Below are 72,089 nucleotides of genomic sequence, written 5' to 3' on the forward strand. Positions count from 1 at the left end.
GAGGTCCAGTTCTAAATAGAGGTCAACTCAGATCTATAATCAATCTGTAAGCTGCACTGGTGATTGTGCAACCCCCCCTCCCCCATCAGCCTCCCACTGTTTGTTTTGGCTCTAGGCTCTCCTGCAGGGTGATCTTATAAGTTGGTGGAACTCTGGAATCTCTTCCTTTCCTGCTTGGCACCAGGTCTTCAATTTTTTCCTTCTCTGCGCATGAAATTCCTAGGGAAATTATATTCTCTGGGGCCCACTTCTTCAGTAGTCTGGTCGCCCATGCAAAGGGCAGAAGTTTCTGTTTAAAATATCTTTTCTCCCTTTCTCTTCATCATTGCTGCCAAGGATCAAGGGAAGTTCATCAGCCTAGGAAGGACCAAAATTCTAAATCTTAAGTCTTTTTCTGCTGAATGCTGGTTGCCTCCACTCCCCGGTCTAGTGATGATAAACTGTAGGTCTACCCATAATAAATCAGGAAGTATTCATCTGTGTTCTCAGGGCTATTAATCTCCTTTCTAAGTGTTGCTTTCACCACATTCCAAATTTTCTGATAAGCTCTGTTTTCATTTAGTTAGAATTTTTAAAAATTCCTCTGGCGATCTCTTCTTTGACCTATATGTATGTTATTTTTAAAGCGGTTGTTTGCTCTAACAGAAACTGTACACTCTCAGCTCCGACCCACCCTTCTACTCATACTCAGCTGAGTTCCAAGATTGTTTGAGGAACGTTCTGTGTGATTTTTATTCATTTTAAATGGGCAATTGTTTAATGGCCCCAAATTGCAGTGTCCCTTAGAGACTCTGTTAAATGTGAGTTTAGTTAACACGTGTACTACGCTCTTGTTGGATGAAGCTCTTTGTAAATGATAGTTACAGCCTGTTGATTTGAAGCAGTGTTGAATTCAGCTCTGCTTGCAGATTTTTTTGGCTGCTGGATCTGTTTGTCTATTTCTGATAGCGTGGCACTGAAGTTTCCAACTGTAGTAGAAAATTCATCTCTTTGTCTTTGCTGTTCTTCCAGATTTTTCCTCATGTGTTTTGATGTTTTTATTGTTGAATGGAGGCATATTGAAGGCTCTGATGTCATGGTGACCCTTTAATCATATAAACCTCTTTTGGCCTTGGTGACTTTTCTTACCATGAAGTCTATTTCACTTGAAATCATATAGCTATGATAACCTTACTTTAATCAACATAAGCACGTAACTTATATTTTACTCCACTTTATATTTCAAGTAAACTTTCAGCTAACAATAAAATGGATATTCTGTTTACCTGTTTGTTGTTTGGTCCACCTAACAATCTTTAGTCACATTAAGTTGACTGACATTTGGAGTTATACCTGCATGACATCTACCATACCTATTACTGGTTTTCTTGCCTTTATTTTTTTTTTAACTAAGCTTTTACAATCCCTTATGTATGTATGTGAGTGAGTGAGTGTGTGTGTGTGTGTGTGTGTGTGGGTGTGTGTGTTTGTGTGTATGTTCTCCAACCCTTCCCCTGTCATCCTCCCTCAAATTGATGGTATGTATATATATATATATATATATATATATATATATATATATATACACACATATATATATATATATATTCATATATATACATGTCTGTGTGGTGTCTGTGTGTGCATTATTTATGTTTGTATGTATATATATATGTATGTATATATATGTATATGTATATATTGTGTGTATACATATATATGTATGTGTACAAAACAATATATGTAAAACAATAGTACTTAAAGACAGGATATATATATATATATATATATATATATACACACACACACACACACACACACACACACACACACATATGAAAAAATATATGGATTCAACCTGACAAGTCCATTTTGTGTTGCTTGTATGTATATGATGGTAAAGCTGATCACTCAGTGCCGGGGACCATGGCCTCAGCCATGGCCTTGTGGATATTTTCTAGCTTACATAAATAATCCTGAGAGAACATTCATGATCATAAGAGTAAGAATGTTTGAGGACACTGGGACCGTTGGTTCCAGGAGCTGAAGATTGCCACCTGACCTTCGGGGAGCCTACCCCCTCAAACTCTCCCCCCTCCCTTGAAACCTCCTCTTGCTTACGCTTATATTGCCACTGCTGAATAAAGTTTTTAAGAGCTTGATCAGGAAATTGACTTGCTCTCATTCTTCATGTTTCTTGTCCCTCCCACACACTCTCTCTCTCTCCTGCCCTGGGTCCCCACTGATTATCCCTGAGGTCGGGACAACTCAGTGTTAGGGAAATAATTTTAGGGCTCATTCTTAGAAAAGACTAACTCTCCCTCTCTTAGCACTCATTAATTGCCTGTAGTTGTTCACCTAGGGGTGGAGATACACTTGCGCTGGGGTGCCAGCTGTTGGCACTAGTAGTTTGGGTATTATTTATGCAGCCCTACTCTTAAGATATGAAGGATAGAATTCTGTCATTTCTAGGAAACAAAATCTCACAGCAGAGTTCCGGGTCCTCTGTCCCCTACAGGCTTTCTGACCCCTCTTCCATGATGTTCCCCAAGCCTTAGTTGTAGAGGTTGTGTTGTAGGTATGTAGGTTAGTTTCACTGAGAGCCCCATTTTAACCAACAAAGTTACGGCTTTTTGCCATGGTTTCCATCTGCTTCAAAAACAAGTTTCTCTAATGAGGGGTGATAGCTACATTTAAAGACAAGTATTAAAATGAAGTTAGGGATTACTTCAGGACAGTGGCAGTAGTAGGGTCTCATTACGCTGAGATTTCTTTGAACTCTTAAGAATTTTACCTCTGCATATAATTTACTGCTATCAATGGTATTCTCCAATTCTGTTATTTTTTTTAATCCACAGAGTTTGTACTTATTTTTTGTATTTGAATTTATATATAAATACAAAATCTACATATTTGGACATGGATACAAATAACAACTTTGCATTTATTTTCACTTATAATTTCTTACAGTTGGAAGTAATTTATTCTTACAATTTCATCTCTGTTTAGAACGTCTACATTTTTGTGCACTGTCTACTACATACATAAAGCCATTAACACAGAAATTATAGTTGCCTGAGTTTACTAGTCTGCTTGTTCCAGCATCCCTGCTATTTCTGAGTCTGGTACTAATTAATGCTTAGTTCTCTCTTCAAACTGTACTCATTTCCTTCCTTTGTAATTGTTTCTTGAGAGCTGGATATGATGTCGTAGGTAAAGAGACCTATAAATAGGTCTTTACAATACCATTATAGAGAGTCTGGGAGAACCATTCTACAGTCCTATAATTAGAACCTACAATATCATTATATGGTTTGTTGGGAGAAGCATTCCATAGTCCTATTATTAGATCTTGGTGTGCTAAGGACTCTGACTTTGTACTGTTCTACAGTGTACCTCCCATCTGTTTGTCTATTGTGATTTGGTTTTGTTGTGTGTTTTGTTCCTATTATGGCTGTTGTTTGTTTGGTGGTGGTGGGGGGGTTACTTTATTTGTTGATGTTTGGGTTTCAGTTTTCCATCCTTGTAAGTGGTTCATCAAGAGTGGACTAGAGTTGAGCATTTCCTTTCCCTCGAGTCTTTTATGCTCTGATTAAAGCCTAACAGTTAGATTCTCATTAGTTTCTCCGGATCACTGACCTTGTTAAAAACAACTCTGGTATAACTCAAAGTGGCTTCTTTCCCCATATACATATATGAATGACCTGATGCTTTGAGAACCAGCTAGAAATTATAGAGCTAAAGCTTAAAATTCTGGGAATCTCCAAACTTAGCCTTTAGCAAGCTATCATCTACTGTTTAGGTTTTCCTTTGCTGGCTTGCTTCCCATGTGGACTTAGGCTCAGTGGCTTCTTCCTGTAATGGTTGTAAAACTCTATATCTGCCTGTCACTCTATCTTGGGAACTGTAGTCTTTCTCTGATGCATCCTTTCTGCTTTGCCACGAGAAAAGTTATTGTCTCTTCAGTGTATTTGTGTCTTCATTGTTTCTAGGAAGGGAATTATCTTCCAATTTCTTTGCATGTTGGACTAGAACTCTTATTTTTCACTTTCTACAGCTCTGACCTTAACTGCCATGTGATCAGTCACCTGGTAAATTATGATCTTGACAATTTACACGTCCTAACACTTGTGGAATAGTGGGCTCTGCACATCATGTCCCATTCTAAACACTAGGTCAGTATCTCCCATGAGTTACTCTTTTTTTTTCTGATACTAGAATCAGAAACATGTAAGAATATAATATTGATAATTATTGATGCCCAAGCACTATTTCAAATTTGTGAAGAGAGTTTAATGCAGGCATTTGTAGTTTTCTCATTTTTAATTTATATATATATATATATATTTATATGTATGAGAGTTTTGTCTGCTTATGTGTCCATGTACCATGTTCATGTAGCATCCAAGAAGGCCAGAGGAGGGATCTGGATAGATCCCCTGAGACAGGAGAACTAAGACCCATTGCAAGCTACCACATGGCTGCTGGGAAGTGAAGGCAAGCCCTCTGGAAGAGGGATTATTGCTCTTAACTACTAAGATATCTCTCCATCTCTCCTACTTTCCTCACTTCTAATAATCTGAAATTTACTCTCAATATTTCTCTGTGCCTTGTCATAATATACACTGCCAGTAGCATTGCCACATTATACTTCTAAGTATTGCTAAGTCCTCGTTAACTGTGAACAATCTTCGCAACCCACTTTCTCTTTGTAACCACTTCTGTGATAACTTGATATATATAATTATATATATTTATATAATTATATATATATATAATTTCTGTGCATTTTTAACTTTTAAATTGATGCCTTTTGTTCCATTTGCCATATACATCCATTTTTCATAACAGTCGGAATAATTAATTTGAAACCTAAATCATATCATGTTATTTTATTACTCAGTGACTCCTCCCCACCAGCGTGAAATTTTTACAGTAGTTAAGCAATAACTCATTCTAATAACTAGATATTCTTCCACAACTATTTATGACCTTTTAAATAAACTTCTTTTATGACTTTTATAATTGTATACCACATTCTTTCTATGGACATGGCATCTCAGACTTCAAAAGAAGCTATTTTTGAAAAGACCAAAATTACAGTTGATGACAATGTGGTTGATTATACACTCTACTACTTTCATGAACAAATTAAATATGATCAAACAGAGTTTAAGATAATAAACAAGCTTAAATGTCAAACGGTGCCTATCAAATACACCTAGAAATTTTATATGAATTAGCAATCAGTGTATAGAATTTTTTTCTCTGCAAAAAAATTACTTTAGAATTTTACACATTTTAATTATATGTTTTAAAAGAAAAATAGGTTTTGCTCTCAGAGTGAAAGAACCACTCAAATATCAAGAAAGTCACAGTATTTTTCAGATTTTTTGTTTGTTCACATAACACCATTCAGGATGGTGTCATGGAAATGTGAAATTTGTACTCAGAAGAACTATAATCAAATCCAAAATGCACTTACTGATTCTTAAAATGTGGTTAATATAAACGTTATGAGCCTCCATTTCCATATTAATGTAATACATGTAAAAATAGAAAGACATGTGTATTAGATTTCTTTCTCAAGTGATTCAAAATTATGAACAATTACTCTGTAAATCAAGGAATACAGAGTTACCTTCTAAGTGTGCAGTGCCATTTAGTCATTTTCCTAATCCCCATTGGTGCTTAGAGACACACTACCAAATATGCACAAGTCTAATTAGAATATGTTTCACTTTCACTTGAATATCTTTGACAAGTGTAAAGATCTGGAGTTCCCTCTGGGTCTCCTGTATGCTTCTAACTTGGAAATTGAAAAGAAAATGACTATGAAAACATACAAGCTTGCTGTGTATTACCATCAAATGTGGTATTATGGCATTTAAGACTTGGCTTTCAGATAACATACAGGAATATTACATAATGTAAATAAATAATTATTAAAAATTTGATATCATACAGGCTACATACTCTATATGCAGTCTCCCATTCTTGAATCACATTGGCACAGATGAAAATCTTGTTTTCTCTCTGACAAAAAGAGATGCTCCAAAAGATGATCAACCTTGGTTTTTGTTTACATTAAAATCAATGCAATGCTGACTCCAAACAAAATTACCTCAAATCTATTTATTTAGCTATGAATTCTTTAAATTCAATAGGAGAGAAAAAAAAGCAGCCTTTAACAATGGGATTAATTATCCTCACTCTCCCTGGCTATGAGTCTGCCCCATGGTGGTAAGTGTGGGAAACTTGGTCTGAGAGTCAGCCTAGTCCTCTGGTGACCTTCCTTCTCGATGGCAGTAGACAACAATAGCAGTGAACTGCACTTGAATTCCAGTATGCTCTTCTGGGACACTCAAAGCTCATGTCTTCCTCATCAATAAATGGAGAAATTGCTTGTGTGACATTAAAGAAGATTGTGGACCATCACTAACTCTTGGGAAGAATGGGTTTTTGTTAAAGAAGAGATGGAGCTTACTGTGGGATTCTGGAGTTCTTTCCCTGCGTATCTTATCTGGGTTGTTGACAAGGAGCCAAGGGCAAGTAGACATTTTCTATACTTTGTTGGATAGTATCACAGTCGCATCTGCCCCATCCGGAGAGTTCATCCTTGTAAGTTGGGGTCTTGGTCCTGAATGATCCATGCTTGACCAGAGTATCAAGGGATACTAGCTTAGCCAAGGTTGTACATTTATGAAGCATTCTGGCAATGATTTTGCTTCATTGAACACCTGACCCAGAATCAGAGCAAACACAACAAATGCAGACACTATAGCCTTTGTGAAGATTCCAAGTGGCAAAGGAGCCTTTCGCCATGCCAGGGCTCCCTGCTTAAAATTCACCAGTGTCCACAGAGAAGCAAGGATTCATGAGAGTGGAGGAAATACAGAAAATCTCTTTGACAGAGCCTTGGCTTTATCTAAGTTTGGCCTGTTCACACTGGGAAAAGCCATCCCCTTTCAGTCTAATGACTTGATGAGACAGAGTTCTTGTGGGGGAACTGTCTGCTGACCTGATTTCACCTGTCTGAACATCCACAATTGAGACATTTCTGGGAAGTTTCAGGTTGTATGAGAAGCTTTACGGAACTGTGGGAAACATTAGATGTGGAAGATAAGGTCTTTGCCAAGTTTAAATCCCTGTTACATTGTGACGAATAGGCTCTTATTTTTTATCACAAGTCCTCTCCACTGTGGATCACCCAATGTAATCTCTTTCTGTTTGTTTGTTTGTTTGTTTGTTTGTTTAGGAGAAAATTTGATCCCTCAGAAGGATATTGATCCTTCCCCTCTACTAGTTAAGGCATGGTTAAGACACAATTTTGATCAAGACCCGGACTGAAGCACTATTGGTAAATAATTTTAGCTACTTTCAGTTTTTATCTAATTTGCATTGCTAGTAAAAGCTGCCTAAGAAAATACTACTTTTTTTTTTTTTTTTTTTTTTTTTTGTGGTACCAGTTTGTGCCATGGGGCCTTGAGTTTTGGGAGTTGCTGCTGAGAGATTCATTGAGGACTGAGAGGCCTTTGTGAGAACTTTGGGGAAATCACAAATTGACATCCCCTTTCTCCTAGAGGAAACACCCACAATGACTCAGGAGGGACTGACTGTTCCCAGGGCATCACACTGGAAACAAGTATACTGATGCCCGAAATTCTGTTTGAGGGTGTCACTTATGGTAAGGCTACAATGGCCGGGCTGAAGTCGAACTTTGTATAAAGACTTTGGGTGACTTAATATAAAGACTTTGGGTGAGTAAGATGACCTGGAAGAGGCTGCATCATAGTAAGGAAAAGGTACTGAAAGCACATCCGTAGATGGGCCACGACCTATGGCTAAGGTGGACAAAGAGCCCCCCTTCATACTGGTGTTTTCCCTGGAATATATATCATTGTCAAAGCAAATTAGATATTGTTTACTCCTGTGATGACATCAAAGACATTCTTGGACAGTCAAGAGAATGAGAGCAAGAGAAAAAGCAAGAGAGCAAAGGAGAAGAAGGGAGGGACGGAGGAAGGGAGGGACGGAGGAAGGGAGGGAGGGAGGGAGGGAGGGAGGGAGGGAGGGAGGGAGGGAGGGAGGGAGGGAAAGTTTTCTTATTGTTTTCAAGAATTTCCTGCTAGTGCTTCCTAGTTTCTCCAAGCCAGTCTTGGTGGAGTCAACTCAGAGTTATCAAATAAATATTCTGGTTCCCAAAGAGGCAAATGTGGACTTTAACCTTTCTCTTAAAGCTGAATCAGAGTACAACTGATAAGCTGATAAACGATATTTAATGTATGAAGCTGAATGAGCTTGGATATGCGCTGCATCTAAACCTAACTACAGTGGACAGGCATGTAGTGGAGAGAAAGAGAAGGAAGGGTTTGAGCACTTTGAAGAGGTGGAACTAGAAACGTGAGAGTGGAGAGGAATCACCTGTTGTGAGCAACCAACCCAGCCACCTGAGGTTGTGGTCAAGTCCCAGCCTGCACTGCCGCTGAGAGCCATATCGATGTTTGTGGTTATGCAGCAGCAGGGTTCTGTGTCAATGTCCATGACTCATATTACCACAGAAGCTATTCGGACATCCCTAGACTGGGCTGCTGTCCCAGACCATATTGATGTCCAAAGGGTATCGCAGAACTGGCCCCACCCCTCACTGGCTGCAACACTTGAGAGAATGGGCCCTGTCCCTTACCTAGTAAGCTCAGTAGAGCTGGCCCTAGTGGTGTCATTGTAGGTAAGACAACTGGAGGGCATAACAGTGGAACATCTGTCTCTATTTCTTGACAGCTGCAGCATTGGGTGAGTGAGCAGGGGCAGTGCTAGAGATCTCACCCTGATAATATGTAGTCAGGGTAACATGCTGACTAACTCAGCTACCACCCAGACTCAAATCCAAGGCTTTGAGTTGGATTACACCATTATCTACCCCATCTTTGAATTGCTGGAGCATGTGACTGACAGATCCAAAAACAGCAGCAAATCCATGACACACAGCAATAGCAGGATACCCAAGAGGATTCCTGACGAAGACTCAGTATTGATAGGATGCAGAAGCCCGAAGTCTCAAACCAGACAGATGACTAATTGCAATGAGCCTTTGCAAATAAAGATGTGGAGGCAAAAGGGAATACTGCATGACACACTGTGACAACTCCAGCTTCCAGGAGGAGATTTTATCTGTTCATTTGTTTTGTTTTATTTGGGAGAGATGCAAGGGTGGAGGGCAGATATGAGGGGACAGGGAGATGATTGAAATTGGGTTACATAATGTAAAATTCACAAAGAATGAATAAAATGTTAAAAATTAGTCTAAGAGTCATAAGTGTTGCTCATATGAGTATGTTAATTCTATTACTTAGTGCTTTCTTATGTCATTAGCTTTTAATTGTTAGCTTATAAGTTTAGCTTACAAATAACATTACTTACCATAAACAAAACTGATAGAATTCATAAAATATATTTTATTAATTATCATAGTGTATACTATTATATATAACATATTATATATAATATTATAACATATTATGTTATAATACAATTTTATTAACTATTATATGGACACAATAAAAATTTACTTGCATTTAGATGTGAATACTTTGGCAGCATTTTGACAACTGAATTACAAATAAATCAATATCTTATATTTTATATAGACTTATCATCTAGAAAGAACAAAAATATTAAAAATGGTATGTGTTTACAAAAATACAACCGACAACTTTGTGTGTTCCAGTACATTTATAAGGCTACAATTGCTACTAGTAGTAGTATGAAGATAATAATAATACAGTATCTATACCATGGAGGAGAAAGAAAATGAGTTTTTGCTATTGTGCAACTATTCTGTTAAACTTTTCCCCTTAAACTCCAGTTGTGATGATTATTTTGAATTTGTGTAAAAGAGACTGCATTATCACCATGCTCAAAATATTTTTGGATGATAGAACATTATATTGACAACTACCTTCAAATAGCCAGAAAAAAAATCAGTCCCTTGTAATATTTTAAAACTATTTCTCTAACTTTGAAGGTATTATAAAAACAAAGAAAACAGTTTAAAATTCTGTTTAAACAAGCAGCTCCACTGTAACTTGAGTGGATTTTCCTGAAAAGAAGACATGAAAGTAAGAGAAACGTATGAGATGCAGTCGGACAAAGATGATTGAGAGATGGGAATAGGTGTGGCAATGGCTATGATTTATTATATAGTATATTAAAATGTCAAACAATTTAAAAGAAAATAACTAAAGAATATTTTATCAAGTGAACTTATCAAGTGCTCTGTCTCATGTCTTGCCAGCATGACTCAAACAGCACTTCTAGGCAATTCATGATTTTACTGTAACAGCCTCACGGGATTTTCTGCTTAATCTCTTGCATGTTTTCACTTTTAAAGAATGCACAAATGCAAAGTTCTACCTAATCCCGTATCTTTTATCACATGTGACTATGACTGTACACTTATTACGAATCAATTTGCTCAATTATATATCTTCAAAGGAAAATATGGAAATGTACCAGATACTAAAATGAATATTCTCCTTACTAAAAACCAAAAATTTCATTTTCTTTTCATACTTTATTAGGAATCTGAATTTCTAAAGATAGAGAATGAAAAAAAATGAAATCCTATACCATGTAACTATTGGCAAATACACTTGGTTTTTTTTTCTAATGTGATTGTGTGTGAATGAAATTTGTTGCTATTTGTTGTGATGGTGACCCAATAAGTGTTACTAGAGTTACTGACAGAAGCATGGGTTAGGATTTGTTTTCAGGATCAGAAAATATCTCTCATCAACCATTAATTACATGTTAATGCTCACTTAGGAGTGGGACCTCATGACCCCCTTCCATCTCTATAGCAGGGGGTTGATATACACAAATTTATGTATATCTTGTGTTTACAATCACAACTGTCATGAGTTCAAGATGTCATGTCCCAGAAGTCAGTGTTTTAGCAGCAGCATTCTACACTACACTGCCTCTAACTCCTAAGATTCTCTGCCCCATTCTTCTATTATGTTCTTTGACTCATGAAGGAATGATATCAATGTCAGATTTATGGCTGTCCATGCAATAGACATTTATTCTCAGTACTTTGGCCAGTAGTGAATTTCTATAGTCACAACTGACTAAGTGGGGAAAAAAAAAATCTCTGACCAAAGCTGATGGTACCTACTACTAATATATGCCACGAACACCAATGTTTAAAAGGCAATTTAGTGGACCACATGTCATTTAGTAAAAATAACAATAGAAGCTTTCACCAGTAAGTCCTATGGCCTCCACATCCATGGACTTTTTAATACTAGATGTGATGTAGTCATCAAATAGCATTGGTTGGTTGCCACTGTTGTATGAAGCGTGTCTTGTATAGACAACTAGTATTGCTATTCACAGGGGGGCACAGTTCAATAAGACAGGTGAGGACAATTCTCTTCCAGCAGTCTGACTAGTACCTTCTAACACTATGAGGGCTCTAGCCATCAGAGATGAAGCTTCCATGACTGTGTATCTCATATTCTCTTCCTCCTATGCTATTTCTATTTGTCAAAGAAATACAAGTTTTTATAATGTCAATTTTGAAATATAAGTGCCAGTTCTAGTATCTGTTTAACAAATACGAATATTGAGATACTCAATGTACAAAAGAGTTACTCCTTAGTGTTAGGCATTACCAGAGTCTCTAATTCTCACTTTCATAGTAATTGCTGTTCACCCTCATAGGGAGTTATACCATGCTTTATGTTTTGGATAATAAATCTACATAACACTCTAAAGATAATACCTATTACAAAGTGATCACTTAAAATATGTTAGCTTACCCTAGTCTAATGTGAGATTTCTAGGTAACTGAGTTACTGTACACCCCAATGATTTCTTATACACAAAGCTTTGTGGTACAAAGAGTTCCACTCAGAAAAATTGATCTAACTTCTAGACTCGATTGTAATGAATTGTACAAAAAAAGCTCTGAATTGTTAATTGTTTTAATTTACTCATTGATAGTTACTGGAACAGATCCTAATTAGTGATGCCAACACTGAAACTGAAATTGTTAGATTTCCTTTAGGCTAGTTCTGCCTTATGTCAAATAATTAACATCTATGGTAGAAAGGAATCGATTGCTCTATGGCTTCTACATTGATTTCTACCTATCAGAGATAATTCTTACACAGTCTTCATTCCAAAAATAACAAATAAAAAATAGTTCGGTTGTCTAGTAGAAATTAATAATGTCCTGGAAATATTAGTGTAATGCCAAATAGGCCTATTAATGTGTTCAGTTGAATAACTCTTCTTATCTGTCAGTATCTTTACATCATAAGTCCTGACAAAATCTCTATTAAGCATCTAAGTGGGATATAACAGAGCATTATTGTCTTGCAAGAGGAAAAAAAGCTTGGGAAATACAAGGAACTTTCATAGTTGGAATAAAATTACTTGTAATGTGAATAGAGCCTGTAGAAGACACTGGTTTGGTAAGCTTCCATATCAGATTATTTAAGCATTCATAATTTAATTATAAATTAAGAAATAGCATGGTAAATAGATTAGGAATCAAGTCAAAGATCTCCTTTGGCTTAATCGTATTTTATCTACCTACCAAACCAAAGAGATGAGATCAGTTCTATATAGTTAGAGATGTTATTCCTCCAGTGTGCTTCAGAGCAGATAGGGACTAATTCCCTGGTCAGGCAATGAGGTGCTGTCTTTGAAAATCTTGCTATCTCAACCCTTCTGTCTTTCTTTCTTTCCCTCTTTGCTTCCTTTCTCCCTCATTTCTTCTTCCATTTCACTTTTTGTCTCCTCTGCCTTGTTCTCTTATTCCCCCCCCCCCCCCAGTCTAAGTCTCTTTCTTATTACTTCTAATTCGACAAGACATCTAAGATTACTGACAAAGTTACAGGTACAATCTGTAGGACCGAGCAGTAGGGATTTGTCTATCTTTTTTTTCTATTTTTTTATTAGGAATTTATTTCATTTACGTTTCCAATGCTATCCCAAAAGTCCCCCATACGCTCCCCCACACACCCACTCCTACTCCTTGGCCCTGGCGTTCCCCTGTACTGAGGCATATAAAATTTGCACGACCAATGGGCCTCTCTTTCCACTGATGGCCGACTAGGCCATCTTCTGATACATATGCAGCTAGAGTCAAGAGCTCCAGGGTACTGGTTAGTTCATATTGTTTTTTCACCTATAGGGTTGCAGATCCCCCCGCCCCCATCTCCTTGGGTACTTTCTCTAGCTCCTCTATTGCGGGCCCTGTGATCCATCCAATAGCTGACTGTGAGCATCCACTTCTGTGTTTGCTAAGCCCTGGCATAGTCTCACAAGAGACAGCTATATCTGGGTCCTTTCAGCAAGATCTTGCTAGTATATGCAATGGTGTCAGCGTTTAGAAGCTGATTATGGGATGGATTCCCAGATATGGTAGTCTCTAGATGGTCCATCCTTTTGTCTCAGCTCCAAACTTTGTCTCTGTAACTCCTTCCATGGGTGTTTTGTCTATCATTAACTGTGGATTAAAATGGTGTCCTGCCTAGGGCTTGAGCCACTGGGCGGGCAGGATGTGAGAAATTTGACTTCAAGCATCCCATGCCACTTGGTGGCCATTGGGCTGTGAGAAGCTGCAGGATCCTGCTCTGAGGGTGGGGAAGTGCAGTCTGGGTTCCCTGCAGAACTGCCAGAGTTAGCTGATACTCTCCTGCACCACAGATGCCATTGGGTGCCACAGAATATATGAGAATGGAGTGGGGACCCTCTTTGGGGCCTGAAGGGAAAAAAAGGGGGGGAGAGTTTCGACTGGTTCTCAAGGGGACAAGAGTGTCCTAGGCTTGTTCAGAGGACAGCTTGGCAGAGACCATGGTTGAGAATGCAGGGGGCCCTCCTCCATGAGATGTGATGGCTCTTTAGAGGAAGACCTGCTCCATTGCTCCAGCATGGCAGATCCCAATGAGAAGAGACAGCCCATGATTTTGAAATGTTTATTGTCATGTAGGAGAGTTGTGATGAGTGGAAAATTACCCCAGTTTCTCAGGATGGGCCTGAGCTTAAATACCTTTTGCAGGGAGGAGTATCTGGGAAGGGGAGCTAAGAAGCAGTAGAAAGGAGTAGAGGCAGAGAAAGGCAGAGACAGGGAGAGAGTAGAGAAGTAGAGGGTGGCCATGGCCACATGGAGAAAGAGATGGGAATGAAGAGAGATGGGGCAAGAAAGAGAAGCAAGAGAAAGAGTAAGAAAGTAAGAGAGGGAGGAGGGGGCAAGTAGCCCCTTTTAAAGTGGGTCAGGCCTACATGGCTTTTGCCAGATAACTGTGGGAGTGGAGTCCAGACTGGATATCAGGAGCTTGGGGCGTTGCCCTGTGTGACTGATGGCTACAGAATTGTGGAGAGCTAAGGCCTTGTGTCAGGAGCATAGTGTCTGGGGGAGAGGCAAACACCTTCCTTCCCTTGCAGGAACACCTGCTGGGTCTCTAGGGTTTAAACCTAGCTCAACCAGAAAACAGGCTGCCTTTCATGTTCCCACAGTTAACTTGTATATTTATTTTTATCCTACATGGTAAATTATCATGTGTACTTTCAAAAAGCATTGGGGTTAGGGGTATAATCACAGCAGAGTCCTTGGTTGGAATGTCTGAGGCCCTGAGTCCCATCCTCTGCACCATGAGTCATACATACATAAAATTTAAAATTGTCAATTAGAAAAACAGTTCTAAAGCAGGGTAAATATGCAAGCAAGCCAGAATTCTCCAAAGCTTCACCAAGATTCAGATGAATAGCTTTGAGTTGTTTTGATGTGTATATACGTTTTTTAGTTTCAAACATTTTAGTTTTTTAAAGAGTAATCTTCACAAATATATTCACCCAGGCTCCCTCAATTAAACGTGGCCTATTGTGAGCCATGAAGCAGATGAAAGGATAACAGGAAGTTTTGATTAAAGACAGCTTCAGAAGATCCAGCGTGTTCCGAGCCCAGTGACAGAGTACTCACAACATGAACCAAATAAACTGTAAAGCACGCTCCACTACATTGCTTATCATTAAATCACCTTGGAAACTCCACTTCTTAAATACAAACCAGTTCCAGCTCAAAGAAACTTATGTTTAAGTTCTTTGTTATTTTAAGAGTAAATCTAATCCTTTTCTCTTGGGGGCAGGGGAGGGGGCAGTATGTTGTGACTCTTCATAAGCCACAGACTTAAGGAGGTGTCCTACATAAAGCTCAGCTTCCTCGTATTCTGTTGCATAACATTTGCTATGAGACTGAAATATTCCACATTACAGGGAAGCTCCTTAAACCAGAGGGTAAACAACTCAAAATAGCTTCGGTAAGGCCCTGAAACTGACCAGAGTCTCTAGGCCCTTTCCTCCTGGGAGTAAACAAGCCAACAGGCTGGAGTCACTGTCAGACAAGAAAAGCTGCAAAGGACACTCTGAGACCAGATCAGCAGCCTGGGAACAGCTTCCTGGAAAGGGTTTAGATCAACTGAGTCACTCAGAAAAGGCATTTTTCCAGTCGGTTGAGATGCCCAAAGGCTGTGTGAAGTGTGTTCCACATTCCCAGCTTTTGCGAGCTGTCACTCACATGCTGGGGGGTGGGCTTTGGTGATGCAACTGTCTTTAAGTTACATCTGCTCCTAGGTAATCCTTCACCCACATTCCTGTAAACAATCCTTATAAAACTCATTGCTTTAGCAAGTTGGTTTTTGATGGTGTCTGCACTTTGGTTGGTTGCTGGCTCCCTATCTAATGTGTGTAGATGAGTGTATTGTGTCTCTCCAGGAAAAAAAATCTTGTCACATAATGTCTGCAAATATATTAATTTTTGCATTTAGTGCTGTGTGATGCAATGTAATAGACACACATTGTAAACTGACTCACATTAACAAATGCTACATCCAACTGCCATATACTTTTCTAATGCTTTAACTATGTTGCTATGAGGTTTCATCAGTATTTGAAGATCAGAGAGGAGGTGGTAGACAGAACAGGCAGGTGTAACCTGAGTTCTAAACTCTGCTCCTTTCAATCCCATTGTCTGTGTTCACTCCTTTTACTGGCCACTGGAGCAAGGATTTCAAATCCTCCAACATGCAAATCATGAATCATCAAACATAGCATAGAGTTGAAAGCAGAGACTGAAAATGGGTAGGAGACATCAGAAGAGGACAACCTGATACAGTGCAGCCGATCCCTAATAGATTGAGGGAGAAAACCAAATTTGATTATGTAAATGTCAGGTAACTCATTCATTTCAGGTGAGGTTACAGCAAATTTGCCAGAATACCAAGTTACTGCTCCTGACAGCTTCTGGTTCTAAATGTCTTTTGTGTACTCTGAATTTGACAACCAAAATTGTATTTGAAGTCTTTAATTGTAATTAAAAATATGAATTTCTTGCCTCCAAAATCTAAAGAATTAATGATAGAAACAAACTTCAAGGAATTTCTTCAATGTCTAGGCAATTGGATACTGAAAGTCTCCTTCTCTGTTATTAGGTATTATAGAGCTAGGATGACATTAATATCTGCTGGGAAATTTCTCATATTATTAATGGCCCATCGACAACATAGTCATATTCTGGATTGATTGTTCACTTGAGGAGGCTGAGCTATGGGTCAATTTTTCTATGACCTTCAGAGATCTTCCTGTCTGATAAGGATCCCAATACACTCTCAACGAATGAAGCCATTGTTTCTACCAAGCATAAAAAGGTTTGAAAACACTATATGCAATGCTTTAAGTGTGGAAAACATGCATTTTCTTTTCTCCTCATCGACTGTGAAATTTGAAAAGACTAATGTGATTACGCATCTCTGACCAAGACAGATGAATTGCCAAATAGAAAAAGTGCCAATCCAAAGAGATTTTTCTAGGACACTGCCCAACAGTTCAAAAGGAATAAATTATGACCCAAAGATGGAACAGCTCAGCCAAGCACAAAGAAGTTTCCTTCCTTAGATCTAAAAAGCAAATGTACAAGCTTACTGTATTATGCACAACATACTGATTTCATTATTGTGAAAAATATGACGAACTCAAAAGCAGCAAATGCAGATGTGAGCGGCTGATGTTCCTCCTTGCCTCTGTCCTGTCAAGTCAATGTTTGTGGTCAGCATCATGTTGATGTATTCCATTACTTTGCTTGAATTACTTTGCTTCTTCCCAGTACTGTATGTTTCATAAGCAATGCAGCTGAGTAAGTCAGTAAGCAACCCTGCTGTCTTTGCCTAGACAACCATTCATTCCCTGAGAGCCACCAACATAAAATTGCAAACAACCAAATAAGATAAAGCTCTTGGGTTTTAAAAGCTATTCAGTGACATTCAGCTATGTGTTGGGGAAGGGGGAATCTGAAATCCATTTTCTTGGCTTACACTATTCAGTGTCCTGGTCCTTGTTTAACTCCCCAGCATCCTCTTCTGTCATTCCCCCATCCCCCAACAATATCTCAACGTCTAGCTTTTGCTTCTGTTTTATTTCATTGAAAACAGTCTTCTCACTCTCTCCAGCACTGTAGCTTTAGACCCCTGTTTATACTACCCCCCTTCTGTCTTCACTAACACATTTTCTCCTCTTCCTTCTAGTATGAACACAAATAACCCTTCTGCAGGAGACCCACCTCCCCCACCTCAGGGGGGTGAGCTCCTCTATGCAAACCCTCACACACATGTCTGTTTCCAAATGAACATCCACGTCCCCAGGCAGCTCATATGTCCCCAGAAGCTAGTGAGGGTTAGTGTTCAGGTGCTTGTGAAACACCTGATGAGTAAGTCGTACAAGTGATGTATGCGTGATAGACTCAACCGATGTAGCTGCAGAGTCATTGTTTGCAACAGATGTCATTCAATACAAAAACAGGTAAAGAAGTTATCCTGATTCTTCTCAAGGTTACTTATAAGATGTAGATTGTGTTTTCTCTTGCTTCTCGTGAGCAGATTGCCACTATGCAACCACTGGGTAATAGTAATTTTGACCATTCAGTTTTTCTTCTGTTTCCCCAAACTTCTAGTTCTTACTACTTGCTATTCACAAGATTATGAAATGCCTCATAAGTTTCAAACCACGACACTGGTTTAATCATTAATGAGACAACAAGGTTTCCCAATACATACTTGAATTATTAAACAGACTTCGATTTCCAGATTGGAATGGGAGGAATTTTTTGCCTGCTACCACCAAATTTTAAGACTAAATCTCAGAAACATACAACATGACTATGATATTTAAAGACAGAGCCTTTACTTATTTTCTTAAAATAAAGATTCATTATTTCTTTGAGAATTCTATACAAAGTATTTTGATTTATTTATATTCCATTTATCCCTGCACCTCCTCCCATATCCACCCCTCCCTAATCCTTAATTAAGTGTCCTTTGGTTTTCTTTTCTTTTCTTTTTCTTTCTTTCTTTCTTTCTTTCTTTCTTTCTTTCTTTCTTTCTTTCTTTCTTTCTTTTTTTTTTGAAGCTCATCAAGGTCATTTTGTGCTCCCATATAATTCTGAGTACTGGGCCATAAACTGGAAGGGATTCAACTTACAACAGACCTCACCCTTAAAGAAAATTGAGTCTCTCTCTTCTAGGATCCATTACCTGTCCATATCTCCTCCTTTAGAGATGGGGCTTATGAGTCCCTTTCTTCTTCCTGCTGGACTCTATGCAGAAAGATTGCAGCTGCTCTGAGCAGTTACTGTAAGGAGCATGGTACGCTGCCCGCTCTAGAATACAGTTTCTCTCCAGTACCTCCCAACCTCTGGCTCTTGAACAATTTTTTTGTAAGATAATTAACTTAAAATGATTAAAAAGATGACTAACTTAAAATGAAAACATTAGGTTAGACCCCAATCCAATCTGCTTTGTCTCCATATATAAAGAAGTTTGGCCACAAAAGAAGAAATTGGTCAAACATATGCTCTGTTAGAGGCAGCTACCTCTTATGTAATAGACCTCAGAAAAAAATCAAGCTTCTCAGATTTTGATTTTGAACTTAGACCCTCCAGAACCATGAAATGTAAAATTCTACTGATATTACCCAAATCTATAGCACTTACTTATAGAGTAACGGTTCTCGACCTTCCTAATGCTGCTACTCTTTAATACAGTACCTCATATTGTGGTGACCCCTAGCCATAATATTATTTGGTTGATATTTTATAACTGCAGTTTTGCTACTCTTAGGAATAGTAATGAGTAGAATGAATAGAATATCTGAGAGACAGGAGGTCTGATATTCAACCCCTGTGAACATGTCATTTGTCTACCCCCCAAGGGGGTCTCTATCCATAGCATGAGAATCATTATTCTAGAGAGTCTGGCAAAGCAGTTGCAATCTGCAGTTGAACTCTACTACTGTGATCCACTCAGTCATTCATTTAGTGCCTGTACCTAATTATTACCTTTATAATCCAGAAAGAAATGTGACCATCAAGTGAGAAACCTGTTGTAAACAATTCGTTATCACTAAGTAAGTGCCACGTGCAGTAGTGGGTGAATCAGGGACCGGCAACTCCCTTCAGTGCTCAGGAGTACTGACCTAAGCTCTCTCGTAGCTAACAAAAGCGAAAAGAGGCTCCATTAAAAATTAAAACAATTTAAAAAATAAAATAAAAAATAAAAACCTGGATGTAAAGCAGCTTAGAATCAAAGTAAAACTATAGCTTTGGGACTGTATGGCTTGAATAAGGGCCCAGATTTATTGCCAAAGTTGATAATGATTTTGGGTTAGGTCACTTGTTTTCCCTGAATCTCAACTTCTTCATCTATAAATGAAAATAAAAGTAAAGTTTACTTTATAGAGTTGATAAATGGACCAAGTAATGTATCTTACAAAAGCACAGGAACTTACCAGACACTGAAAAGTAGACAGCTTTGGTTGGTGGTCCCTGGGGAGTTCTGGGTGGGGGGAGGGGAGTCTGGTCCTTCAGCTCTTCAGTCCTTCCCCTAACTCCTCCACTGGGGTCCCTGTGCTCATGCTCAGTCAGATGGTTGATTGGCTGTAAGTATCTGCCTCTGTATTGGTCAGTCTTGGCAGAACCTCTCAGGGGACAGCCATACTAGGCTCCTGTCAGCAAGCACCCTTTGATATCAGCAACATGGAGGGACCCATGGCTCCAGCTGCATACTTAGCAGAGGATTGCCTAATCTGGCATCAATGGGAAGGGAGGCCCTTGGTCCTGTGGAAGCTCGATGCCCCAGTGTATGGGAATGCTAAGGTGGTGAGGCAGGAGTGGGTGGGCGAGTAGGCGAATTCCCTCACAGAAGCAGAGGGGGAGGGAGTGGGGTGGGGAGTTTGCAAAGGGAAAACCAGGAAGGAGGATAACATTTGAAATATAAGTAAATAAAACAACCAATAGAAAAGAAAAGAAAAGAAAAGAAAAGAAAAGGAAGAAAAGTAGCTTAAAATTTTGTCCAATTTCTGTCAAATTTGCTGTAACAAAATAGAAGAATCTGGGTGCATTTATTCCCCTCATCTTTAGGAAGGCTAAGGTTGCAAGGTTGTATTTAAAACAGGCAGAATTTGACGATGATAATGAAGCACTCAGCAGTAAAGAGCAAATGTGATCTCTTTTCCTCTACTAACAGAGCCATTAATGTAGTGGTGAGGGCCCATCCTCATGACCTCTTAGATCTAAATTACCTCCTAAAGATGCTACCTCCAGATACCATTAGCATATAACTTTAAGAATTACGTTTCCAGCACAGGAATTCTAGAAAGACAGATAGTTGTAGGTAGAAGTGCCAAGACCTCAGAGTTACCCCAAATTGCTGTCTTGTTTTTGATGTCCATGTTGCTGCGGCTACTCTATTGCTGCTTGTCTATTTCAGTGAATAAATTGTTTACATTTTACATGGTTTACATTGAACAAATAAAACTAACCAAACATATTTCGATATGATTAAGTGCACTCGTGATCATTTTATCAAAATAAAACGGTTATTCGAAAAAAATAAAGTTCTACTCAAAAGATCAGCCAGACCCAAGTCAAAGCCTTCTCCTTCAGTTTCCTAGATAAGTGATGCAGGTGTTAAACCAAGTTTTCCAGACTCCCCAAACCTGTTTCTCTCATCTGTAAAATAACTCACAATAATAACTACCTCAGAGTTTGGCTGTAAATAATAGATGCAATTATACATGTATGGTACTTAAATATAATAGCATTTATGTGTTGTGCGCCAGTCACTGGCCTGTGCCCTTGAGTTGTATTTATTGAACTTATTATGATCTTCACAACAGCTTTATGAAATAAGTACCCCCATTATTCTCATTTTGCTGGTGAGGAAGCTAGTGGGGAGTCTAAATAACTTGCTGTAGGTCATGGGGCAGTGGGTGTTGGATGTGGCCCCAGGAAGTCTGAGCTATTAGTTATTTTGAGATATCTACCTGACCCTACCCCCAGAAACTGATAAATATTTAATACTTGTGTTTCCCTGGGGAATAATTATCTTTTCTTAAATTTCATAGTATTTTGGTTTCAGAAGATCTTGCTTAAAAGCAAAGGCAATCCTAAGAATGTTCTCAAAAAGTTTTATTAGTGATAAGCCTTGAATTTCTCATCTTTCAAGACATGAATCACATTTTTAGTAGCAACTTGCTGGGGTGGTAGACAAATGTGGCTCATGTAAATGAAAGTTAATTATACAATTCACACAATTCCCAGGGAAGTGGAAATAAGATTTATCAAACTCCACAGAAGAGTCAAAACATCTTTACAGCATAAAGAATGTTTGGGTATTCTTATTTTTATTTTTTAGAAAAGAATACACAATGACCAGTAGTTATTTTAAAACCCAAATGTAACTCACTTATAAAATATATTAAACATTTTAAATCTTTTTCTTAAAAAAAATATATCTTTTTTTTCCTGATCTTAACATGTAAAGAAAATCAACACAGTGGCTAAAATCATAGCATTTAGGAAATATTTTTCATCTTCTCCTGGCATAACTCCTGTTTATCTCTGTTTTTCTTCTTCCAGCATGCACTGAACACACACACGCACACACACACACACACACACACACACACACACACACACACACACACTTAGGCCAGATACTGGAAGGCAGAGAAAAAGAACCAAGCTTCTATGAAGGTCCTCAGATTGTAAACTCATTCCAGTCATTCATGAGCTGGATTTTCTGGGACAGGGATTTGGTAGCTGGAGAATGAAGGGGAGGAAATATGGAGGGGTGGGATATGGAGGTGAGCAAGCCAGGCAGGGCAAGGCCTTGAAGGCAGAGACTGGAGTGTGTTGTAACTGATCCTGCTTCTGGGAAAGTAGGAAGGGGCTACTGGGTAGCTGTACAGAGTGGATTACATCATAATCAGTACCTGGAGTTAAAGAATTTTGATCACTACAGTGGGGGAACATGGGTCAATCTATGCCTTTAGAACTTTTCCTGGTCTGAGCGCAGAAGCAGAAATTGAAGGGCAAATCAGTTCAGCAGCCCAAGTGCTGTTGCTATCACAAAAGCCAAGGTTTGAAGGGAGCCATTGGTGGTGGGAATTGATAGGGAGGGTTAAGGGGAACTGATTTTGAAACCTTAGATCTCCTTTTGTGCTTAAAATAAAAGTCCTTGTTTCCCCTTCTCTCACGGGTGTGATTTATGAACAATCTAGAAACAATTTGTTAAGATTAATACTTATTACGCTATTATTCTGTGCCAGGCCCTGTGGTAATGCTTCACATGCGTTGCTCAAGTCTTACTTAACAAATCAGGAATCTGAGGCACGATAAAGGGAAGAGCAACACCCTCCGCGTCATCTGAAATCTCAACCATAGACCCTCAGACTCCTGTTTGGCTGTTTGGTGTTTGGTTTTGGTTTTGTTTTCTTTTTTTCATGACACCAGTCTCTTTAGTCTGAACCAATCCTGTCCTTTCTTAAAGGAAAACTTAGTCTCCTCCTAATCTCGCCAATGACTACCCGGTCCTAGATCCATAATGATGGGCTTGACAGTAAAACAACCTCTCTCTCTCTTCACCAGCCACTTTCTCCTAAAACTTCGCATCAGGTGCTGTGCCTTTTAAATTTACTCATACTGGCTATTACTGCTCTAGCTGATTGAAAACCTTTTGCCAAATGTGGCGCTCATCTCCATCAAAGCTTTAGGGACCACTTGACTTTTGGAACGGTTCCTCTCTGTTGAGCGCTGCAAAGCCACTGCTCTTCAGACATCTTCACTCATAGTGCAGTAGCTGTTTTTGTTTTTTGTTTTGTTTGTTTTGCTTTGTTTTTCTAGCTTTGGGCAAATCCTTCCTGGTGAAGATGTGTTCTTTTTCTCAAGCCTTCAGCCCTGGCTTTCTGTTATTTGCCTGTCTTCTTCTTATTTGTCTCTGCTGTTCTCATTCAACATCAAGCCCTTACATACACCCACTGGTGAGTTTCAGTGACGAGTCCCACACCCAAATGTATACGGGTAGGACTAACTGAACTTAGCAGTTTACTTGGGAGAAAAAAAACAATAAGAGAGGAGGGGTTGTTCGGGCATCTGAGGAAACTTGGAGGGAGCAAGACATATTTCCTTGTATATGTGCATGAAATTCTCTAGAATAAAGAAAAAATTAAAATACAGTGCCTCTACTTCCCCTTCTCAGTACAATGCTGGATATAAATATGTTCCTATCTTCTCAGCATTTTTTTTCAAGATCTAGTTTCAAGGCAACTTTGAAACCAGTTGGCTTAACACCAACTCTGTATTTTCTGCAGCCTCTCCAAACACTTCCCTGAGGAACCGGGCACATTCACCAAGGCTTCCTTCACTAAGCAGGCAAAGTACACAAAGAACTCATTCTGCTGTTAATCTCGGGCTTCCCGCGTGCTCAGATGTCTTTGTGCCTGAAAATAAATGCCAATGAATTAAACTGACAGAACGCACTTTGAAGCCTGCCGCTGTGAACGTGAGAAAGGGACTTAGTCAGTGGACTCGTGTCCTGGCAAACAGTCACCCTGGCATAAAGTCAGGGCTCCAGTTCCTGCAGGTCTGGGGACCTCAATACCAAATCTGGATTACTGAGCCATAGGAGCCAAGGTGGTCCAGCAAGTAAACTTCCATCAAAATCACAATATGCAAGGCTACCACTGATGCTGGCATGACTAAGGACAGTTCAATATGACACACAATGGACACTGATCTGAGACAGAAACTCCAGGAAGATTCTTAAAACTCTGGCGTTGGAACACGATTCAGGTTTTGGGAGTCAGAGCAAAATTAAACTCTTGTGCTCACTGTTTGTACAAAACGTCAGTAAATAAAAGCGTTATCCTCACTCACCCCAAGCCCATAACTATATTTGTTTATGAAATGAGAAGTTATGAAAAAGCTTAACACACACACACACACGTGCACAGCAACGCCCCTTAAAATATTGTTTTTGATTCCTTCTTTTGCTTGCTTTTAATTTAATATTTATTGAGGCTGTGAGGAGAAATCCAAGTTTCCAAGCCTCTTCTCTTCTCTCCTGTAAGATTAACTTTTGAGTCGTTCAAGAAACTTTTCCAGAAAGTTTGTCTTCCTTCCTTTCAGCTTTTCCTCTCTTAGCTCACTGTGTTCATGCAGCCAGAGGCTTGGGGAAAATTCCTGCTGGGGAATCTGCAACAGCTGAAAGCCTAGAAGGCAAAGATCACCTTGTGCGCCGACCCTACCCTGGTGCTCAGGGGCAGGTGACACAATGTCGGTTTCCTAGGCGCTGGCTTGACAGTTTCATCCCCGCCCACTGGCAAGAGAGCTCCTAGGGCCGCTGCACACGCGCACGGAGTGGGCTATAAAAGCTGCTGCGGCGTCCAGACTCTGAGCTCGCCCACCACCCGCAGAGACGCGACCCGCCATGCACGTGAACGGCAAAGTGGCTCTGGTGACCGGCGCGGCACAGGGCATAGGCAAAGCCTTCGCTGAGGCTCTGCTGCTCCATGGCGCCAAGGTAAGGACTTCTCCGTGTCCACCCACACGCCGCCGGAGCCCCTGGGGTGCCGAGCCCCAGGCTCGCAAGCCGACCTCCAACGCTGCTGGCAGAGAACCCGAACTTGGATGAGCACATTCTGAGGTCTAAGAAGGGAGCGTCTTTTTTATCCATTGCTTGTGTGTCTGTGGCTTGGTGGCGGCTGTTTCCTTCATAGGAGACCCGCTCCCTCTTTTCTTGTTTGTAGGTAGCATTGGTGGATTGGAATCTTGAGGCAGGTGTAAAATGTAAAGCTGCCCTAGATGAGCAGTTCGAACCTCAGAAGACACTGTTCGTCCAGTGTGATGTGGCTGACCAGAAACAACTGAGAGGTAAGACGTTGGGGAATCAATCCATAGACTCGGGAACACACCTTGTGCAAGCAGCAACCTGACTGCCAGGTAGGAGCAGACAAGGCTGAGAGCCAGCAACGCTCTCTCACGGGAAGCTGTGACCTTCTAACTCCAATGGATAGTTTGAATTTCTGTGCTTCTTTCTGATAACCCAATGGACATAAAAAGTAAGACAGGACTGCCTAAGAAATCCTTCTGTTTTAGCCACTTGGCAGCACAGAATGTAATCAAATCTTTTGTGTATTCGAAGACAGTGCTGCTACAGTTAATTACCCAGTGAGGGGGACAGGCTGCGGAACTATGGCAAGCAGTTCTCAGAGAGCTGGAAGACTTCTCCAATAACAATCAAACTCAGCGTGCCTTTCGCTTAGACACTTCAGACGCCAAGTTCCAGGTCATGGTCACAGGCAAAGCAATTGCTTTTAGCCAGATCTTTGCTCGGTTTCCCCTCTAAGATGGCACTTAAAATAATAACTGTATGGCGTTAAATTTCTTCTTCTTTAGAATTAAAGAAGAAAAGGCTCTATCGCTTTTCCCCAATGTTTTCCTGTTTTTCTGTGGTCTCTTAAAATAGATCCATCTACTTGTGAAATGTCAGGAAGAATATTGTCATCAGCAATGCACACTGGCTGTATAGAGGGCTCAAAGGATTTCCCTAAAGATAATTTCTCCAGGAAAATATAGAAAAAAAAAAGATGTTTCAAAGGGCATTGTTCAAATAAACAAAGTAAATCGGTAGGCACCTTTTTAATCTGGAAGTCAGAATACAAACCCAACCTGCTCTACAGTGTCTATCAATGGAATCCTGAGATCTTAGGTTTCTTACATCTTAGAATATACCCTATGAATAAAAATGGACGGATCCATTAGAAGACAGTGGACCTAAGATAGGGGTAATTGGATTAAAGAGAACATCATTAACATCTGAAAATGCTAATCTGTCCGATAGTAGAGGTAGCCTTTATGAGTAGAAGAGATCTTTAAGAGAAGTCATAATAGAACATCCTTTGCCAGAGAATGGTTTTATTGATACTATATCATTTAGTTTCAATGACAGTCATGCCCAGTCCCAACATTCATGCTACTGGACTAGGGACCAGTAAAGATAAATTATATGGCTTCACGCATGGTATTTAATGTGTTATTCTGCCAGTATTTAAAATGAGTATCATGTCTACGAATATATTCCTTAAACATTAAGTGATTGTGAAGGAACCTCAAGCACACAGTAAATGGCCCAGAAGACCTGTCTATCATAAGAAGTCCCCACCTTGTTTAGAGACCCTCATACATAAAAGGAAAGGATTCTTGAAACTTCAGAACTTAGGGCTGCCCACAACTTTTAAGACTGTTTAGATACATTGGGCTCATAAAGACACAGAGCTGAAAGGGTTCCTGCAGCCCATCTAGATACGTTATGGTGAAAATCAGCAAACCAGAATAGCACAAAATGTTCAGACAAATTATAAAGAGGATCATAGCATGTACATGACAGAAGGAGCTAAACTTCTAAGTCACTTGAGCTGAAATCTCAATGAGATGTCAGACAGCAGACAGCATAGGACACTTTAGTAAAAGTCTAACCAGTGGCTTCCAGGAGGGAAGAAAATTAAACCTAGACATGAAACCTAGACATTTGCTGGAACCAATTTACGACTTAAGGAACTGTTTTAAAGTTGCACTGAAATATAAATGATATATATAATATCACTATATATCACTTTTAGTTTTGGTTTCCGGCTTGGCTTAGTAAGTATAAAATGATGCTTATGCAAAGCTTTGTCAATATGCTTAACAATCACCTTTGATGGTTGTTAATAACTTTTTGAATTTATTTCAGTCAAGATAAATTTTGGGTTGATCTATCTATTTCAAAGAACCCATATGTTCACTTGCAGGCCTAAGAATACACATCTTCCATAGGAAAGAAAAAAGATAGTTGGCTGCAGTCTGAAGTAATAGAGATAGATTGAAAATGACCATGGAACTTGTCAAATCTTTAGAAGTATATAAGAGACTGCTTTAAGAAGTCCGAGTTTCCTAAGGTTAGGTGACGCCCTCTTTGAACTAGCTGTTGAGGGTTTTCAAGTCTTTGATATATCGTAAGACACTGAAATGAGTAAGATTCAGGTCTGGGAATCTATAGTAAGTTTCTCAAATAAACACCGCTTTATACAAAGCCATAATACTGTAAACTAGCAATGATAATAGGAAAGAAGAATGAAATAGTAAACATGAAAGCAGATTAACACAATGAAATTGACTGAATAAAGCATCAACTTTTACTTATTAAACAGCAGAGATTCTTTTTTTTTTTTTTTTTTTTTTTTTTTTTGGTTTTTGGAGACAGGATTTCTTTGTATATAGCCCTGGCTGTCCTGGAACTCACTTTGTAGACCAGGCTGGCCTCGAACTCAGAAATCCGCCTGCCTCTGCCTCCTGAGTGCTGGAATTAAAAGCATGCACCACCACGCCTGGCTTCAGAGATTCCTAAAATACAATCATAATGTATTTAAGTGCACTGAGTACTTGAGTTAGTTTAATGCTCTGCATATAAAATATAGATTATTAAGAGCGGATATTTGAAGGACTAGAGGTATAGCTCCTGTGGTAGAGCACTTTCCTAGAATGTGGAAGGCTCTGGATTTGACTCTTGCTGCAAACAAACACCAAGTCTATACCAAAGTGTTCCAATTACTTCTTAGGAAGAGAAAGGTAACAGCTGCCTGAACTGACCTCGAAAGAGCTTCTAGTTGAGATGCTCACTTCTCTAGTGCTCACCCCATCAGTTTATTGATTATAGAACTTAAATGTGAGCTCAAATCATCTAAGGATCTGCTGAAGTAAGTTTCTGATTTAGTAGCCATGCAATGACTATACTGTGTTTCTAACGTGTAGGTTACTCAAGGTAACAAAACTTGAACCAGGTTATGAGGTTAATCTTTACCATGTGGTTGAATAGATTTAATTTAAAATCTAGCCAAACCTGGCGGCACAAGCCTGTACTTTCAGCTACAGAGGCTAAAGCGTGAACATTCCAAGTTCAGGGACAATCTATGAAATTTAGTGAGACCCTGACTCAAAATAATAAGTAAAAGATGACTGGAGTATAGGAGAGCTCTTTGATTAGAAGACGCAACCTAAATTCAACCTCTAGTGCAATAATAAAATAGAATAAAATCATAAAGTAAAACCAATAAAATCATTTCCTCTTACAGCAAATGGTTTCAGTGCATAGACGGAAAATGAAAATCTCTCCTTTTTTTTGTTAGATACTTTTAGAAAAGTTGTAGACCATTTCGGAAGATTGGATATTTTGGTCAACAATGCAGGCGTGAACAATGAGAAAAACTGGGAACAGACTCTACAAATTAATTTGGTAAGCTATATCTAGCTCATTTATTGTCTAAAAGTATTTAGCACTACTTCTTTACACATAAGAGGTTACTAATGTATTCATAGAGCAATAATAACCTTTCAGTAGAGAAAAGTAGAAGTTACTGAAAGCTAGAAAGTAGATGTTTTACTAATATGAAGATATTTGATATTTGTAATTATGAGAATCTCTCTTAAAGGGTTAGAGATAAGGAGAAGCAGAGTTCAGTGCATTTTCAACCCAAATGGCCTGTCACTGGTTTTCAGATGACCTACAGGCTAAAAGTTATTTTTACACTTTAAGTGGCTAAAGAATTAATAACAAGAAATACACAAATAAAGCAAACTGCAATTTGAGCATCTATAAAGTTTTATTATAATGCAGCCCTGCAGTCATTGTTATACATTTCTGTGCCTGGCTTTTTGTAATAATGGCAGAACTCAATGTTGTAACAAAAACCTTATGGCTTGCAATGCTAAAAATATTCTCTGTCTGAGATTGCTAAACTCTGACTCAACTTACTTATTTAAGAAAACAAGTCTTAAATTTTGGAAAATGGATCAGAAAATAAGGTTAAAGAGACAATGAAACTTTGTAGTTAGTAAGACTGAAATCCATTCCTCTGTCCCTATGTCTCTCCCTCTCCCCCTCCCCACTCTCTCACAACCCCTCTCCCTACCTCCTTCTCTCCTTCCTTCCCTCCCCCTCCATCACTTCCCAGCCTCCCTCACTTCCTTTTCCTGTGTCTGTGTCTGTGTCCGTGTATCTGTGCCTGTCTGTGATTTCCACAATATTTGAAGATAAGTTAGTTCTGAAGTACAGTATAAGTAAATTTTAAGGTGGCGTTTCCAATGCATGCAGTGTAGCACAAATGGGTTGATTGATTATATTTTGTGAACACACTCAACATAAAGCTATTAATGTTTCATAAAACCCAAATCCTTCTCCAGCATTGTAAGAAAGCAAGGTTGAAAAACAAAACATAAGAAGTGTGTAGCTAAAACAAAATGTCAGGTGGATTTTACACAAGGACACCACACCCTGTGTGGCTCAGGTTATTTTTACAAATTTGCAAAGCAGCAGTGTCAAGTACATGTGGGAGAATAGAGAGTTCTGCTTCCCAAGTGTCTTCTGGGGACAATAAGCTTAAAAACAGGAAGTAGATGGAGTTGGAGAGGTGACTCAGCAGTTAAAAGCATGTGCTGCTCACACGGAGGGCACAAGTTCGGTTCCCAGAACACAGTGGCAGCTTACAACTGCTTGGGACTCTAGTTCCAAACAACACAAAACCTTGCTTCTCTTCAGGGGCCTGGGGGTACCATGTGTGTTATAAACGTAGCGCTCTGTTGAGGTTTGTGTCGATTATACTTTGGCTTTATGTTATGACTTGATCTTATAAAAACTCTTTTGTCAATCCTTCTGTCTAAACAAAGAATTTGCATATCATATGACAATTGCCAGTTTGCTCACCTCCCCCTGAGTTCTGTCAATTTGGACAAAAGTTTTGTATCAATGATGCTGAAATACTAAGTTTCTTGCCATGCTCATTTTTGGCACTCGATTTTACAAGTCAAATCCCAATTTGCTGCCTAGAAGATATATGATTAAGCTTATATTTCCAGATTAAAAATTAGTACTGTGCCACTTTCTTTGGATTCTTATTTACCTAAGTCTCCTTTTCCATCCTGCCTTTTGAGAATTTAAACAACCTTTCAAGGTAAATGTCTTCTCCTGATATTATACAGTGAGCGATTACTTTGTTAAACTATACCTAGGAACTCTTTTTTTAAGTGTTTGTAAATTTAAGCCACTTATATTTATTTATATATTTGCCATTTATACTTTAATGTTCTTGTGTTTCTACTACTTTTCTATACCTTTTGTAAATTAATTGGATAGCTGTAAATTTTTATTCTGTTAAGAACTTATTTAAAAGCATATTTCACTTACTACTTGATAAAACAGAAGTTTTGAATATACAAAGACTTGAAAGCTAGAAACTTTTAAGAGTATGTTCCTATCAACTTGTGCCAGTTTCCAATCATACTTAAACACAAGGACTTTATTTTTGTCTACATATCCTCATGAGAAAACACAAACTATATGCCAGTGGTTTTCTTTCAACATCACTAATGTCTTTAATAATTTTATCAGAAATATTATGGATATTATCACTTGAAAATGGGCCTCCTATCTTCAGTGCATTTCTAATGAACTTGTGTCTTTTATCTGTAAAAAACAGGAGCCAGAAACAATATACAGTGACAAGACTTAATATAGAGAACATGAAACAGCAAAGCTATTGTCACAGAAGTGCCAAGTTTTGGATAATTTACCAACTAGGGGCATATTTTCATTAAAGGGAGCTGTAAATGGGAAATTCAGGAAGACTTGGGAATTTTATTAAACCTCTTTCTATACATACAACTAACTCTTCTATATTCTCCCACATTGAAATTCAGCCATTCTGAGTGGTTCGTGAGACCTGCTGCATAATCTATCTTCTTAGCTTCAGGTATTACTGCCATGACCTTTGTTAACTCATAAATAACTTTAAAATATCGTACTTCTCTTGTACCTGCACCCACAAGACAGACACACTCACTGGACCAGCCCCTGTTTCTCCAACTTGATTATCACTGCTAGTGTAGTGCAAATATTTGTTTATGATTCACATTCTCCTTTAAAACAGAAAAAGCTCTGTACTAGACACATTTTCTTTGCCTTGATCTTAGGCAGTTTCTGCCTTATAAATGCTTCCCCCATTAGCTCCCATATCAGAGAAGAACCTCTGAGATAAAGAACTTCATCACTAAGCCGGGCATGGTGGCGAATGCCTTTAATCCCAGCACTCAGGAGGCAGAGGCAGGCGAATTTCTGAGTTCGAAGCCAGCCTGGTCTACAAAGTGAGTTCCAGAACAGCCAGGGATATACAGAGAAACCCTGTCTCGAAAAACCAAAAAAAAAAAAAAAAAAAAAAAGAATTTCATCACCTAGGTTTCCCTTCCTCTTTCCTATAGCATCATTTCCTTCTTCCTCTTCCCCCCTCCCCTGAGGAAGTGGAAACCAGTTTTTCTAGAAAAAAAAAAAAAAACCATCAACAGCTTTCTATTTTCTTTTTTACTTGAATACACTAAAGAATTCAATATATGTTAGTTATGCATCTAAATTAGATTGCATTTCTCATCTGAGGGAGATAAATGGTTAATGTTTATTAGATGTCATGACATGCCTCTGATAAGGAAATGAATTGAGAGAGTAGGGAGAAATTTTGCTACTTAATCAAACTTTAGATATACGTTTGCTATGGATCCATCGATGAGAACATAAGAGATAGACAATCTCCATTCTGTTTGAGTTAAGCCTAGATGGAGATCCATATGGCAGACACCAGACAAATGATGGGAAGGGCAACATTGGAGAAAGAGTGAAAGATCTCAAAGTATCAAAGCAGACAAGACTCTAGCCAATACCCAAAAATAGAAAAGTGGATGAGAGTAAAGGGAAAGTTTCTTCTTCCTGAGTCAGGACTCAGGGCCATGGGAGGACCCAGTAGAACTTCCTGGTAGCTTCTAGGGGCTGCACTTGGGGTGGGAATTTGGGGAGGTAAAAGTAGAGTCTCATTAAAGGGCTAATTAGTCATCATCTCTTTAGTTTGCTTAAAGAAGCATTGTTCTTAATGTGTTTCCTTTTGTTGGCTCCAGACAATTGAAACAAGTAACTATTTACCCCCATTGATACTCTAAAACAATGAGAGTTGCTGTTGAAGTATATTGGGAAGAGTTTGCTAAATTATAAATATCTCTAGCAAAGTGGAAGATATAATGTTTAGCACTAAGACAAGGAAAGACTAAAAATAGAAAAACAAACTTAGACATGAAAACTTAAATAATGAAGGGGATTTCAGAAAAATAATCATCTCTATGAAAGACTTTAAAATTGAAGCTTAAGCTTTTATACATTTCTTACCTTTCTTCATCTTGCAGATTTTGAAAACACAGAAGCTGTATGTCAGCAAGAGCTTTAAATATCAGAATAAAAGCATATACTGATAAATGTAAACTAGAACCCTGTTCAGACTTGCTGAAGAATTGGGAAGACACTAACAGAATCTAACTGTTTTCAGTAATATCAAACATTTCCATATTAGTTTCCTTCTTATATAATCCAATAGGGTTTTCTTTCTTCCTTTAAAGGGGAGCTGTGATAATTTAATCTCGAACTTCACTGGAAAATGCCTTAAATGAATCGAATTTTTAATTTTGATGTTGTTGTAAAAATACTGTTAGGAAGGGAGCATGTCCCTGAGCACTTGCTAAGAAAGGATGCTTTAAAATGAAAAGAAGGCACACAGTAACCTGGACTCTTAAGTTTCCGACTCTTGACCTTTTCCTATCCATTGCTGCATAAATAAACTAAGAATAAAGCTGTCAAAAGTGAATTTTCATTCTTTAAAAGCATGAATGAAAGAGGAGGGAAGAGGAAAAATTATCATCAGTTTTCCCTCGAGTTATTTCTGATCGTAATAAATTCTTAAAAGTCAGAATAAAAGTGGGAAGCATTTCCACTGTAGGATGTGATCAGGAAAACATTAGGCTATGGGGATGACTCCATTTCAGAAGGACATAGTATTAGCTATGTCTAGAGTATTAACTATGTCTAGAGACCATGTCCACGTGGCAGAAAAGCTTCACGAAAACTACAACTAGAAAAGAGTTACTCGAATTCCTCAGACTGAAGGCCACAGGATTATCTGATACTGCAGATCAATGCTGTCATTATAATCCAGTCTCCTTCCACCTCATCAAAGTGCCATGGTTCATACTGGTTTCACAGTTATGATGTTAGTAGCATGGCAGTGCTTTATAGTGTGTGAACGTTTACAAACAATGTCAAGGGGAATAGTGTAGCCATTTCTTTATGTCTTTCTTAAGAACAACAACAACAACAGAATCTCACCAGATCCTATTCTTTACCTCCACCTGCAACTTTCCAGCCTTGGGTCTCACTTAGTCAGAACTGGGCTATATCTCAAAGAGAACACTAAGGGAGAATGCAATATCCAAGATTGAATTATATTAGCCAGAGTCTATACTAGGTCTACAGAGGTCAAATTCCTTTGTGTTACATGGAAAAGATGCACACAGATATAAAATAGATAGTTTATGTCTGCAATCCCAGAACACAGGAGGACAAGGCAGGAAAACTGCCTTGACTTCAAGGTTAGCTTGGGTTACATAGTGTATTCTAGGCCAACCTGGGTCATAGTGTGAGAAGCCCAGAAGACCCTGGCTAGGCAACCCAATCCTGAGAATGATGCGAGGGATCATGATACTTGATTTCAAGTTATACTATGGAGTTCTGGTAACAAAAACAGAATGAAACTCACACAGAACAAGTATGTAAATCAGCAGAATAGAAGTCACAGTTATGGCCTCCTAGCTGAAACTACCTGTATTCTTACAGGGATGCTAAAGACATATACTAGAGAAAAAAGCCTCTTGATTAAGTGATGTTCAGAAAACTGGGTGTAGACATGTAGAAGAGTAAGATTAGATCTCTGCCTTTCACCCTGTATGAAAACCAATGCAAAATGTATCCACCACCAACTCTGAATCTGTTGAAAGAAAACCCTGAACAAATACTTTGAGATACACACATACACAAGAACTCTCTGAAAAGGACTCCAGTCCTTAGGAACTAACAGTAATGATTGACAGATAGGGTTTTTGAAAAGTCAAGTGTTTCACAGCAAAATAACAACCAAGTGAAGAGGTAGCTTATAGAATTGGAAAAATACTTTCCTAACTATTCATCCAACACAGTGGTTCTCACCATGTGAGTCACAACTGTGTGGGTCAAAGGATCCTCTCACAATCATCACATCCTGCACATCGGCAATGTGACGATTAAGAATCATCACAGTAGTGAAATTACAGTAGTTATGAAGTAGCAACAAAAGTAATTTTATGGTTGAGGGTCATTACGGCATTAGGAGCCGCATTAAAGTATCAGAGCATTAGGAAGGTTGAGGACCACTGCTCTAGTGGAAGGTTAGTAACCAGAATATATGAAGACCTCAAAGAGAAAACCACAGTCAGAAAGTAAAACACAAGACATCATCGATAAATAGGTTAGTGAAGTGAACAAATAATACTTGAAAGATGAAATCCAAATAGGACCCACAGATAGAAAACAAGCATTCAGCACTCTCACCAGGAAAATGCAAATATAGACTCCACCAAGACTCCAGAATGACTGTCAGAAAGAAAGTAAATAAAATAATGTTTACAAGGACGTAGGGAACAGGGAGCCCTTGTACTCTGCTGATAAGAACGTGTACGCACACAAAGGACAATTTAGTTTTCACCAAGGCACTCTCCCTGAAGAAACTGATTACCTGTAAGGGCGGGCTGAATGCACAGATGTAAATATGACCACAGAAAGCAAACTCATTGGCGTCTTTCGAGGTTCCTCGTCTCATAGTGTCATGTCAGAGCTTTTATTTCATTTTGTTTTTACATTATATCTTAATTTTATTTTATAGTATATAATATATACAAATACAATATACTATATACTCTGTGTGTGTGTGTGTGTGTGTGTGTGTGTGTGTGTGCATGTTTATACACACATTTGTCTCTCTCTTTACCCTATAGGTTCTTTCAGTATATATTATACATTCCAGTTTAGTGGTTTTTATGGCATTCCTGAATATATAAATAAGTGGGTCTCTGAGTCTGTATCTGGTTCTTGTGCCTTCTCTTGGGCTTTTTTCTTCTGTTTCTTTTGTCCTATTTCAATATGTTAGTTGTTTCATCACTATATTATATTAATTATATTATATTCCCTTAGAATCCTGTTTTCTAACAAGAGACAGGAAGGGGGTAGATCTGGATAGAAGAGGAGGTGTTGAGAAAGAGAAATAGAGGAAGGAGAAAATTGTAGTCAGGATTTATTATGTGAAAAAAAATCTATACCAATAAAAGGGAAACAATCTATGTGCAATAACAGCGAAAAGGAAGCCACGCTTTTTAAAAATCACTATTGCTAATATTGAATTACTATATTGTACAGATCAAATGCCTTAAAATTTATAACAAGTTTTGGAATCACATGTCCTGGTTAGCTTTAACAGTCAATTTAACACAGCCTAGAGTCCTTTGAAACAAAAGACTCCACTGAGGAACTGCCTTGATCAGAGCAGATATGTGGATATATCTGAGGGTTTTTTTTTTTTTTTTCAGTTAACTAGTAGACAGGTCCAGCCCACTATAGGCAGTGCTATGCCTAGGCAGGTGATCCTGTACTATATAAGAAAACTGGATGAATATAAGTGAAAGTCACGAGTTTGAAGGAGAGTTGGTAGGGTATCTAGGTTACACAGGTGTATATAATAAGAAAAGGGAAGGGAGAAATTTTGTAATTAACTTATACTCTCAAAAATAAATGAAATAATGCTACAGATACATTGTCTATTTTGTTTTCAAGTATGTAAAGTATACATATATTTAGTATCCACATATTTTTAAAGTCAAAAAATTAATAAATTGCTAACCTAAAAGATACATATTTGAACATGTGTGCTTGTGTATGATTTTAAGAATATGTGAAACTAGCCGGGTGGTGCTGGTGCACGCCTTTAATCCCAGCACTTGGGAGGCAGAGGCAGGCAGATTTCTGAGTTCGAGGCCAGCCTGGTCTACAGAGTGAGTTCCAGGACAGCCAGGGTTACACAGAGAAACCCTGTCTCAAAAAAACAAAAAACAAAACAAAACAAAACAAAAAGAATATGTGAAGCTTTCTCTCTTACTATTCTCCTACATATAGTAAATGCTCATTGAATAGCCTTAACTCATACATAAATTTGAAAATATAAGGGCCGGTGTAATCAGCCATACTTACTGTACCTGCATACACTCTGCATACTGGTTAGAATAAAAACAATACTGTTTTCAATTTAAATAGATGAAATAAAAGTTCATTTGTTTAATAAGAAAACGAGGATGGGAATCATTATGTAGATTTCTCAAAACAAACAAAACAAAACAAAACAAAATACCCTAAAAGTAGAGCTACCAGATGGCCTACTCTTACGACTTCTGGTTGTATACCCGACTACCCTTAAGTCAACATACCACAGAAATATCTGCCACTACCCATTTGTTAAGCATTCCTCAAAATGGCCAGTTAACCTACCTAGGTACCCAGCAACAGTTGGATGAACAAAGAAAATGTAATCCATAAATACAGAATGAAGAAGGAATTTATGTCCTTGGAGGAATATACACCAATCTCAGAAAGAACACCACATTTTTTCTCTTATTTAGGAAATCCTAGATTATTTATAGAAACACAAAATATATATGGGGAAGTTTTGTATGTACATGCACATATACACATATGTGTATGACATCGAAACATTAGGGAACTTGGGAAAGAAGATTAGCAGAGGGGAGAGAAGAGAAAGGGGAAAGAATGAGGGTGAAGATATTCAAACTATATTATACATTTGTGAGAACTTGTCATTATTAATTTACATTGAAAATAACAAAATTTAATATTAGATTCAGTGAGCAACACAGAAATTATATATATTATATGTATTATAATACTATATTTTATATTTTATATATATAAATGTAATTTGTCATTTTCTCTGTACACTGATATGTGTGTGTAATCAATTTTGTCCATTCTTCTGTAATGCAAGAACCGTAAGAATTATACAGTGTAAGTGAATATAGACTGCTTGAGTACAAGAAGCACATGCAAAGAATCAACTTTTTGTTTTTAATATGTAGAAAAGAAGACAGAATGAATAGAGTTGTTATAGACTGGAGGGATTTGAGTCAAAGAAGAAAACACTGCAAGAAAAAGTAAATCTTTACCATAAGAATCACATTTTGGGCAACTAAGTTACGTGAAAGTATGCAGAAATATTATAGGTACACTAATGTCAGGCAGGCAAAAAGCAAATCATGCTCAATTAAAAGTTTTAAAGCATGAGGAAGCGCTCATTGATCATTGAAGATCTCCCTATATGCCTGGCTTAGCAACGTCTTTGGTGTGTGGGCATCTGATAAAGGTATGATAAAGATGTATCACCTTTCCCATTTCTGCCCCTGGATTAGGTTTCTGTTATCAGTGGGACCTATCTTGGTTTGGATTACATGAGTAAGCAAAACGGAGGTGAAGGCGGCATCATCATCAATATGTCTTCATTAGCAGGTAAGGGCAATTCCTATTTGCACAGGAACTTCTCATATTGATAATTTGAACCACAAGAGTATATCTGTGAGGTATATTATGAATCATCAAGACAAGATTGAATTGAATCTGAATTTCTGTTTATTTTCTTAATGATTCTTTAGATTTTTCCATGCATAATACAAACATTTTGAACAATGCATCTGATACTCATCTGGGTATTGCTTTAGTATGTTTGTGTTTATGTTTGTTTGCCTATGTGTGTGTTTGTATATGTCTTTATGGGTTTGTATGTGTATATGTGTGTTTGTGTATATATGTGTGTGTATGTGTGTATATGAATCTGTGTGTGACTGTTTATGTGCATATATGTGTGTCTCTCTGTGTGTATGTTTTTTGTGAATGTGTTTCTGTATATATGTGTGTGTGTGTTTGTGTGTGTATCTCTGTGTGTGTCTGTATTTGTGTGTATATGTTTCCACTTTCTACTTTTCAAAGGTTATTTTAACATTTCCAAATGGTAATACATGTGAGATAACTTTTGACAGGGTAAAAAAATAGTAATGTGTTATGAAGTGGCCTCTACTTCCTTGTGAATTTAGTAGGGGTGTGTAATTTAAAAACATGACATTTGTGCTAGATGGTATATGCCAAAGTGTTAAAACAAATATATCCAAACACACCCTAGTTTCAAAATATGAAAAGTTTAGTCAACACCTGTATATTATCAAGGGCAAGTTCCTTATCCTTGGGTGCCTATTCTTTAGGAGAGGAGTGATTTAATACACTCACATTTTCATATAACAGTTCATCATCAAAAGCAGTGAGGGTAGAAGCTCACAAAGATTAGGAACTTAGAAGAAGGAGCTGAGGCAGAGATCATAGAGAAGCGCTGATTACTGGCTTGATCATCACTGCTTGCTCAGACTGCTTTCTTATAGAATTCCTGGGCACTTATTCTATATGAGCAATTGGAAGGCCTTGCTGACAATAGAGCTTCTAGACAGTGAATAGACGCCTTTTTGCCCAGTAGAAGGAAGAAAGGCACACGGAGAACACATTGCAGCTTTTCTAGCTCCCACCCTGACACCAACCAAGCCTTGGCAGGCCTCACTGTGCTCACATTACAGTGTAGAATTTGATCCCATAGTTCATCAAGCTACTTGAAAATCTGGAAAATATACTCTAGTCATGCGTATAAGAAAAATGGTTACAGCTGGCAGCTGCCTTTTGCCACACCAAAGACTGAAGAACTGACACTACCCAAGCAATCCAAACATGTTTTTCATTCAAAGCAAAATAGTTTAATATCAGCTAAACATTGTGTTCTTCAATAACATCCAGGAATATGTGGAGCAACTTAGTTAAGAAACTATACTGTAAAAACTCCATTTAGGGATGGATATGTTGTTTCACACCGGTAACACCAGCAACTTGGAGAAGCAACATTAGGAGGGCCGAGAGGTAGAGGTCAGTTTAGTCAGCAACAGAGACCCTCTCAAACAAACAGACAGACAAGCAACAAGAATTCGTCAGAAAATCCATTAATGCTTCTAGCAGGAAGGGTACAAGTGAACTCATAAGATATAAGAAGTCTGATTACTATTGAGAGCCTTTCTAAACTACAAAAATAGGAAGACATTAAATTACCTGATTGGTCTCAGTGTAGTAACTTCAGGATAAGAACTATTAACACACACACACACACACACACACACACACACACACACACACACACACACACACAGAGAGAGAGAGAGAGAGAGAGAGAGAGAGAGAGAGAGAGAGAGAGAGAGCGCCATTCTTTCTATCACTTGTGGTATCAGTGAGACAGGAGTGACCAGTAGTAGTATTTGGAGCTATCTATGACTCAATCAATCCCAGATTATCAGAATTTTCCTAATTCTTCCAAGAGTCATTATCAGGTGACCCTTGAGCCACTATAAAATTACCACTGGTATATTTATAAATATTCTTCTTTAGGAACTCTGAAATGAGACTGACATCTTATTTTCTGGGTTGTTTAAAATCAGAATGGCATGCCTAACATGATTACAAAGCTAATTCTATAAAGCATTAAGGATAATTGGGTTACTTTGTCTCCTATGGTATCTACTTATAAATGGCACTGGCCCACTTCTACAGTTACACTAAAAAGAGAGAGCACGTGAACCATACTTAACAGTAGTGCATGCTTTAGAAAGATACAAATCTTTAGGGCTAAACCCTAAAGACAAATTGGCAAGGCTGATTTTACAGTATTTATTGAGATGAAATTTTAAGAAAATTATTAAATAGTTAGTGAATTATAAAAGGATATTTCCTATTTTCTTGAAATTACAAATATATAAAGCCTGAGGTTGTGATCAATTGATAATTCTGATAATTGATAATCGATAAATATATCCTCATATAGGTACAGGTTTATAACCTTAGCACTCAGAGGTTAAGACGGAAAGATCACAAAATCAAATTCTGTCTAGACAATAAGACTATGAATAGCCTCTGTAAATAAGCCAGACCATGTCCCAAATGTTACTTTTAAATAAAAGAGGTGAGTTGGACAGGCGACTCAGCAGCTCAAAGCCCTGCTGCTCTTGCATAGGAGGAGAGTTCCATCAGTCAGCTCAGTCAAAGGCAACGCCAATTCCAGATGTTTTAGCCTCTGCAGGCATCTGAAAGCACACATGTGCTCTGGATTGCTGCTCCCTTTCCCTCTCTCCTTCCCACCCCTCTCTCTGTCTCTATCTGTCTCTCTTTCTCTCTCTCTCTCACACACACACACAAAATCTTTATAAAAATATAAATGAGCCAGGGGAGCTTGGGGCATATAGGTCAACAGTAGCATGTTTCCTTATGCATTGTTATAAATTCAGGTAAATTCAGTTTGAATTTTTAATTAACCTTCTGGCAGTATTACCATAATGATTATCACATCTTTCGAAATTCCTTCTCTCTTTGATTTTCATCCTAACATGTAACACTGTTTTAAAAGGGCTAAGAAGAGAGCTAGGTTTCTTTCTGTCCACTCTGCTTGGTTTCCATGGAACACACATTGCAGCCTCCACACTGACCAGGTTTGGTATCATTCTCGTGTTCTCATTAGCCAGTCTTCTGCTCTCCCTATCACTCTTGCCATCCAGAGCTTTCATTCACACAACTTCATCATATCTCTATCAGAAATGACAGGTTAAGTATGAAACCTGGTAAGGGACACAGACTGTTTGAAGAGTGTAATGAGTAATATTAAATAAATGCACATATCTAAAAATATCAAAGTCAGCAGGTCAAAGAAGTCATGAGAGAGATTAGAAAACATATAGAAAGGAATAATAATGGAATTCTTTATATGGAAACCTGTAAAAGGAAGCTAAAATGGGAAGTGCCAGGCTCAGCAGTTACATAGGGGGATATTAAAATTAATTGTTTGAAATTGAATTAAGAGATTTTTGAAGGTAAATATTATATTAGAGAAATGTAAGTATTAGTGAAAGGAATCAACTAAGAGTCTATAATTTAAGAAGTTATCTCAATGATGTGATATTAATAAATTATACTACGTATTCAAAACTCCTTACTGAGTGCCTTTACCAGACTAACTGGGGGGAGGAGCCTATTTCCTCACACTGACCTCAGGCTTAGTCACATGACTCTTCTTGCCCAATGGATGTAAACAGAAGTAATAAAAGAACTTTCTCAGAGGGGGGGAAAAAGATTTAAAGCAACTTTGTATTTTTGTCAGATAATGTCCATCTTTTACACAGTGGGTTAGCTTGATTCAAATTTCAGAATATAATCCCAGCCTTAGAGAGGAGCAGATAGGAAGATGGCCAATTTGAAGACAGTCTGAATTCATCTGAGATTCTGTTCTCAAGGAAAAGTTTAAGCATATAGCTCGGTAGAGGAGCACTCATCAGGCATGATTAAATGTACATGCGTGCGTGCATGCGTGTGTGCATGTGTGTGTTTACAGACATACAAACACACAAACATGCATGCACGCACATGTGTGCTTGCACACAAGTACATACAAACAGAATTTTAGAATGATAAGGAAGAACCTCTTTTCTTTATAATTTTCTCAGAAACGATCAAAAACTGTATGACTTTGAGTCACAGTACATAGATTGATATTATCAAACCAAAAATAAAAAAAAATCTTAGCGGAATTATTAAATAGCAAATACTTGTAAATGCTATTTTTGATATTGTAATGACACCACTTTCCTCCCTTCTCCTCCTCCCTCTCATATAACCCTTCTTGCTGTCTTTTAATTTCATGGATTCTATTTCCATTAATTGTTGTTACATGCACACAATTCCTAAATGTAATCTGCTCATCCTGTATGGTGCCTGTGTCTATGTGTTCAGGGCTGACCACTTCGTATTGGATAAGCAATTGAAAGGCTCTTCCCCAGAGAAGATGATTTCTCCCACTCAAAGTGCTTCTAACATTTGCTTCTTGTTTGTTTTGCAAGCTTCCTTTACAGAATTTTTGTTTTTATTTTTTTCTGGTCACACTAGTGCCTGCAGAGATTCAGGCCATCTTCAGGTCATCATGATTCCGTAGCGACTTGCAGAGTCCTTCACTATGATGGTAAAGCCTCAAGTTGTCATACTGGCTTGGGCAGAGAACCTAATGAGTAATGCCCACTGACGCAGTTTCAAATGCAGTTAATGGGTCTAACAAGCAGAGCAAGGCGAGCCTGACTGGAATGGATGTGCTCCCTCTGTATCTTCAGAAGAGACTCTGGTCCTTGTTGACAGCGTAGACTCTTCTATAGGAGTTTTTGTTTAAACAAGACTTACAAACACTCATTTTGTGATACTCATTCTTCAGCACGCACACAAACACACACACACACACACACACACACACACACACACGAAATGTTGGAGAGAACAACAGAGAATTGTGCTGGGATAAGACACCCCAACAAGTCAAGTGGGTTTCTTGGAATGGGGAGATAGCTCAGAGAGTAAGACCATTTGATGCTCAAGCACGAGGACCTGCATTCAAGTCTTCAAAATGCATGCAAAGAAGCTAGGCATGGCTGCCCATGCCTGTAATCCCAGTACTAAAGGGCGGAGATTGGAGGATTGTAATGACTTGCTAGCCAGCCAGCCTGCCCCACCCCCGACCCCGACCCAGAACAACAAGCTTCTGATTCAGTCATTTAGATAATTCATGGGTTATCTTCAAAATTCAGTGAAGCCAATAATCTCAAAGGAAACATGTCACATAAAAAACATTGTAAGACAGAGTGAAAATAAAAAAAAAATCATCTTGCAATATTTTAGTGAATGTCATGAAATGTATGAACTGTTCCTGTTACCTGGAACTTAGTTGTTCAGATGAACACTGCCAAAATGATTATATGAGCCCCACTTCCTGATCGGCACCGTCGAAGCTCCTCCTGCTAGCCCAGAAAGAGACTGTTGTATTTGATCATAAAATAATTAAGAAGATACATATGAGGAAGGACTGGTAAGGAAAGTTAAGTGTGTTTACGAAGTGAGCAGATTAACTGCTTCGTAGTATGAGAAATAAATGTCTTCTAGAGCTGTGCGTCTCTCATTTTAATGTGTATAGGCATTACTGCGAACTTTACTTAGGAATAGGACTTTGGGTGATCCTGAAACTCTATTCCCAGTTAACAAGACATAGGTATAGTTAACCACTTCCAAACACCAGCCTTCAGTGTAAGTAGAGATACTCACTGTCTACTTAAAGTTCATCTCTGTTTCTTATAGCAACATCACAGTAGGATCTGGACTTTTAGGAAACTGTAACATCAAATTTCTGAAAATCAATCACTGGAACGTATTTTTGGATTTATCATCCTGGAAAGATTTTTATTATAAAATATGTAATAGCTATAAAAGATTCTGTCACATTTTCTGCCATACCACACCTTCCAATATAACCTCACATAAACCTAACGATAAAGAGCAAAGCCACTTGAGAACTGAGGATGGAGCTACCGCAGTGGGAGGGCAGTTACCCAGGATGCATCAGTTTCTATGTTCTATCCCAGAATTGAACAAAACAAAACAAAGCCAACAAAACTGCCTTTAAAGAAAACTGTCCTGTGGAAAGTTATAATGAGGAAGTCCTTAGTTGCTTTGGTCACTTTGGGGCATAAACATTGAAAAATAGACCACCACCACTTCTCCATTCCCCCTTACATGAGGAAGTGGAGATGAGAATAGACTGATCGGCTTCCTGGGGGGTTGTATAGGAAATGTTGAAGATTCAGATCCTGCTTGTCAAACCCCCAAATTAGCCTCCTTGAATTCATAGTTAATATTCCTAAATTGAATTATTTTTAATATTTTTTACATAGTACATCTTATATGATTCCTTTCTGTTGAATAACAAATTTTTTGCAGATTATATACAATTGTGAAGGAAAATGTTCTAAATGGCTTTATACATACATCAGTAATTTCAAGTATTTCAGATTTCTTATATAGATTACATAAATCATTTTAATAACTGGGTACCATTTAGTAGTTCCTTGAATGGTCATTAAAAAAATATGTGTGTGAAGAGTTTCTTCACTCATGAAAAGACACCTAATTTGTCTCCAACTTTGGGAAGTTGCAAAATAAGACCACTGGAAGCATCCAGGTGCAGAATTTTTATGAGGATGTAAGTATTCAATTACTTTGGGTCAGTTCCAAGAAAAAAAATTGTATTGTAAAAATACATTTTGTCAAAAACTTCCAGGCTCACTCTGTTGTGCCTATACCATTTTACCTTCCCATCCATCAGCAATGAATAGGAAATCCTAGTGTTCTATCTCGCCAGCATTCACAACTGTTAGTGTCTGTGTTTTGAGCTATTTTAATTATTTCTGGCTAGAGAACTAAAATTTCAATAAAAAATAATTTGTGGCTTCCTGTGTACATGTGACAAGGAGAAAGAAATTGAGAATATGTCATCCATCAGCAGTGTGTACAAAGAGGACCAGAGATAAAACTGGGAGGTGGAGGGGTACCTCACTTTAATTTGCAGTTTCATAATAAAATGAGGTTGAACATATTTGCTTATACCTCTTTGCCATGTGTGTGTGTGTGTGTGTGTAATCTTCTTTAGAAAGCTAGTTTCACCTATATGAAAAAGTTGTTTCATTTCTTTTCTGTTGAGTTTTAAGATTTGTTAGTTATGTTTAGTTAACAGTTCTTTGGCAGAGATAGATAGAAAGATAGATGAGAGAGAGAGAGAGAGAGAGAGAGAGAGAGAGAGAGAGAGAGAGAGAGAGAGGGAGATATAGTCTCCCAGTCTTTGTGAAAGTTGTTAAGTTGTGGAAAAAGGAAGAAGAGGTCATATCTAAATAATAAAGTAGAGTTTAGAGGTGACACTTTTATGTAGTACTAGTATATTCCATTGGTTATATGCCTTTTAACTTGCATATGGTTTCATTTGGGCTTAATTTCATTCATGTATATATTGGAAATGAATTCAGGGCATTCCAAATATTTAAATTAGTATACCTATAAATTAAGTAAGGAAACCTGGCAGGAGAGGTGGCAGTGATTAAGACAAAGCTGTCAAGAATGCACAGCAGACGAGAAGTCTTGCTGAAAAACTAGAGTTTAAACTTGAAATTAAGCTCACCCCCCACCCGTGTGTGTGTGATTGCATGATTGCAGATCTAGCCAAGGAGAGCAGCAAGGAGCATATACTAATATAAATGAGGAAGAAAGAGCTTGGCCTGAAGGAGCAAAGGCTTGCAAAGCAGAACTGTGTTTGCTACTAAAGAAGACATCAAGTCACATGAAAACAAAAACTGAACTACTGTGTGAATGGAATGCCGGGCTCACACTTTTCCCACACCAGTACAAGTCTATCTGAAGTTGGTGAAGTTGGATCAATAATCCACCCTACCCACTCAAAGCATGAGAAGCAATCATTGAAATCAGTACCTACTGTATGATGAAAAAAAAATCTATTCCATTTAAACAAATTATCTACAATAACCAACACATAGCTGGAAATTAGAATCCTCTTTATTTTGAATTTTATTACCATAAAACTGGAAAGAACCCAAATATTTATTGCCAGGTGAACACACATTATAGGTAAATGCTATATCATTCCGTGGATTTCTCTTTAGAAAAATCATCATAGTCGTGATGAATGAATCTCAACGTAATTATCATAATGCAAAGGAATCAGATAAAAACAACTTCAATGATGACATATACATAAAATTCCAGACAATGCACACTGCCATAAAGAACATCAGTGCTTTCCTGTGTCACCAGAGAAGGAAGAGATTAAAATAAATTACAGGTGATGGGGTTGTTCATTGTCTTGGTTGTGACCATAGCTTCATTTGTTTAGACATATGTCAAAACTTACTGAATATTGCATGCCTGAGAAAAGAATATGCTGTTTTATTTTATGTCAATTATAACTCAGTAAAGCTGTAAAAATTTAAATATGATGAAAACTTAATAAGAATGTTAGGATAAAATTCATAAACCCAATACTACTTTTTAAATGGGAAGAAGTCCACTGGGGTATGGTAGCTCGTGCTTTTAAATTTTGCACTTGCAGGGTTGTGGTAGAAGAGTTGAAAGCTCAAGACCAGGTTTCTGCTACCTCGAAAATGTGAGACTAGTCTGGAGTACATAGAGGGACCTTGTTTGGATGGTTAGTAAGTTGATTGGTTGATTGGTCTGTTGGTTGGGTAGGTGGGTGGTTGAATGGATGGATAGATAGATTAGATAGATAGATAGATAGATAGATAGATAGATAGATAGATAGATAGATAGATAGATAGATAGATAGATAGATAGATAGATCATACATACACACAAAGGCAAACAAGATTTTTGGAATAAATTAATTGCATTTATAATTCTACTTCTAAGGTAATAAGTATTTTTTGCTTGCTAACGAACACGGCCAACAAGACACTATTGAATATACTTCTCATATGTGATACTTTGAAATAACTATAGATCATAAGTTTGTCAACTTTCCATATCTAACAAAAATCCATCATCATATTTACTGATATTTATGAACAATATCCTAATCCTTTTCATGGCTGTGTCGATTAGCTTACCTGTGATTAAGATGCACTTTTTGACTCCTGCAAGATGTAAGCACCATCCTCCACAAGTTCTCTTTGTTCTGTAAACCTTTAATGAATAGGTAAGGCAGGGGTATAAACAATACCATCTAACCATGCCTTCTTATTCCCTTTATCTTACACTCCTAACATCTCAGTGTACCCTATGGTGACATTGTAAATTCTTGCTGACTGCCACTAATATAAGTAATTAACTTGCAAGTTTCCTGACCCAAAACAAGAAGAGGGCCAACATGTTCTAGTCCCTTGAGATCACTGTGTTCTAGGTGTGACCTACCATGCTCAGGGATTTAAACTCCTCTTGAGCAAATGTGCTTCATAAATTGAAGCCTGGAAGGCACTGAGGTAGTGGTTAAGGCCTGTGTGTATTGCTGAACTTTGGCATGACACTCTCAACTATGTGGTGGTGGTGGAGTGTGACTAGTTAACTGGGTGGAGACTGACACATCTCAACAGAATAATTTGACACGAATCTCCCGGCAACCAAGGGTCAGTCACTGTTTCTTGACTGAGAGAAATTATGTATTTAATAAGAACTAAAAGTAGATCATCTAAACCAAGCAAGGTGGTGCACACCTATCATCCTGGTCCTTGCAAGGCTAAGTCAGGAGGATTACAAGTTCAAAGACAGCCTGAGCTGTAGAGGAAGAGACTCTTGAAGGGAAAATTAAATTAATGTGAGAGACTCATTAGACACAGAATATATAACTGACTAAATTTGTCTGTTTGGTTTTGATATAAGGAATAAGCTTGACAGTAATATTCATTGCACTTAAAAGGTTCGGTAGGGTGCCTGTCGGTTTGTGATGGCTTTAGATCTTGCTATTGTACAGAAGTGAATGCTTTCACATAAATGAATCTTAGAGATTAATCTTAAATTGACGTGACCATGAAACACCGTGTGTGCAGTCTTTATAATACAGTCCACTTTTCAAAACATCAACTCACTTAATTTTTTTCTTTGTTTCAGGGCTCATGCCTGTTGCGCAGCAACCTGTTTATTGTGCTTCGAAGCACGGCATCATCGGATTCACACGCTCAGCAGCGGTGAGCAAATCATAATGAAAACCTCTTTTCCTCCTTGCATTCATAAATGAAAACCCGAATGTTATAGTCTATAAGAACAGAAGTTCAAAATTCAATATAGCTGGCTGAAAGATGGAGAAAACAGCTTACTGAAATCTTTAATATATAAAACATTTTCAATCATATAAAAGACTAAATCAAGAATATATATCATTGTAAAATAGATAAGAGTTGACACTAGTGAATATTTTAAGAATAAATAATGGGGAGATACTCTGTTTTTAAAATTGTATAGTTTCTGTAATATTAATGTCAAGAGTCAGGACACTTAAATAGAATGTTGCCTGCTGTTTGGAAAATGTATTACAAAACATAAACACAGGGAAAAAAGGTTGGGAAGCCTTTGAGGGATACTGGATAGACTGGAAGGACCAGGGAGATGCTGTGTTTTTCATTAGCTAGGAAAAAATAAACAGAACTGTCAGTGGTAATCATCCTGAGAAGAAAAGCAGTCCTTACTCTTAATTTGGATTGATTAGAAGCCAGTACTGTCTTTGAAAATATTTCAATGTTTTAGAACAAGATCAACCATTACAAAGCAGGAATTTATCTTTATGACAGATACCCCTAGAGTTGGCTCTCATTGTTTGCAGCAGCTACATGCAAATACTAAATTTGTAAGTGTTGAACTATCATTTCTTGGAAAAATAAAAAGTAAAATGATGAAAGGCCTGGCTTCACAATCTTTTTGTCAGCCACACTACATTTAACTTTGGTTTTATGTGCATTTCTGTTTAATGAATGGTTACCTTTATATATTGTAGAAATATTGATTTCAGAAGCAATAAAACTTCTGTTATGATGTTTGCCTCAATAAAACCTCAGTTGCCTAGCTTCATGTCCTCACAGAGTTCAATAAAGAGAAAACCTTAGATAACTTTGTAATTTTTGGAGTTGTTGGTGGTATTGTTTTTCAAGCAATTCAGTCAAGCTATCATACAGGAATTCTGTGTGTCAGGTATGTCTTTACATTCTATGTTCCTGCCCACTGGCAACTGTTCCATATTTCAGAGCACATCTAACTCTTGTGCTTTAGATTAGCCTATAAGGAACTTTTTATTCCAGTTTGTCTTGCTCCATGCTTTTGAAGAAGCTGCATCCTGAGACTATGTTCTTTTGATTGGCAGATGGCTGCTAACCTCATGAAAAGCGGTGTAAGACTGAATGTCATTTGCCCAGGCTTTGTGGACACACCCATCCTTGAATCCATTGAAAAAGAAGAAAATATGGGCCAATATATAGAATATAAGGACCAGATCAAGGCTATGATGAAATTCTATGGGGTTTTACAGTAAGTAAAACTTTCTTTGCACAATGAAACATTACCTACACAAGCGATCAACATTTTAAAGGTTTAGGCTTTAGAAAAGACTATATACCTCAAAGTTTGAATTGACAAAACTTTTAAAAGGAAAACTGGGCACAAGAAATAGAATTATGAGTAAACACTATGGAATTTGCTTTGATCAGCCTTTATTTTATTTCCTTTCTATATGGAACCTTCCAATGCAATTATAGTTTGCATGCCTAAACTTCAAGCAATAATGTTTTACATCCAAAAATTTCAACGACTTTCATAAAAGCAATTGATCATCACACACACACACACACACACACACACACACACACAGAGAGAGAGAGAGAGAGAGAGAGAGAGAGAGAGAGAGAGAGAGATCCAAAGAACTGTGTCTGAGTCAGAATGGATAGACCAGCACAAATATGGTCTCACAGAGACTGTGGCTGCATACACAGTGCTTGGACAGGTCTGGGCCAGATGGGGTCCCAGCACTGAGAGGGAAAGTAGACAAAAGACCCCATCCCTAACCCTGAAGTTATCTCTAATTGACAACTACTGGCAAATGAAAAAAAAAAAGATCTTCCATAAATGCTATTAATTGATTCTATTCCTCCCGCAATGGTGTTTGTCTGGTATGTCTGACGTCTACTGATCTGGTATAGATGGGAACATGATTGTTTTTATCAATATAATTAATGTCCTCAAATACATTTCCAAATGATCACTAAGTATATTATTTAATTTACTAATCATCTCAATTACTAAGAATTGGAGGTAACAATACCTTAGTGAAGTATTTTTCTTATGACCAGGACATGGGTGTGTTAGAAAATAATGTGAAGTTATTAAGTTTGATTCTTTAATTTCAAAATACAAATGTCTCCTTCATCTTTAGCCCATCAACCATTGCCAATGGATTAATAAATCTCATTGAAGATGATGCTCTCAATGGTGCCATTATGAAGATCACGGCATCGAAAGGAATTCATTTTCAAGATTATGACATCTCTCCATTACTCGTAAAAGCTCCATTAACCTCCTAAGCGTCAGCCATAACTGAAACCCAGCACAAGTGACTCACTCAGACTGCATCTTTACTAGTGTAGCTTTTTCAATGAAATGCCATACGATGAAACCTACCTTCCTGTATCTGATGTTAATATTTTTCTAAATGATTAGTTGAATGTGTGGTTAAACCTTTTTGATAAGCTAACAAAAATGCAGTGCAAACCAAAACTAGGTTATAACCTATAAAATCTTAAAGACAAAACAAAGGATATTCCAGAAATATTCTGCCTCTCAGAAAACATATTTATAACAGTGCCTCATAAATATTAATGGTTTTCAGGAAGTCATCTTAAAGGAGATACTTGAATTGTTATTTAAGTCAAAGCAGATTTTAAATGATTCACTTCGTGTGTTTGCACTTCAAAAGCGGGAAGCTCCTTTACAATGGAAATATTTAGTAATAAAAGCTTGTCCGGGACCTGCAAGCGAACCATTCCACTCTTTGAAGCAGTGCTGTATTTGCGGGCCAGTGTTAGGGAATGAGTTCCAGTGTGGCTGTGTCCCAGTGACACGTCTGATGGGTGGGAATGTGAAACTGTTACCAACACTGAAAACTCACAGTTCAGGTCCAAATCAAGGAAGATGATTTTCTTTTCCTTCCTAATTTAAAATTTGTAATGGATTCCAAAACCCTCAGGAATGAAACTTTTAACAGTCATAGCAAAATGGAGGTGGGTGTAAATTTTATATATATATATATATTGTATATGCTTATTATGAAATGATGCAAATGTATTTTCCAGATTATTTCTCTGTTGGTTTGTACCATTTTCAAAAGTGCCTATCTTTCAATAAAACTCTGTATTCTAACTCACATAAATTGCCTATTCCTTTCTTTAACCTTTTTTTTATTCCTTTTTTTTTTTAAATGTGCATTGGTGGTTGTTTGGGCGTATGTCTGTGTGAGGATGTTGGATGCCCAGGAACTAAAGTTATAGACAGTTTTGAGCTGCCATGTGGGTTCTGGGAATTGTTCAATTCCAGCATCCTCTGGATGAGCTAGAACCATCCCTCCTGTCCTGCCTAGTCGTGAATATAAACCTAGTGACATGACAGAAACAATTCTGCCAAAGCCGAAACTTAGAAAGTATTTGTACATAGACTCAAAATTCATTATAACACTGAGTGATTGTCTGATGTTTTAAAATAGAATCATTAGATATACCTCCTTTGAGTAATACTATTTACAAGCAGCAATTAACACTAATGAAAGTAAAAATACAAGAGTTTTTCAAATCGGTCAATTCCTCAAAGAAATGTTGGGTAAATGATTCACTGTGCCTGCAAAATCCAGGCCTCTCAGTGTGTAGAAAGACCCACTTATTTGAAATTGATGAGTATTTCCAAAATACTAAAAGATTAGCATACTTTGCACTAAGTCTTCCATGAAGAACCATTCGCTTAATTTTTAAGGAGTAATTTGGGTATGAATGATTAGTCTGAAGTTTCACCTAATATATTGACATGAACCAGGAAATCAGTATCTGTGGAGATATAGTAGAAATGAATTACAAATACATATAAACACATGCATATTCTAGTAGTGACCAATCAGCAAGTACTATACATATGTATACTATACCTTATCTTATTACATCTTTTTCCTTATAATGTAGAGTTACAACTTAGACTTCTTACTTATGGATAAATATTTTATACTTGTAGATATCAATGTATGTTATACTTTGAATTAAAAAATTCGAATGAACTATAAATGTATTTAAAATCAAGTACCTCATAAAGCTGAAATATTATGACATGTTAAACATTTACTTAAAATCTATGTTCTATAAGTAGCTTTAGATAAATCTTTAATATTACATGTCTATATAATAGTTGCAAAAATAATTAAATTGAATACAGGATAGGAGTCTTTATTTCCTTAATTGTATTTTTCAGTGAAAATCCTCATATAAATCATATGTAACTTCAACTATTTAAAATAGTTTTCTTTATAAGTGAAATTAGGTTCTTCAGAACAGAGAACCTACAAATGCAAACTCATGAAAAGAGATTGAGGACTTGAGAAAAAGACATTGAAATTTTCAGCCACCCTAATTTTTCATTTTCTTTTTTTTATTACCTTGTTTTCTTTCTATTTGATTTTTATAAATTGGATATTTCCTTTATTTGCATTTCAAAATTTTCCCCTTTCCTGGCCCCTCCCCCGAAACCCTCTATTCAATCTCCCTCCCCCTGCTTCTATGAGGGTGTTCCCCCACCCACTCACCCACTCCCACCTCTCTGCCCTCACATTCCCTACACTGGAGCATTGAGCCTTCACGGGACCAAGGACCTCTGCTCCCATTGATGTCCAACAAGACCATCCTCTTCTACATATACAGCTGGAGCCATGGGTCCCTCCCTCCATGTGTACTCTTTGGTTGATGGTTTAGTCTCTGGGACCTCTGGAGGGATATTGTTGGTTGATAATGTTGTTCTTCCTATGGGGTTGCAAACCCTTTCAACTCCTTCAGTCCTTTTCCATTGGGGACTCCATGCTCAGTCCAATGGTTGGCTGTGAGCATCTGCCTCTGTATTTGTCAGTCACTGGCAGAGCCTCTCAGGAGACAGCTATATCAGGCTCCTGTCAGCAAGCACTTTTTGGCACCCACAATAGTGTCTGCCTGTGGTGAGTGTATATGGAATGGATCTCCAGGTGGAACAGTCTCTGGATGGCCTTTCCTTTAGTCTCTGATCCACACTTTGTCTCCGTATTTGCTCCCATGAGTATTTTGTTCCCACTTCTAAGAAGGACCGAAGCATCAAATAAAAACTTTAAATAAAATAGTATTACATGAACAGAAGCATTCAGATACCATGACTGCCTATCTAATAGCCAGTTTGGCTGAGCAATAATAAGCCTGTAACATATACAATGTAAACATGCCAAACAACATTAATCATGTCCCAAGCAAGAAAAAAAAGAGAACACACAATATTTTTTTCATGCTACTTAAAGTGGCCCTAACTTAAAAGTTATGGATTGTTTATTTCTGGAATTTTCATTTAATGTGTTCAGACTATTTGTGGCAATGAATACTGAAACCATGGATAATGGAGGACTACTGTACTGTAGAAAAATGCATTCTCACATCTCAGGGCCTTCCCAAAACAGAATCGTAACTTTTTTGAACAAAAGTATTCAATGTAGGTATATTGTAGGCAAGGTAATGGTTCAAAGGTTCATATCACTTACTGTTCACAGCTCCACCACAGTTCAAAGTCTTATAGATTATTCAGATAGAACCAAGGCACACCTGCTTCATATCTACTTCATTCTATACTGTGGTAATTTTAAAAGCTACTCAAACAGCCCCACCTACAAGCAAAGGTAGCATGGTAGGATGTTTTGAAACATGATCCCTACCTGCAAAGTCATTTTATAGCAGCAATTCCACATTTGGAATGAGAATATGAGGTATTGGTTCTCAGGGAAGAGCTAAGGTATCTGAATTTCCTCTCACGTCTTTAAGATTAAATATAATACTAGTTTAAATCATTGCAGTGTGGGTACTTCGTATTAGCTTTTTTTTGATGTTGCAAACACCTGAAGAAAAAAAAACCTTAGAAGTATTTATTTACAATGTTTAGATCTATAATCTATTCTTTTCTTGGGTTGGTTTTGGTTGGTTGGTTAGTTGGTTGGGGATTTTTATTATTATTTTATTTTTATTTTTTTAGTTATTTTCTTTTATTCATCATATTAATCCTTGGTCAGATATGTTGCTGATAAAGATTATCTCCCATTATTTAGGCTTCCTCGTCACTTAATTGACTTTTATTTCTTTTGATGTACAAGGGGTTCCAGGCCTTTTGATAAAATCCCCATTACTGCAGCTTTGTAAATGTCTTAGATGTCTTTTAGCCCACAGCTCAGCTGATTGGGAGAGTTCACTGAATTCGGGAGCTGTAGTGGGCACTGCCATGGCACAGTTACAAGTAAGAGTAAGTATTCAGAGGAAGCTTGGTGGAGTGAGTGTTGAGCAATTGCACCTTACAGACTGGAGAAGCAGCTGCTGGGATGATAGAATATTCCTGTCTCCTTTATTTATCCAATTATAATCAGTAACTAGTTCCACCATGGCTTCTAGGCAGCTAGCTTACCTGTTCAGCTTTAATTCTTAGTAAGAACAACAGATTTACTAAAAACAGATAGGAAGGTGGATCTCCGTACTAGTTACTGAAAAATAAAGATGCCTGTGAAAGGGTCTTAAAATAAAACAATGTAAGTTGCCACATCCATTTCCTCTTCCTTAAAATTTGCTGTACATCATTTGCCAGTATTTGACAGCATTTTCCCATACTAGGACATTCAAACCGTTCAACCAGCCATTCTAAAATAGCTCCTGAGACAGTTCCCGGCCATCCTAAACAGAAACACATATACTTTGGCTCAAGATGCTTCCTGGGGAAACATGAAACACTTATCAATTCACCACAGACAGAAGTAACTATTCCCCAAGTGTCCGACTCGGTGAACCAATAGGTGTATTGGTGTTGTTTCCAGGAATACCGGTGAGAAGTTGCTCACAGAAGTAGGGATGACTCCAAGGCAACTGCATCACTGAGAACCCCACTGAAGCATGGAGATGACTCGTGAAACCAGGGCCACTGGCACGTTTTACATGGCTTGCTCCCCTCAACAGGTAGAGGTGTGTTTTCTAGGCAGTTCTCAGGGGAGTCTCCTTTAGACAGCTTGGCTGGTCAGAGTCTCCCACCCCAGCTATCTTTACTGTGTCTGTAACCTTGGGGAGGGACTTCATGAATCCTGTAAACTTTAGTTCTCTCAGAACCTGTAAGGGCTCTATTTTAAATATTTATGCTTTTGTTTGTTTTCCTGTTAGAGATGATAACCATTTCCCTCTTCCCTTTCCTCCTTCCAAAATTTTCCTTGTACTGTCCCATCCCTCTTGCTCTTTCAAATTCATAGCCTGTTTTCCTTTCATTATTCTGTTGGTGGGGGTGATGGTGGTGGTATGTGTGTTTGTGTGGAGAGATAATTGAATAACCAATTACTGTTCCCTTGCCTCAGGAAGCCTGGTTTTCTTTCTTTCAGTAGTCCTAAGTTACCTGTAATTCTTTGTCTGGGATCAAAGGCCTCATGTGCTTTTTCCTATACATATGTCTACTGGTATTTCCCTCGTTCATGTCATATTTATCATATGTAGGCAGTCATGTTGGTAAGACTTGATAGATGTAGCTCCTGATTCTACTAGGACATTTAGTAGATGAGTCTATTAGAAGTAAAGAAAACACTACAGATAGGATCAACAGAAAACAAATGCAAACAGTTATTGACTTATCTTTCAACGAACAGTTTTTAGCTTTATGATGGCCAAAGAGTTATACACTGTAACAGGCACAACTACGAATAAGCATTGGAGAAATGAGGATTTTCAACCACACTAGCCTATTTTCTTCAACAGAAGGAAATAAATGCCACCTATTCATCTGGAGTGCCAGATTGAAAAGTGGCCAATCAACCTGGTGATCCTTTGCCAGTCTATTAGGAGCCAACCTCCAGCTGAATCTGCCCAATATTCTGAACGTTGTTCAGACCCTATGCCTGCAGTGAATGGGGCACATCCCTATGAAAGAAGACCTATAGACTTTTCAGCCTCCACCTATACAAGCTCTCCTTTTTGTTACAGATTCTTCGTAGGCCCTACCTCTGAGTTCTGTTTATCAGCCAATAAAACCCATTCTTCTTGTAAAGATCATAAGTCCCAAGTCCCACTATGTTTAAGTGTGTAAAAGAGTAAACCATGATGTCAATCCCTGGATGCCAGGACCTAGTGTCTGCAAAAGAGGGCACTGTCTCAGCTTCCATTCTTCACCTATCACAGGGGCCCTTATGCCGGCCAAGAAGCTCTCAGAGCACCCCGACAATCGACAGCCAACTAGAACAATACACTGAACTTTGAATCTGAATATTTTTCAGAGTGTTCCAATGTGTATGATAACACTACATTCTCTTATGAGTATGAAGCAACAAGGAATCACAACTCCTATTTCATCACACACTAATAAACATCAGAAAGCAGTACCTGACGTGGATGTTACACTACATTACACTACAGGATTTCACACAACAGATAGGAATACTCACTCCACTTCGACTTTTTTTATTTTCACTTGGGTATATTCATCAACATGTAACTCCATTGAAAGGACGAGGTGCATCTCTGGCTGTGTAAGTGATCCTGCTCTGCGGTAATCATTCTGTCCACTGATCTAGCACCAAAGACTTTTTGCAATATGTAATGTGCAGTTTTCTTCCCTGGTATCTCCCTCTTTCTTTTCTCTCTTTTATGATTTTAGTGGGTTTTACTAGCTTCTCTGAAACTCAAGTATGCCTAATATTTTCCATCTCATACCACATAATTCCAAGGTTATCATGACTGCACTATTATTGACCCAGTTTGGCTTCTATATCTATTACTGTGAGTTAACATCTTAGCCACTCTATGTGGAATTGCCACAAGAAAGAGAGACTGCCTATAGTTGTGCTCTAAGAAGGGTTTTTGAATAAGAGCAAGTAAAAAGGATGCATCATGAAGTACCATCAGAATTATGGCATCCAATTTAAAGGCATGTGTTTTCCAAGTAGGGAATTCACTAATAATATAATATATTATTATATAACAATAATAATTCACTAATAATTGAGATGATTCAGTAAAGCACTGGCTAGGTTCTTGTATTCAAAATTCCTCTATAAGTGAGGAGTAAAGTCAAATGATTTTATATGCATTTTAAAAACATGTTATTTTACAACACAGAACAATGACTTTGTTGGTTTATACAAAGTAAAAGCCATTTACAATTATACCTTTATTTTTTCTACTTAATCCCAAAGGGTTAGCTCTGCAATTGTTATTCTACTTAACTTTCTTTTTAACAATAATAGTTTGCTTATCTCCAATGTTTTCATAATCTGAATTGTTTTGGTAGGATACCTTGTAAATTGCGTGACACTACTTTCACTGAGGCAGCTCTGAGATAAAGGCCATGTAGGTGTCTGATTCTCTAGACAGTCTGGCTAAGACCTATCTAATGAGTCATAGTAGCCATCTAAATTTAGATTAATACAACACAAATCTTTCTTTATGATGAAGGAGTTATAAAATCCTGACTGTTCCACTGTTTCTTTCCATGGGGAAGTATGGAGACAGGAAGGTTTCTATCAGCAAGGATGTTTGGAGTATCAGTTTTCTTAAACAAATTTCATTGTCCTTATCTGATGGTCACCAAACTGCAATGTGAAAACATGGTTATGTTTTTCTTTTTCCTGCATCTAATCAGTAAGGGAGTAGTGGAAGTTTATGGGACTAACACAGACACCTAGGATTTTATGGAGGTGGGCATGAGGTTTATGAGGTCATCAAGTCAGAAAAAGTAACCTTTCTAGACTAGACTCTTAATTACTTTTCTAATATTTTTTCTCTGACCCTCATCCACTGTACAAAGTCAAGCTACCTTAACATTGCATACTCATTAATTTATTTTTATTTTTCTTGTAATTAATCTCAAGCCTATAGTTTTTACCATAGTCAATTAAGCCCCAAATACTGTTATTGAGGTGATTTATCTTACTCCTCTCATTGAGCAGTTTCTCAACCCCAAACCTTGTCTGCTATTTCCAGAAGCATCAAACTGAACCCTCTAGCCAGACATGCCAGACATTCACAATCGGATCTCAGGTCAGAGCCCCTCCTTATCAAATGACATGCTTCTCACCCTGTACTCTGGCTCTGCTCATAAGTCTATTTGCTTTGCCCATAAGTCTTCCATCTGTTGACGTTGGGCAAGGGGGGAGAAGATTCTTTCAAATGGAAAAATATTAAAATTGAGGTGGAGTAAGACGGGTGCAAAGGTTCTAAAGTAGAGGCACTAGGAGGAGAGTTGGACATTTCTCAAAGAAATGTGCACTTACAACTTAGTCTAGCATAAAAGCATAAGGAATAGATTTCTGAATTCAATTCTCTGCACACAGATGTTTGTAATCACTGTTGATTCAGATTCAATTGAACAAAGAGTATGCTTTTCATACTATAATCATAGCACTTGAGAAGGAGAAGCAGGCCTCCCTGTGATGAAGTCTTGACCCCCAGTGGCGTCCAGCAATGCATGTGACTTGTGAGTTGATGTGGACCGTGAAGCAAGAAGTTTAATCGTCATTGTCAGAAAAAGCACTGTCATCAGTTCCACACAGCTCTTTCTTCTCATGTTCTAAAAACTTCCAAGACAGCCCTGCAGGGAGCTGGGCAGATTCTGCTCTGCAATATAATTTCAGAGCACTGATGGGTCTCAAATCTCCATGATCTTTCTTCATCGTAGCGCAGATTGGGATGTGTGACTAATGGAAATGTTAAATATTCAACAATTCTATCCGTGTCACTGCACTTAAACACTCAAGTTCTGAAGATGAGAAGGAAAAAAAGCACATGGAATAACATTCCAGAGATCTCCCTTTCCTCCCTCCTTCCTCTCCCTCTCCTTCTCCCTCTTCCTCTCCCTCTCCCTCTCCTCCCTCTCTTCCCTCTCTCCCTCTCCCTCTCCCTCTCCCTCTCCCCATCTCCCCCTCCCTCTCCCCATCTCCCTCTCTCCCTCTTTCCCTCTCCTCCCCTTTCTCTCTCTCTCACACACACATATACACAATGACATATGTTAAAATGTAATGTGATAAGGAGAAATCCAGGCTATGTATAAACATCAATTTTTGAGAAAACTTATTCACATAAAGACTGTTCAGACTTCAGATATTTCTAAGGCAAGGTCTAGTTCTTTGTCATGTGCTTGCTTCTTACATTTCTTTATAATAAAGGGAAGACCTTTCTCTTCTATGCAAATATTCTCCATATAAATGAAATTTATATTTGTCCTTTCTGCTCAGCAAATAGAGTTCATAGTTGTTCCCTCATCTCAAAATTGCATATTTATTAGCTGGAAATGTTTTCAATATGTATTTGAAGCAATTTATTGTGACAAAGTCTAAAGGCAAATAAAAGATGACTGACTGTTCAGCTAAGAATGGTAGGCACCAAGAAAGATTAAAAATGTATTTTTAGATATACAGACCATGGGAGAAGTAGAAATGGACTCTGCAGCTTGATGCCTGTGGTCAAGGTTTCCCTACCAAGCGAGAAAGCAGGCTGTCTCCAGCTTTTGGTCTTTTGAGTTATCTTTATTTAAATATGATAATCTGAAAGTAGAGAGCAATTGAGGACAAATTTGTTCCCTTCACTTATTAAAAACAAAAATCTGAATAGGGATACCATTAACAATAGCCATTGAATGTTATAATACATGGAAGCAGGAGAATCTAGAAAGCCAATGATTTCTATGGTCTGAAAAGGACTCTGAATAGACCCTATAAAACTGTAAAGATAATTAATTCTATTATTTTCAAATTTGTGCCTATATATACTGTATTTTTAACTTTGGAATAAATATGGCAAAAACTTTGGATATAATCTTGATTTCTTTCCTCTTAAATTAGTTGTGCAAGGCATCTCAGAATTTGCCCATATAACTGGGAGTTGGATGTACCATTTATTATATATTAAGTATTATTTAAATGGTATAATTTAAATTATAATTTAAGTCTGTATATTCAGTTCTATAAAATAAGTGAAATGTGTTTTATAGAGGAGCAAGGAACTCTCTTTGCCATATGCGGTATTAGTCAGACATATTCTTCCTATTTGGTAAACAGTGAACTTTATACCTCTGTTTTTCATTCAACTATTCAGAGTTTCAGAGAATAAGCTCTACCTGAAAGAACCTTGGTTATGTTCTCAGAGTGTATTCTACCAGATTTTCCTTTGAAAATTTTACCCTTCCCTGTCATGCTATAGCCATAAACTCTTATGAGGGTCAACTCTATCCCAGCTTTAAACTGTGTAAGTTTATCCTACGTAAAACAAAATAGTTCTGTATTTTGTCCAACCCCAGATTAATCCACATATGCTTGTTTCCAGTCACAGTGATTGTCCCAGTTAGAGTAACTCTCAGAAAATATGGGTCAGTGCTTGTAGAAAATGATGCTCTTGTTAGCTATGATGAACAACCATGATGAACAACCATCCTGTGTATATGATAGTAGCTGACCTGAGGATGAATTTAAATGAACAAAAGAATTCAGAGAAGGTCCCAACCAAAAGAATACAGAGAACTACAAATCCGTTCTAGTCTAAGGATGGCTGGACTTTTCATGCATGGAAAACAATCAATCTGAATTATTGTTTAAGATAGTTTGACTTGGAGATCTGTTAATTGCAACAAATACAGTGCTGCTAATCTTGCGAGCCATTTCTACCCAGAAAAAGAATAATAGAATACACTAAAGATTAAATTAATAGCTAAAATCTCTTTTAAATTCTTAGTCAAGATAGATATTCTTCTCAAAAAGATACCATGATTATGTATTCCTCTCCCTCTGCTTCTCCCAGTTCCCCCTACTTCTCCTCTCCAGATATGGCCCCCTTCTGACTCTCATGAGAAAACAAGCAGGTTTCTAAAGGATAATAATAAAGACAAATAAGATAAAACAAAAACTAACATATTGAAATTGGACAAAGTAAACAAACAAACAAACAAAAAAAGAGCCCAAGAAAAGGCACAAGAAACAGATACCCACTTGTTCAAGTAGTCACCATTCCATAAAGACACGAAACTAGAAGCTATAAGATATGTATAAAGGATATACAGAGGGGAGAGAGAGAGAGAGAGAGAGAGAGAGAGAGAGAGAGAGAGAGAGAGAGAGAGAGAGAGAGTCTGTGTAAATTAGATAAAAAGATAAAAAAATATGAAAAAAAGGCCTAACACAAAAATATGAGACAAAGAACCTCCAATCATTCCTCAAATCAGTTCATTTTCTGTTGGCCATCTACTGCTGGGTATGCAGCCGACCTATAAGCTTGTTTTCCCAGTGAGACTTCCTTGAAAAAAACTAAATTTTCATTTGCAAGTAGTTATCAATTGAAGATAGTTTCTGGGTTCATGATGGAGGCATGTGTGTACTTCTCTTTTGAGCTCTAAGACCCCATCTAGTGCAGACCATATTGCTTTAGACTATGACTTCGTATGTGTGTCAGCTCTGCTCTGTTTAGAATGCCTTGTTTCCTTAGTATACTCCATCACCTCTGCCTCTTCTACTCTGTCTGACCCTCTGGGTTTCCTAAGCCCTAAAGGGAAAGAATTCATGGAAATATCCCATTTAGGGCTGAGAGTTCCTAACTCTCAATGTCTGGTGTGGGTCTCTGTATTTGTTCCCATCTACTGCAGGAAGAAATTCTCTGATCATGGTTGAGCAAGGCACTGATCTACAAGCACAGCAACATGTTATTAGCAGGCATTTTTCTACTTGGTTTGTTTATATAAATCAGTAGTATTGGGCTGGAGAGATGGCTCATAGGCTAAGAGTACTGACTGCTCTTCCAGAGGTCATGAGTTCAAATCCCACCAAGCACATGGTGGCTTATAACCATCTGTAATGAGAGGGTGAGACACACCCTCTTCTGATGTGTCTGAAGCTAGCTACAGTGTACTTATAATAAATAAATAAATAAATAAATAAATAAATAAATAAATAAATAAATAAATCAGTAGTATTTGGTTTAACCCTAAGTTCCTGGACTATCTAGTTTCTGATTCTTGGTCACCCAAGCAGTGCTGGGTTTGAGTTCTATTTCATGGAGTGGGCTTACAGTGATATCAGATACTGGTTAGTTATTCCTGAAAGCTTTGTGCCACAATCACACTATCACATCTTGCTGGTAGGACAGTCTTATAGATCAAAGGTTTTATTGCTGTGTTTGTGTTTACCTTTGTCCTTTTGGTAGCATGCAGAACACCTCCCTATACCAATGATGACAGCTAACTTCTCATCTTCTATGAGTTTTATAGGTGTTGTCTTCAGCAAAGGGGTTTTGGCATCATTTTGCTACAGAGCTGTGGAAGAAGCTAGGGGATTGCATTTGGAAGAAACAGATAAAATTAAGATCTGAACCTTGCCTACTTGCTTTGATGGCTTGCTTGTTTTGCTGGCAGACTCTGCCAAAAGATATCCAGAGAATTCCTGCTGTAGCTGAGATCTATGATGAATGGGGATGAAACATGGTGATGTTCTAAGTGATCTTCTAGAGAGGAGGGCAGAGAAGAGCTGGAAGCCACTGCAGGAGGTCTGCTATAGAGATGAGATGAGACTGGGGCATGAAGTTGAAGGAAAGATGGGAGAGGTGAAGACTGGCAGTTAGACTTGACTGAAGTGGCCTGGGGATTAGCAGGGAAAGCTTTCTAGAGCTGTGGAGTGGGATAAAATGATAAGTGTAGGAGGAAAGAAGGAGAGAATAATCTGTGTTGTCCACTAGAGATGGGGCAGAGATGGATGAGAGTTCACAGTAGGAGTCTGCTACAGAGTTGAGGGTGATTCTAGGAGATTTTATTTGGAAAAGAAGGGGAGAGTGAAGAGCTACAGTTAGCCTAACTGTTTTCTTGGCATATGCATCTGGAATGGTCCCAGGTATTAGACAGTGGTTTCAGATACAGGTATTAGATATTAATACTCAGCATGCCCCATGCTGGTCCCTTGTCCTCCAATATGGGCAAAAACTAACTTGAAGTCAATTATGGTCTGAAGTATAAGCTCCAAAACCGCAGAACTCCAGGAAGAAACAATGAGGAAAATCTCCTTGAAATTAATCAATGCAGCAGCAGTTTTGAGAGGAAGTCAGAGGCATCAGTAACAAAGACAAGACTAAACATATAAGTTTACATCATGCTCAATGTCTGCAGAGAAAATGACTGGAAAAATTAAAAGGCAGAGTATGAAATTAGATCGAGTATTTACAACCCATAGATTTGATAAGGTATCAATATGCTAAACTGATAAAAATTTGCACAACCCGATACAAAAAATTAATAATAATAATAATAATAATAATAATAATAATAATAATAACATTTTAAAAAACTGATTTATAAAGTATGCAGAGAATTCAAATAAAATATAAATGGTCAACTAATCAGAGAGATGGGCCTCCAAGATGCTGAAGAGTAAGGGTGCTTGCCCAAAAAATAACCTGAGTTTTGAGACCCACATAACAGAAGAGAACTGACAACCACAAGTTGTCCTCTGATCTCCACACATGTACTGTTGCACATGTAACCAAACACATATGCAGAAGTGATAAATAAATAAATACTTAATTTTTATGTAAAAATAATAAAAGTAAATCTTTCACATAATCTGCCCATTCCTTGGAATACTTTAATAATTTTTATGTTAGCATACAAAGTAGTGGATTTTGTCATAACATAGTCCTTTGTCACCAGTATTTTTACATTTATTTTATTTTATTTTTGAACATTTTACACATGAATATTGTATATTCATCACCTCCACTTTTCTAACTTTCCCATGTTCCTCTTACTCTCCTCAAGCTCATCACCCAGGTAATTATTATCACAAATATACATTATATATGTATATAACATGTAAAATATCCTGCTGAGTCTATTTAGTGTATCTCATGTGTTAAGAACTAGCCATGTGGGATTAGATAACCTATCAGAGGGTCTCGCCCCTGGAGAACACATAGTATCCCTCTCTCAGTGTCAGTTAACTGCCTATAACTCTTCATTCTATGGAAAGAACTTGTAAAAATTCTTAATTAATGTAAGAATTACATTAAGTAAGCTCTTAATGAGCTGTCAAGCGCTGTTGTCATTGTACTTGTCTTGTTTGGGTGACCATATAGTTGTGATTTCCTGAAGGCAGCTCCTTGTTAACTTCAAAAGACATTGTCTCATAGCAGAAGTCTTGGTCCTCTGGCTCTCACTACTCTCCGGTCCCTCTTCTGTTATGGTCCCTGAGCCTTAGGTATAGGGATAGCATTGTAGATGAACCATTTAAGGAGTGATATATCAATATACTTCTGCATGTGCATCCAAGTGAAATGAAATTGCTATCTCAAAGAGACAAGTGATTCTCCTGTTTGTTGAAGCAGTATTTCCAATAGAAAAAATATAGAAATAACCTGTGTATATTGACACGTTAATAATGCAGCATGCCCAGGAATATTATTCAGTCATAAGAACAAGGAAAGTCTGCCATTTATGCCAGTAAGCCTGAAGCTTGATGTCCAAAATGCCATCTGAAATCAGTCTGACAGAAATAAAAAATATTGCAGATATTTTGCCCTCATGTGTAGAATTTGAAGAAACAAACACAGAAACAAACAGACAAAAATGAACACACACACACACACACACACACACACACACAGACATACACACACAGACACACACACTAGTTGAGTAGAAAGTTAATTTGTCTGTGCCTATCATTACAAAATAAATAAGTATATTACTTACGTTTCTATTGCTATGGTAAAATACCATGACTGTGGTAACTTATTTAAGGAAAGATTCATTTGAACTTAAAGTTTCATAGGGGTAAGAGACCTTCACTATCAAGCCAGGCAAGCACGACAGCAAGCAGGCATGGTGACTGGAGCAACAAACTGAAAGCTCATGTCATAAATTGCAAGCACAAAGCAGGAGAAAGGGGGAGACAGAGAGAGAGAGAGAGAGAGAGAGAGAGAGAGAGAGAGAGAGAGAGAGAAAGAGAGAGAAAGAGAGAAAGAGAGAGAGGAAGAAGAAGAAGAAGAAGAAGAAGAAGAAGAAGAAGAAGAAGAAGAAGAAGAAGAAGAAGAAGAAGAAGAAGAGGAAGAAGAAGAAGAAGAGGAAGAAGAAGAAGAAGAAGAAGAAGAAGAAGAAGAAGAAGAAGAAGAAGAAGAAGAAGAAGAAGAAGAAGAAGAAGAAGAAGAAGAAGAACTAAAAATGACCCAGTCTTTAAACTTTAAAAGCTTCCTGCCAGTGACAGTGCCTTATATATGTGTGATGGGGGAGGGAGCAACTAGGTACTTTTAATCAAGAGGAATACCAAGTGGGGGAAAAAGTAACAAGTTAATGAAAATCAAGTAGTCAATTCAACTATTCAACTGTATTTTATAAATGCTCGATACTAGGTTTGAAAAGTATGCCCAGAAAGGTGAATGAATCATTTTAGACATTACTTGATTTAAAATTTTCAATCTACTAACCAGCGCCTCTATTGCATAAAATACCTACCCTTGTTCATTCAAGTTGAGACTTTGAAAGTTCTTAGCATACAAAACTACAATCTTTGATGGGCAAGATAGAAGCTATTATTTGACATTAAACAGCTCAGCACATGTTAGTTTTATCAGACTCTCCCCAGCAGAGATAAAAACCCGAAGGAAACAGAATACAAAGTTTATCTGCTGGAGGAAGGGCAAGGAAGAAAGTGTTCTGGGACACGAGAGCTTGCAAAGGAAGCAGATATGAATAGAACCAGATAATGCACACAGGCAGAAGTAAAGAAAGGGAATAAGGAAATGACCTCCTGTCCGATTTGCCACTTGCCAGTGCTAGTCCTGGGTTGAGAGTGATGATGCATTTTGTCTTCAGTCTTGGACTACTTATCTACCCGAGTCTGAACTCAGACACCAACAACTGGCAAGACCTTAAGAACACGTTCTAGAACTAGCAGTGAGTTCATGCCCTAAGCTTGCCACAAACAACCTAAAGAGACACCGTGTTCTAAGCTTGAAGCTCCCTCCCTACTTCTTTTCCTCAGCCCTCGCCCCGCCCTGCCGTACCAGTCATTGATTTTCTTGGCAATCTGTCTTTACAAGGTGTGTGCATGACTTCTCTGCTGCATTTTCCATCCAGTTTGGAAATTAACGAGTTCCATGTAATTCCCTACTCGTGTCACCAGAAGTGATGATTCAGTACTACTAGGACAGCATCTAGACATAATCAAAGCTCTTTCCAGTTGTAGTTAATCAATTTTACTTTCCCAAGGTCTGTTGTCCCTTTGCTACATCTTTTGGTACCGTTTTTTTTTTCTTCTAGCACACCAAATAAATTTAAGTTTTGGATTTACTTCTAGGTATTCCTATGTACTTTGGAAGAAAATCTTCATAAAAGACACTTTAAGAAAGCGATTTTTCCCTAGGATAAAAATATTAAAAATAAATATTTGAGGCTGGATGTGTAGCTCAATTGGTAAAGTGATTTCCCAGCATCCATGAAGTTAGACCTCTCCTCTCCTTCAAGTAGTACATAAATCAGTGGTGGCTCACCTTTTCAGTCACACTACTTTGGAAGTAAATATAGAAGAATGACAAATTCAAACATATCCCCAATTGCCTATAGTTCTTTATATAATGTTGAAGCTGGCTGAGTATTTTCCACATCCACATTAGCATGTCTATTGTTGTCCTTGTTGAGCTCAATTAAAAAAAAATACAGAAAGAGTTGCAGGGCATCCTGGGACATAAGGGCATATGCAAATCTGTCTTTAAAAAGAAGTAATTATTTTCACTTTCTTCTAAGCCCAAATCAGAAAGAAAGGGAAGAGATGATACATTAAAGTATAAAGCTAACATAATTTTATATTAATCTAATGTTTTATTTTCAAAATACAACTTAAGAAAATACTTTGGAGGAATAAAATTATAGTATTGAGAGAAAATGATGCTGTGTAAAATTGCTAGCAATCAAAACTCTTCCTTTAAAGGGCCAGTTTATGGGTTGGATCTAGGGAGGCCACACGGACCTCATTTGAACCACAGAAGCTATCTGCCAGCACAGTAAGTTCAAATGCTTCCGGTGTTTGAAAACTGACCTTCTCGCTTTACTTTGTTTAATCAGAAAATAGTTTACGCGGCACTGTTGAGGTTTCTCGTTTCCAGATCATCTCTGCCAGCAGCCTGACCTCTGGGCTTCTGGCAAAAGTAGACTAAGCATGGTAAAATATCAAAATTTCTGAGGCCGTAAGAGCTACAAAAGCTGCATTTTCCTCATTATTTACTCCACATCCCAGTGTCCGACCTACAAATTAGTAATGCAATTCAGGAAAGAAACTTGGAGCTTCTGAATCAAATGGAGTAGACCATAAAATCCTACACTCAGAAAACAAAAAAGGTCATTTACAGAGCTATGGAAGTTATTCATAATTATAGTGGCAAAAAAAAATTTACACCAGGAAGCTGTCTTGCACATTCTTGGTTGCAAGTCTCACTGTTTTCCATCACTAGTTGATAAGCACGTGGCATCTCATAGGCAAGATCTCTGAATCTATTTGGAGAAAACAGGTAAAAGAGTTACAGAATGAACTTGAGATGGTAGCAACAGGCAAAACCCACAGCTTACTTTTCTTTCTATCAAAAACTCTCCACTTCCAAAATGATGATTTGGTTGTATCAGTGCCCGCATTAAAATGCAGTTATTGTTGGAGACATATAGGAATAACTTTTTTAACCTTTAAGACAATGTGAAGTTTTCTTTTTTTTTCCATTTTTTATTAGGTATTTAGCTTATTTACATTTCCAATGCTATACCAAAAGTCCCCCATACCCACCCACCCCCACTCCCCTACCCACCCACTCCCCCTTTTTGGCCCTGGCGTTCCCCTGTACTGGGGCATATAAAGTTTGCGTGTCCAATGGGCCTCTCTTTCCAGTGATGGCCGCCTAGGCCATCTTTTGATACATATGCAGCTAGAGTCAAGAGCTCCGAGGTACTGGTTAGTTCATAATGTTGTTCCACCTATAGGGTTGCAGATCCCTTTAGCTCCTTGGGTACTTTCTCTAGCTCCTTCATTGGGGGCCATGTGATCCATCCAATAGCCGACTGTGAGCATCCACTTCTATGTTTGCTAGGCCCAGGCATACTCTGACAAGAGACAGCTATATCAGGGTCCTTTCAGCATAATCTTGCTAGTGTATGCAATGGTGTCAGCATTTGGAAGCTGATTATGGGATGGATCCCCGGATATGGCAGTCTCTACATGGTCCATCTTTTTATCTCAGCTCCAAACTTTGTCTCTGTACCTCCTTCCAAGGGTGTTTTGTTCCCACTTCTAAGGAGGGGCATAGTGTCCACACTTCAGTCTTCATTTTTCTTGAGTTTCATGTGTTTAGGAAATTGTATCTTATATCTTGGATATCCTAGGTTTTGGGCTAATATCCACTTATCAGTGAGTACATATTGTGTGAGTTTCTTTGTGAATGTGTTACCTCACTCAGGATGATGCCCTCCAGGTCCATCCATTTGGCTAGGAATTTCATAAATTCATTCTTTTTAATAGCTGAGTAGTACTCCATTGTGTAGATGTACCACATTTTCTGTATCCATTCCTTTGTTGAGGGGCATCTGGGTTCCTTCCAGCTTCTGGCTATTATAAATAAGGCTGCTATGAACATAGTGGAGCATGTGTCCTTCTTACCAGTTGGGGCATCTTCTGGATATATGCCCAGGAGAGGTATTTCTGGATCCTCCGGTAGTACTATATCCAGTTTTCTGAGGAACCGCCAGACTGATTTCCAGAGTGGTTGTACAAGCCTGCAATCCCACCAACAATGGAGGAGTGTTCCTCTTTCTCCACATCCACGCCAGCATCTGCTGTCACCTGAATTTTTGATCTTAGCCATTCTGACTGGTGTGAGGTGGAATCTCAGGGTTGTTTTGATTTGCATTTCCCTGATGATTAAGGATGTTGAACATTTTTTCAGGTGCTTCTCTGCCATTCGGTATTCCTCAGATGAGAATTCTTTGTTCAGTTCTGAGCCCCATTTTTTAATGGGGCAATGTGAAGTTTTCAAAAGTAATAAAAGAATAATTACAGAAACCCTAGATTCTTGGTGGAAAAAATACTGAATATTATCATATTTTTTAAACTCATCTTTTTCAATGAAAAGACTCAAGATATTTGCTAATATTCCATTATATTTTCTTTCTTAGCCCCAACAACAATAGACAATAAGGTTCAAAGATAGAGTTGTTATGATTTATGTGCATGTATCTGTGCCTATGTGAGTGTGTGTGCACTGTGCCCATGGAGATCAGGAAAGGGCATTGGATCTCTTGAAGCTGGAATTACAAGAGGTCATGAACCAACAGATATGGTTCTAGGAACCAACTAGATTCCTGGAAGACTAACAAGTAGTCTTAACTGCTGAACCATCTCTTCAGCTCAGACACCACTTTTAAGTTGTAAAATCACATGTAACATATTTATTGCTCAATTACAAGCCTCATACGTGAAATATAAGACATAAGCATGTAGAAATGCAGGCATTGTCTACGGGATTTTGACCTTGCAATGTACACTAGCTCTTGGTGATATGATCTTTGACCTTAGCTTTCTACTTTCTCAACCTTCTTTCTCATACATTCTCCAAAAACTGACCAAATTTTTTGGACGGTGGAAAAGTTACTGGCTTAGGGAAATACTTTTTAAAACAAATATCTTCAACTTCCTACTCTGATAATAAAAAGGAAATATCTGCCTTTAAAGCATTTGTGTACTGTTTTGGTTGTTGTTTTGTCTTTAACAACAGATTGTCTAATATCCCCATGACATACTCAGAGCTCCTGACTCACTAATGGTGAGGCTGGGACATAAGCCTCCCATGTAAGATAAGTGCACTCCACTGGGTTGGTTGACTGGTCAGTTCCTGAGGACTCCACCTCAGTGTCCCAGGGCCAGTAGATAATAGCAGAAGGTCATGCCACTTTGGGTAGCTTTCCCCATAGGCATGTGCTCTGCTCCTTTCTGACAGAGACAACTCTAATTTTTTAAAGAAGTCCCTATATTTTGCCCTCACCTGGGAAAAGAATTGTCACCTTAAGGTCTCACATTAGGCTAGGTCACTTGACTAGATAGACTTTTCCAAGGCCTGGCTATGTTTTTCCAGATGCAGCTAAAAAGGACCTTATCAGCATCTCAGTCAGGAAGCCAGGCTTGAGTGGCAATAAATACAGTTCCATTTACTGTAAATCACTACTGTAGCTGGAGGTGATGGCATGCCTCTAGATCAGCTCTCAGAAGCAAGAACATCAGAAGAATAGTGGCAGACTCAGCAACACAGTGAGTTCCAGAGCAGCCTAGAATGCATGAGAATCTTTTCCTGAATATATGAATGAATGAGTGAATGAATGAATGAATGAATCACTAACTTACTGAACCTCAATTTTAATGCAAAAATGGAAATGATAAAACCAACAATAACTATGATGGAGAGAAAAAATGTTGTGAAAGAGAAACTACATTCCTTTAAAGCAACATCTAAGTTTAATAAATGCTCAAATTTTTTCACTATTTTTTTTAATCTGGGTCATTTCCATTATTACCTACACTCTACCTCCAATTATCTCAAAGATCCCATGCTGACCTTAAATATGCCAACAGCAATGCCTCTGTCTTCTTCTCTCCCTCCAACCACCTAAGTATCTACTCCACCCCTTCCCTACTCCTCCCAGACAGAACACAGAGAAACTCAGCAGAAATACTTTGCTCAAGATAGCAATTTATTCAAAGCCGTAATTATTTTAAAAGTCTGGCTCTTCTGTAACATGAAATATATGATATGTAAACTAACAAATATCATTCATTATTTTTCCAAGTGAAATGTAAGAATATCCCCTCACATTTAAAGACTTTCTGTGTGTACATGTGTGCATGAAGGTGTGCATGAATGCATGCATGCGTGTGTATGTGTTACTCTGTTTCAACTTACAGTTTTCCCACTAAACAGAAGTATGAGTGGATATGAATTCTGTAGAAAGCTAGATTTCTGCTTTTGATTTTTGATCTTGTCTCTGCTAGATGTTAAGTGAGAAATGCCTGGTGCTGGGCAGTGAGTCAGGGCTCCCAGTCAGCATGGAGTCACGCAGGTAAACAGCAGACACTCCTCAGTGCCCCCTTGGTGCTCAGCTTCAGTGTTTAATTGGTTTACGTGTATTAAATATGGTTTCAAATTACGGACTTCAATTTATGATGGGTTTGGTGCTGTGTTCTTTCTCCATCATGAGCCAAAGAGCTTGAGAATCCTGAGACATTAATCATCGAGTATTAAGATTGTTCACTGTTAACATAATGACTGTTAAATGACACATGAAAGACACTATTTAAAAAAAGTAACTATGTTTTTCCCTCATAAAGCACAAATATTTTATTTCTCTATTTAGTTTTTCATATGGTTTTGCATAGTTCATTGTATATGATAGTAAACTTTTAAAATCTTCATATGACATGGTGTTTTTAATACATCAACTCTACAATTTCCTTAAAAATAGTGTGCCATTGTTAAGTTGTTGGTTTAGTCTATATGAAATTCACAATTGAGGCTGGTAAGATAGCTCAGCAGATAAGGGCACTTGCCACCAAGACTTCCAGATCTGATTAAAGACCCTGAGGTCATTTCCAGGACTCACTTGTTAGATGGAGAACACTAACTCTACCAGCTTGTCCTGTGGCTTCAACATACACGGTAGAATAAAAGTAACTTTAAAATAAGTAATTCTTAACTTAGAACTTCTTTAATCTTTCCTGTTTAAAATAAATATCACAGGGCAAGAAAGCAAACCTCCATCTGTCTATCTGTATGTCTCTATTTATCTACCTATCTAACTAACATGTATATGTTTGTTAAAAAATAAAATTAAGAATCTTTAAAGTACTGTGCTTCATATTAGACAGGAATCTCCATTTGTAGGGTTCAGGAGTTTTACGCAATCATAAATCATTTGCTACAAACTATATGTAACCAGATGTTGGTGAACCTCTGCACT

The 72,089-nt window shown here is 37.9% G+C and overlaps 1 protein-coding gene across 1 annotated transcript; it reads left to right on the plus strand.

The window, feature by feature from the left end:
- The first annotated feature begins 24,738 nt into the window (after nucleotides 1-24,738).
- Nucleotides 24,739-51,233, plus strand: Hpgd (hydroxyprostaglandin dehydrogenase 15 (NAD)). Its single transcript, NM_008278.2, has 7 exons — nucleotides 24,739-24,899; nucleotides 25,126-25,249; nucleotides 28,543-28,649; nucleotides 37,781-37,877; nucleotides 47,937-48,013; nucleotides 49,180-49,343; nucleotides 50,245-51,233. The coding sequence occupies exons 1-7, from the start codon at nucleotides 24,807-24,809 to the stop codon at nucleotides 50,390-50,392; spliced, it is 810 nt and encodes a 269-aa protein (NP_032304.2). The 5' UTR covers nucleotides 24,739-24,806; the 3' UTR covers nucleotides 50,393-51,233.
- Nucleotides 51,234-72,089: the final 20,856 nt, after the last annotated feature.

This window comes from Mus musculus, chromosome 8, assembly GCF_000001635.26.
Source record: "Mus musculus strain C57BL/6J chromosome 8, GRCm38.p6 C57BL/6J".
Classification (NCBI taxonomy): Eukaryota; Metazoa; Chordata; class Mammalia; order Rodentia; family Muridae; genus Mus; species Mus musculus.

Coding starts and splice junctions, on each gene's coding strand:
- Hpgd (NM_008278.2), top strand. CDS start 24,807: ATGCACGTGAACGGCAAAGTGGCTCTGGTGACCGGCGCGGCACAGGGC. Junction 37,878..47,936: donor CAATATGTCTTCATTAGCAG/GTAAGGGCAATT, acceptor TCTTTGTTTCAG/GGCTCATGCCTGTTGCGCAG. Junction 48,014..49,179: donor GATTCACACGCTCAGCAGCG/GTGAGCAAATCA, acceptor TTTGATTGGCAG/ATGGCTGCTAACCTCATGAA.